We start from the raw sequence: 72089 nt of genomic DNA on the forward strand, positions 1-72089 counted from the left end.
ATCACAAACAAATATAACATCACATTTTTTTTACTTTTAGTATTCACAGAATAACATATTTACATTTATATACATGTTGTCAATCATAAAAATAAATTTGTTTGCAACATTCTTGCAGTAAATTTTACATATTCCCATCAGTCACTTACAGTTTCAAGTATATATATAGAAATACATAAAACAATGATTTGTTATACATTTCTTACTTTAATATTTAATAATGTTAATATTAAATATTAATATTATTAAATATATATAAAACATTTTTAATTTTAACAAGTGACATGAGTATTATTACATTTGTTAGAAGAAATTGAAATACAAAATAAAATAATTCTTGGTGTATATTTCTGAAAATGTTGTTTTTACATTCAACATAGAAATCGATTCGGTTGTAAAGTTTATAATTGTATAGGAAAACAATATGTTTAATAATAATATCTGGTATTGCCAAAATATTAGTTAAGCTATTATATACTTTTGTTATAGTTAGAAATTATTATAAAACATTTTGTCATAATTAATAAAAATAATAATTATTTTATTAATTATTATTATTATTAATAATTAATAAACATAAACATTCTTTTCTTATTTTCAAAAATATATACATTCATGGATAAAATAAATAGTTTTTTCTGGCCATTGTTTATATAGTAAATGGTTCAAATTGTTATATTAATAACAATAAATAAGTTATATTATTTATCATTATTAATTATTACCATAAATATTTATAATGTTTACTTAAAAATAAACACAAACTTATTCATATAAATATACACAATAACCAAATATTTACATCTTTTATTCAAAGTGTTACATATTTTTTTAATATTATTAATATATAATAATTATTATATATTAATTTATATTAAATATATTTATTTTTCTTAAATAAGGAAAATTGTAATTAGTATAGTGTATTAATTTGTTACATTATACATGTGTATGTATTATATTTTTTACATATTACATTGTATTTTCTATTATCCTTTTACACAAATGGGTTAAGGGGACTACTTTTTTACCGCGTAAGGTTATTGCGCTCCATTCTGGACTGGAGAAGCTCGCGGTTGGGAGTTGCTTCGCGTGGAGAGAGGTAAGGTTATTTTTACCTACAAATTATAAGTAAGTGGTCATGTTTGAGGGTATAATCGAACTTTGTAGTGTTTTTTGGTGTATGTATTAATAGTTTAAGTAGCGTTTGGGTGAAAAGTCTCCGTTATAGATGTGTCGTGCTTTTTTTGCTTCAAGTCTTATTTTAAGTGTTCGGAAATGTCTTCTTACATGGTTAATGTTAATTGTTAGTATATTTACAAATGTGAAGGGGGTATTTGTGGGTGGGTTTCGTTATGTATGTTATTTTACAGGTTTCGGTTCCTCGCATGAAAAGTACATGGAAGGAAGCGTGTTTTTTAACGGAGAAACAAATGTTTGAGTTATTATGCTTATATTTTGACATTTATCTCCTATTTTTCGTGTTTGCCAGGAGCGGTTTTAACACTTTTCCTACCTTTTTCGTTTTTTTTTTAGGGTTTCGATTCGGATTGATACATTGATATGCGTGACCGTTTTTTTGAAATTGTGTGTATATCACTTTAAATACTAAAGTGTCCACACTACTGTTTTCGGAATTTCCTGGAGCGTTTTTTTACGTTTTACACTTTATTTTCGGGTTTTTGAGGGTTTCCCATATTGGAATAGTAAGATATTGGATTGGATTGTATGGATTGCTTTTTCCTTGTTTGCGTCTCTCATCTCCAAAAATTGTAAGTATTTAATTTACAATTTTGATTGGGTGGGAAATGTCGATTTTTAATGTTATGTGTATGTGTGAATAAATTATAAACATTGCATATTTGTTACGATATTTTTTTCATAATTTTAATAAGTTTGTGAAACAAATATGTATTATTTATAATTGATTATATATGTTTATGACATGTAAATTTTACTATTATTGTAAGAAGACATTCGTATATTTAGTTGACATTTTTATAGTAGACTTTTAGCTATTATTGCCAGGTATTCTAATCCTCTAGTTGTAGGGTATAGTGTAACTTGACTTTGAAGTAGTCGGAACATTTGTTTTGTTTGTTTAGTGAGTTTTGGACCTATTTGTGACACTGATTGTTCCATTCTTAGTTCCTGATAGCTTTGTTCTTTTTTCAAAGCTTCTAGAAGGTTATGGAACGTGGGTTTGCCTCTGTTTGTAGTTGCTTGGAAAGCATTATGCCACCCTTCTACACTGTTGTTAGTTTTAGCCTCTTGGTTTAAAGTACTAAGATAGACATTCCACCAAGGGATTTGGAATTTGGGCTGGCGTCGATGTCCAGATCTGTGCAACCTTCCCACCCAAGTGTCTTCAAAATAGTCCAGTAATGGGGTTAGTTTATCCTCATTCTTCTTGTAATATGCGCTGTCAATTAATAAATTGTAATGTTCAGCTACATCTGTAACAGGGACGTAGGCCAGGGCTATTAACTTTTTAACTTGATAGGCAAAGGTGCTATCTGTAGAGTAGAGTATACTTAAAGTAGATTTTTGGAGATGCCTCCATATACTCTGATTAAAATGATAATAGCAACCCTGGATTGCTGTGTGGGGAAATGTTCTCAAAATGCTATTAATCATAGCTAATTTGAAATCAATAATTATTTTTTCTGGAAAATAATTATTGATTTCCGTTTTGAGAACATTTAATATTTCGGTGTAAGTAGTTTGCTGTTTGTTGGGTAGCAAACAGTAAATGAAAGGTATGTTAGAATTATGGTATAAACCGTGGATGGAATACAGTTGATAAAAAGGTTTTGGGCAGGGTTTAAATGTTCCATCCATCATCCATTGGGGACACTGTTGGATTTTTCGTAAATTACTTGCAGTTGCAAACATAATTATTCTGTTTGTACTGCTTTCATTATCAAAAAGAATAAATTTATCTTTATTGTGAGTGATGGCCATTTCTGGTGAAATAATAATTTCTTCAAAAGTTGTTGGGTTGGGTTGGGTTGTGCTAGTGAGTCGTTTAGTGCGTGCAATTGTGCGTTTCAGGGAGTCAATAGAGGGTAGTTGAACTGAAGCGTGGGCTGGGACTTTTACCAGTTCTTCTTTAAGGATTTGGGTTGTTGGTTTGTCACTTTGTGTGCTAGCACTTTTAGTACTTTCTAAAGCATCTCTAATTTCAATTTCTGTGACATTTGGGGGATGATTGTGTTCCCTAGTAAATAGCACATTAGTTTCCTCAGTAGTGGCCCTCCCATAACATTTGTTGGAGTAATATTTGGTACACTTCCCAAAAACTTTTCTACCACTTTGTCTTTCCTGATTATACACATAACCCATGTAGCATAATAGTAATTTATTTTTCTGAGACATGACAAATTCTGCACCTTCAGTCATTTTGATTTACTTGTTCTAGGAAAGAGTAGAAAGAAACAAAATCAGAACACATTTTTTTTCCTTTTGTGGTGCTAACATCATTATTGATGCATTTATACTTACAGTTAATCAAAGTAGTAGTCCCAGAAGCAGAAATGTCTTTTGAAGGATGTTCTTGTATGTATGTCTTTATTTGCTGTTGGTATGAAAATATAGAAAAGCAACGTTAATGTTTACACATAACAAACGTATTTCCTACTCAAAAGCAGTTGTCATTTTTGCTTACTTGTACATTGGATGTAAACATTACATATACTTACTTGTTTAAATAGTAGAGTAGTAGTAATTGCTGGAGTACATCAAGTTAGTACAGGTTTGATCTGTAGAGTAGATAGAAGAAATAAAAGCAAAATATTATAATTTTTATATTGAACCATTTGGAAATGGAAAATATTTAAAAGTATACTAACTTCTAAATAAGTTGTTTTCTTTGTTGTAGGTAGAATAGCTGTATGATGTATTTAGAATATCTGTAGAGGAAATATAAAATAGATAACATGTTGTTAAGAACATAGTCTGTGTTATTTTCGGCAGTTTTTGAGAAATGACAAGTATACTTACATGTTTTTACAAGGCTATTCTTGTATATTGGATTAGTTTGTGTTGGATGTTTTCATAGGATATGCAGAATAGATGTATGATGTTTTCAGAATATCTGTAGAGGCAATTCAAAATATATAACATGGTGTTAAGAATATAGTTAGCATTTTTGGGGCCCACTTTTAGACACATTACAATTATACTTACATTTTTCTGAAGGGTACTCTTGTGTTTTGGTATAGTTGATGTTGGATCTTTCTAATGATCTATAGGGAAGATGTAAAAAGCAAGATATGTTCATTCGAAATGTGCAATAATGAAATTGGCAGTTTTATAACAAACACATCTATACTTACATGTGTAATTAGTGTAGTTTTATCCTTTTTGGTGTAGAAATAGGACAATCTCAGTATATCTGTAAATATAATGTTTTTAAAAATTAAATACTCTTGTAAATTAGTGTTTAAAAACAGCAGTTGGTGTATAACAGAGCATTATTATATACTTACTATCTGATTTTGCACGTGAAGAAATATGACCATGTAATTGGAATTGTGTTGGAGTAGTTTCTATCAGAAATGTAGGAAGAGATGAAAATAAAATAAGTGTAAGACTTAGGAGATGTAAGGAAAATAGTGCACTTCTAATTTAGATTTCTACAAAAATGCTGTGTTACTTACTTGATTAATTAGCTAGTGAGCTGGATCTTTAAAGATGTTTATTCTGCAACAAAATCTTCAGAGTGTTGGCATCTACTTTCCAGAGAGGTAGCAGCAACAAATGGTAGAATGCATGTATCCCTTTTATAGTATATGTATTATGTGTGCTTTGATTTGATTGGTTGTAGGATGTCAGGAAGCATTGTATAGGCTAGTTTGAATTTTTTTTTGTTAATTGGAGTGTTTGTTGATGTGAGAATGGTGGTATGTGGTAATTCCCGCATTAAAGCAGGTTTGTTTTTAAATGAAATATATTTTTATGTGAAAATAAGTAATGAAAATGTTACTTAAATGTAAAGAATATCTAGAAATTGATAAAATGCATGTAATAGAATGTATAGGAAATGTGTATTAATAGTAATTTTATGTAAGTAACAGGTATTATATGTGAAATGTATTTTGTATAGAGAAATGACTTTTATTGATGATAAAGATGGTATTTTAGAAAAGAAAGTGTACAAACATGAACTCGATATTTTTTTTTTTACGATATTTTGGTAGTCTATATTTTTGTAGTCGATATTTTTGTAGTGTTAGGGCTAATTTCATGTCCAACGATATATTTGTAGTCGATATTTATTGAGGCGATATTTATGTATTCGATATAGTTAGTACTCGATATTTTTTACTCGATATTTTTGTAATTTGTGTAATAAATATAGAAAGTCGATATTTTTGTCGTCGATAATTTGTCAACGATATTTTGGTAAGTCGATAATGTGACCGTCGATAATATTTCAGTGATCCATATACAATATGAGAACGAATGTCAATGATCACGCTCTACTTTTTGTCTAAAGGAATTGCAGGTGCTCTTAGGATAAAATATACAAATATACACAACATAGGGAATTAGCCCAAAAAAAGGAAATAATAGCCTAAAAATTTAAATAATGGCCTCCGCGTGCATTTATGACGCACGCGATCGAGTGAAATTAGCCCAAAATAAACTAAGTACTCGATCAGTGACTTTGATCAAACTTTAAATAGATTAGGAAGTAGGTGTTCCAAACAGTAATTGTCTGAACACTAAGGAACAATAAAGTTGTGTCAAAAAGGAAAGGCCAATAGTCCACGGGCAAACAGCAACCACGTCACTGTGTGACGTGCTTAAAAATGGCCCATTTTTGGAGATTGGTCCTTTCACCATTTCGTTATTGCGATCTCACAGACGTGGAAGAGACGAGACACGCTGGGGAAGCGTGCCGTTGGAACCAAAAGGTACGGGAACACACAGCGGGGCGGGTTCTAATAATATAATAGCAAAATATGAGAGCAACTACATGGATAATATATTCCATGGTAAATAAGGGAAATAGGTCCTTTCAAAAGCCCAAATGAACATCTTATAGTAATCTCTTTTGCCACTCGAACTTACGTGGAGTTGATATTATACAGTGATTAAACACGGAGGCTCCATGAACCCCGCGAGACAATATAGAGAAAGTCGGTTTTTGAATTACGGCTAATTGAATAGTTTGAGAAATAAACTTGTGCATTACAAAGGGCACGTTTGAGTATTAGCATATAACTAATAGGACTTTTGTTTCGCCCCTTCTCCCTGTTTGTATGTCAATGCAGCCACGAGCAACAATTACCCGGGGTAGAAAATAACATTATGACATACCGGTTGCTCATTAACCAGGTGAGAACTTATCTTAGTTAAAATAGGGTGGCTTCTTAGCTTTTTTGTAAAATGAGTGAAAATTTAAAAGGAGAAGCGTGTGATTAATATTGATATATATCTATTTCTCAAAATTTGGTGTCAAGGACTAGAAACTAACAACCTGTCCAGTTGATGAAACAAAGGGTGAAGTAAAGACACCTAACAACGAAGTAATTAATATAGCCCTGTTATGATGATAAAAAACAATGGATTCTGTATGTAAACGGATAGGATTTTAAAAGTATTCATTCTTTATTGACAGGGTGCAACCAGATTTTAACGGCCAAAATTGTGATAGGGAATTACGTAAAATTGAATACCGTTCTCCCAAGTCACCAACTAATCTAGTAGGTATTATCCAGACTTTTGTGACAAAAGAATTACATGGCTAGATTTATAACAGCGTGCCCAGTTACCGTTAAATAGCTGTATTGTATTGTATTCGACAGCACTGCCCTTTGTCACGCAAAAACAACTTCATTGATGAGCTGAACTTGAATAGGATTCTCACCCATGTGCGATTGCACAGGTGAGTTGTTTCCCATTTGAACAGGAGGTGACAGTATGAGTGAGTCCAATTGGTCTGTATGGTGGGTAACAGAAGCAAGGTGTGATACCGACTGATGTTAGTGAAACACTTATAATGTAAAAATGTGAATTGGGGGGTAGAATTTTCTCCCTTTTTTTAATTTAAAAAAGAAAAAATCATAAAGTTTTTTGTTATAAGTTGGGGGATTTGTTCGCATCTATAGTGGTATTAGGAATTATATAACGTGTGATGTTTTTTATAAAGTGGCATTAAATTTAGACAAATTTTGTGAAAAAATATGGATGTACCCTCACATTGATATGTAATAATGATGTTTTTATATATACAAATGTAGCATATATTGGGCATATATATTCATGAGGTAAAGGCATGTTTTATCTCTGTATTAGGTGATACCGAGGATATGGAGAAATAATTACTTATAGTCCTGAAGAAGGCAGCTATAATGAACGAAAGCCCCCGAAACGCGTCAACGCTTTACACAATTGTTAAATTTGGAATAGTCAACAACTGAAGGGTTATAGGGAAGGGATGCCCAACCCTGTGTTGTCCTGATAGAGTCTAAATTAACAGTGAAAAGACAAAGTTGATTGTCTTTCCTTTCTCCTGTGCAGCTTTATGAATTTTTATGATTGTAATTTAGGCTTTTTTAGAGTTTTTATATTTATATTTATTGCACATGCAGATGAATGTTTTTTAGTATGAAAATAAACAGTCTGTTTTGATATAATTCATGTATTACTTTTTCTTTGTAAGTGTTTCACATGATATATTAGTTGCATTTAACCGTGGGAGTGATTCTGGTTAAGTGTATTGATTGAATGTGTTTGATGTTGATGATACATGGTCTACCAGAAGGGAACATTCTTTTTTGCTTTATAGTAATTTGGTGCTCTATTCCCTTTTGGTTGTAATAGAGCCCCTCTCATTTGTTTAAGACCAATTAAAAGTAACCTAGGCAGAATATGGAAGTTAAGGTACAGAGAACACCATACTCACACAGACAAAATCAAGTGAGATAAGATAACCCAGTTAAAAACAGCTCTTCACATCACATGAAACAGTTGATAAACAGTAGAAATGTGCAGGACGTTACATAGTGCATCATGCCATGAGTAGAACATTAAGAACACACTAACTAATTACAGCTATATCTAAGCCTGACTACAGATTTTAAAAAACTAAGCACATAGTAAACTGTACTGCACGTGAGCGTTAATAAAAAACTTCTGGGTAGATCATAAAAGCTGCAGAACTGCAGAAGATCAAAAAGTGGAGCATGTCCTGTGGAGACTTACCGTCGCAGCCACAGGGCAACAGTCTCTGGGGCATATTTACTAAGAAGTGAGGGACTGCGACATTAGCCTTCCTGGCTAAACGCCGCACTCTGCCACTTCTGAAAGCCGGGCTGCACCATATTTACAACAATATGGTGCAGCCCTGCATTTTCCCCTGCAGCAGCGCTACATTTAGCAGCCTAGCACCAATGCAGACACCCATGTACAATAGTGCAAGGGTGTCTCAGTTGAGGGCAAGATTGTTTTTGTTCAAAAAGGTTTCACTTCCTGCACATAAACAATATTTAAATGGCATTTTAATGCAGCACACATTGATATTGCAAAGGGTGATTTAGAAAATGAATGTTGTTTATCTGCAGGAAGGGACACCTTATTGCACATAAACAATCAAAGGTGCTTTGCTGTTTTTATGTATGCTGCACAACACAGCACACATTAACCTAGCAAAGATGAGGAGAGATAAAGCATTTCATCTCATTATGCTTGTTTTCCCTGCTCTTAATTTTGGCTCTGTCTCCTCTTTACACCACCCTTGTAAATAGGAGGCAGCATCAAAATCAAGGGGTGTTGTGGTGGAATGCCCACCACAACACTCATTGCCCTCCCCTTTCAAGCAAAGTGTAGCATGTTAAAGGCGGCCTTATTTACCAGGCAGCATTTATCTATGTTAAGTGGCTTAACACTGCCTTGTAAATAAGGCAAAGCCCCTATCGCCACCACAACATCTGAAAATGTGATGTTGTGGTGGCGATGGGGGCTTGTAAATATGCCCCTCTGTCCCCTGCACTGCCCACTTGGGTGGGCGAGAAGAAGATGGAAAAGGTCGAAACGGAGCCTGGTCAATACAAAGCGATCGTACAAATTCACAAACCCTAACAAGTAAGGTTTGATCGACTGTGTGGTTCTTAACATGATAAAGTGGCATAGACTAGGCTTCAATAGCTCCTTACCCTCCCTGGTTTCTAACTGCTTTCTAAAAAAGGCTAACTCGATTACGACCAGGTCCTTCTTATTTCACGATTCTGGGGTGCTGATAGTCATAGATGAAGGAGGGAAGGAGGAAAGTGAGACGCTGAAAGACCTCCTCTCCACCAAGGTACAGGATGGGTCAGTGCAGGGTGCAGCACTCTCCCTCAAATTGAGAGACCAGCAGAAATAGGACTACAAACAAGTGTTAGAGCAGTCTGCTGGCCTATTCTCCCTGACCCATGGACTCACAACTTGGTGTGTCAATGATATTCACCCTGGTGACACCCTACCTGCCAAAAGCAAACTGTACAGGCTGCTTGACCTGGTCAAAACCAGCATTAAGGCTGAGGTAGCCAAAATGCTTGAGCTGGGGGTAATTAAGACCTCTGACAGTCCATGCCTCTGGGTGAGTAGTGCGCTATACAAATTTCTGAACTTGAACTTGAACTTGGAACTGGTGCCCAGTCTCCATCCCCAGGGGAAAAGAAAGAATTGAGGTATTGTGTGGCCTACAGAGATTTGAATGCAGTCATCAAGACTGACGCTCACGCCATATCTAGAAATGATGAGCTCATTGACAGGTTGAGCGCTGCAAAGTGCCTGAGTACATTTGATCTGACCTCATTTTACTGGCAGACTGCTCTACGACTCGGAGCACAGGAGAGGTCCGCATTTTCCAACCCAGAGGGCCGCTTTCAGTTGAAGGTGATGCCCTTCCACTTGAAGAATGCTCCTGTCTCCATCCAAAAGTTGGGTCCTGTCTGGGTTGGACACTTTCAGTGAGCTTATCTGGTTGATATAGCTGTAATCAGTTCCACCTAGGAGGAGCACCTGGTCCACTTGAAGAAAATGCTTCAGGCCCTGCTTAAAGATCTCAATTTTTATCAGCCCCAAAGATGATTCTAAATAAATATGTTGTATATATTCCTGTGTACAGCAGTATGTAGGAAACGTATCCTTTTTGCACATCTGTGCATGTACATCTGTGCCATGTGGCACACAGACATGCCCTAAGTGCATGTATGTGTGTCACATGGCACACAAGCCTGAATCAGGGGTGCAACAGGGTGTCAAAGTGACACCCTGTCCCCCTTGCAAAATCGGTAATTTTACCGAATCGGTATTTACCGATTCGGTAATTGACATTGATTCCTATGGGCCTCAAAGCCCATAGAAAATCAATGGCAATTACCGAATCGGTAAATATTGATTCGGTAATTACCGAATCATACAGATTCGGTAAAAATTACCGATTTTTTACCTACATCTGATTTACCGAATCTAGAATACCGAATCGGTACAATTCGGTATTCTAGAGTTGATAAATCAGATTTACCTATATCGGGCCCTTGGTCTCTCTCCTGAGTAGTATAGATTGAAATTTAGGGACACTCAGGAAGTCAGTAACCAGTCCTGATCTGCCTTTGAGGAAATCTCAGTGAAGGCACTGGAGGACTGGATATAGTGTAACAAAGGTAAGTACCTCTGAAGGGCTCTACAATTTGTTGTTGAAGGATCATATATTAACTAACTGTCCTTCAGAGAATTTACACCAGTATCTAGTTGACTCTAAATTGTCTGGTCTTGGGGACCTGGGGGAGACAGCAGATGAGTGGGTTTGTACCAGGGTGACCGAGAAGAACCAGAGATATGAGAAAGCCCTGGGCAACCCAGATACAAATCAAATCATCCAATGGTCCCCAAACACCAGCACAAGGGGAGTGGGTTTCCAGGGAAGTTATTTGACCCTACAGGGGCAGGGATGTGTTATGACTGTGTGCAGCCAGGACACAAGAAGGAAGTTGAAGTCTGCTCCAAGAAGCATCCCTCTGGTGGGCAGTGCACCACTCTGGTGGGCATTTCCAGCAGATTGCTAGTGTAGGTGTGGAGGTGGAAGTTAGCCCAGAGATGGAGAAGGGGTAAACTGAGGTGAGGGTAGATTCTCTGGATGGGTGGAAGGTGCAGCCCTGGCATTCTTACCTCCAAGCATGGAGAAGTACAGACAGAGGCCTAAAATTATCGAGATTGAGGCTGGGGCTCTGAGAGAAACAAGAGCCAGTGTTCCCGTGGTAGTGGACAAACTTGTTTCTCTAGAGCAGATCTTACCTGGTGTATTCCACCAGTTTACCTATGCAGACAGCAGTGCCAAGCTCCATCACGTGCTAAGAAGGTAATTGTGTCTCTTGCCCTCCCAGTAGTGTGTCTACTGCAAAATGACTTTGAAACTTCTGAATGGCGAGGAGTGAAAAGGAAGGTCCATACACAGATGCTGGACCTTCCAGAGTGGGTATGTGTTAGAACTAAGTCACAGACGGCATATCGGGGTAGTGTTGGACACTTGAACACTGGAACAATAGGCTAAACCACCAGAACCCAGAGAGAGTGCAACAGATCTGATGAGCCAGCCGAAACAACTCAAGAGGACCAGAAGCAATGCAACACTGAGGGAGAGATCTATCCTCTGTGGCAGGTACTCCACCCCGTAGGATCTTTCCGACTTTGCAAAATTGCAAGGAGCTGGTGGACACACCAGAGAGGAGCTGTGCCCAGGTCAAAGACATTTTCCAACTCTTGACGGCTTGATGCAGACTACCTCTAGGCAAGAACAGGTTCATTCTACTAGATTCTACTCAATTCTACATGGTCTACGGGAATGATGGAGTTCTCTATACTGAGGCCCAGGACCCAAAACCATCGGCAGCCAGGAGAGCGATAGTCCCCCAGAAGTATAGATAATTTCTCCTCACCATGGGCCATGAGATCCCCTTGGCAGGACATCTGGGTAAGACCAAGACCTGGAACATGGTAGTCAACCATTTCTTTTTTTAAGTTTGATTTTAAAGAAGAAATAAAGAAGGGGAGCGGAGGGAGGGAAAGGGGGAAGTAGTCGCTAAAATGAGTACATAAATGAAATAAGCAATACTGTAAAAACTCTCATGAAAGGCAAATATAACAAGGATGAGAATTTCATGAACATATCATATGTATACGAATGAAAGTTACAGTACAGTATAATGACACTTAAAATCATAGCAAAAAGGCAATAAGAAAATCATGGGGGTTTGCGTACCTCAACTGTACTAGAATATGGAGTGGCATGTACTGGAGCAGAGGAAGAAAGATATGTTACCAAAGGAAGCCAGGTCAGGTCACGTTTAATTGCCAGGGAGATGGGGGACACTTAATTGGTATCTAGGTGGTGATGAAAGCAGACCGCATTCCACCAAGATTGGTAGGAGACATTTGCAGCTTGCTTCCAGTTAGAAATAATGGTATGGAAAGCCACAGCAATTAAAGGGTCAAGTAATAGGTAGTGACGAGGGGACTGAGGAAGTTCCGGTGAAAGGGGACCTAGAAAAACTTGTGAAGGGGAGAAGGGAACCTGAAACTTGAAAATCTTTTGTATTTGCTTCCAAATTAGCTGCCAGAACTTGGAAATGGGAGGACAGTCAAACAGCATGTGTTTGACATCTGCAGAGGGACATGAGCATGACCAACAGGTAGAGGGAGTATCTGATGAAAAACGGGATAAAGTAAGTGGGGTAAATAAAGTTCTATTATAAATGAAGTATAAAGTTTGGGTAGTATTAGCAGCTCTAGAGGTCTTATGAAGTTCAGTCCATATTTGATCCCAAAAAAGCACCGGCCAATCCTGAGAGAGGTCCGATTGCCAAGCAGTCTCGATTTTAGATTTTAGTCTATCGTTTAGTATAATGGAAAGAATTATAAAGAGCAGAGGCAGAAGGAGAGTCCTCCAATAATAAAGAAGTGGATTTGCGTTCCAAAGGAATATCATTAGAAGATGATAAGGAGCGCAGATATAAGATCAGGACTGGGTAAAGAGCAACATATTGTGATTGAGCCGAATAGGGCAGTGAGAAAGAGGATTGGAGGTCCTGAAAGGAGAGAGGAATATCATTAGAAACCAGTTTCGAGATCCAACATAATCCTCGAGAGTACCAGGTCTTCCAAAAGATGGTGCGATTGCGAATTTTGAGAAGTGAATTGTTCCAGATCGGTTGTTCGTGGATGGAAAGGAGGGAGGGGTAAAATGAAGTTAAGTAGGGTAGAAGAAGATTGCGAGGACAAAAAATAACAGGTGTACGAAGACGAACTGAAGAAGATGTAAAGGACAAGAATTCTTGAAAGGTGAAAGGGGAAATAAAGGAAGATTCTATACTCAACCAGACAGGAGGATAATGAGGAAGGTCAGAAGAAAACCAGCGGGTTTATTGTTTCAAAGAGAAGGCTCGATGATACTCTCTAAAGTCAGGAAAGCGTATTCCAGAATGGACCGTGTCCTTACGTAAGGAGGCAAGAGCTATTCGAGGGAGCTTACCGTTCCACAAAAATTTCAGTAATAAAGAATCAATCTTTTTGAAAAAAGAAAGTGGAATGTGCAGAGGAAGCATGGAGATAGTATAAAGAAGATGGGGAGATAACATCATCTTTATAGAATTGAACCGACTTCACCTGGACAGAAAGAGTGGGTTCCAATGTGTGATAGCCGTGTCCATTTTCTTGGAAATATAATCGAAGTTTAGTTTGAGAGTATCAGATAAGAGAGGGGCAAACCAAACACCCAGATATTTGATTTTAGATGGCTGCCATGAGAAACCCGTGTGAGAAAAAAGATGCTTCTGGCAGAAAGGGTTTAAAGGCAGAATTTCGCATTTATTGGCGTTTAGGCGATAACCAGATACCAAAGAAAAGGAAGAAACCTGCTGAAGAAAGGAAGGAATAGAGGAGACAGGATCAGAACAATAAAAAAGAATATCGTCAGCATAAACCGAAAGTTTAACCTGACGAGAACCAAATTGGAAACCGGATATACTGTCATTCAGACAGATTTTAGTGAGGAAAGGCTCCAAAGCTAAAACAAAAAGCAAGGGGGACAAAGGACAACCCTGTCGAACTCCCCTATGTAAAGAGAAGTAGTCCGAGGACATCCCATTGACAAAAATGGAAGCCTGAGGATTAGAATAAAGTAAGGAAACAATAGAGATGGATTTGGAAGGGATGCCAATCCAACGCAAAGCCTGAAACATAAAAACCCACCCAATCCTGTCAAAAGCTTTCTCTGCGTCTAAAGAGATAGCCGCGAAAGGGAGAGCCAGAGAGGAAGCCTTGCTAAGTATGTTAAGGAAGACACAGGAAGTGTCGGAGGAGAGACGCCCCTTAACAAAACCCGATTGTTCAGGGCCAACCAGATCTGGTAAGAGGGGATCCATACATAATGCTAATATCTTAGCTAGAATTTTATAATCAGTATTGACCAGGGATATTGGTCTGTAATTCTTGCATAAAGAATGATCCTTAATCAAACAAATTAAAGCCTGTTGGAAAGAACCGCTTGAAGAACCCGCTCCAAGGAAGGATTGAAATAAGAGCAAAAGTTTAGGAAGAAGGAGAGAGAGGAAGTGGCTATAAAATCCGATAGTGAAGCCGTCAGGGCCTGGAGACTTACCGTGCCGTAATTTAAAAACAGCATGGGAGATTTCCGAAAGTGAAATGTCTCATTCCAGGGAATTAAAATCAACATGGGAAACCGGAGGAGAGGAAAGAGAATGAAAGTAAGAAAGAAGATCTGCAGACTCCGGGACTCGTTCGGGAGTATAGAGATTGTCATAAAATTTGACAAACTCAGTAAGAATTTCTTTATCCTTAAATCTAGATTCTCCAGAAGAAGTCTTAATGGATTCAATCTTTGTACGTTCCTTTCTTATTTTTAAGTAGTTGGCCAGGAGTTTCCCCATTGTATTCTTACCTCCATAATATCGGGAATTACATTTTAGCAAAAGATTAGAGGCAGCGTCAGTTGTAAACTTATTGAATGAGATTTTTGCATCAATAAGTTTCTTAAGGGAGGTCTCAGATTTAAAAGTGTGATAGGCAAGTTCTAAAGTTTTAATGTCAGCTAAAATTTGATCTGACTTGGCCTCTCGGAGTTTCTTCCGCCGGGCCACAAAATTGATAATAAAACCTCTAGAGGCTGTTTTGAAAGAGTCCCAAACCATAACAAAAGAGGAATCAGGGGTATGATTGAGTAGGAAAAATTCATTGGCGAAGGCAATAAATTCAGAACAAAAAGTGGGTTCTAAAAGCAGAGCATTGTTGAAACGCCATCTGCCAGAGTCGGGAGAAAATGGAAGTAAGTCAAGGTCCACAAAAACCGGAGCATGGTCGGAGAGCAGAATGGAGACAATTTCAGAGCGAATAGCGTGTTGGGACAAGGATTTGCTAAGGAAGATATGGTCAATGCGGGATTGGGATTGATGTGGAGGGTAGAAAAAACTGTACTCTCTAAGGACAGGATTACACAGTCTCCAAATATCTACTAAAGCATTGTTGTGAAAAGCATTTACAAATTGAGAGTGCATCCTAGAGGGGACAAATTAGACTTTTGAATGTCGATCAAGGAAGGGGTCAACAACTTGATTACAATCTCCCCGAGAAGTATGTAATCCCCAGAAAGGGAGGACAACTTAGTAGAGATAGGGGGCCAAAAGGACCTGTTGATCCCAGTAGGAGTGTACACATTAAAAAGGGTGAGAGGAATATTATCTATAAGCAATGTAACAATAACCCAACGGCCATCAACATCACATTCATGAGAAATTGAAGAAACGTTTAACTTTTTATGCAACAAAATCACAACACCATTCTTCCTGGTTACCGTGGGAGAGCAAATAACATGACCCACCCAACAACACTTGAGCTTCAGAGCTTCTACCTCAGAGAGATGAGTCTCCTGAAGGAGGGCAACATCAGTCTTGAGTCTTGCTAAGTGTGATAGAACCCTATGCCTTTCAATGGGATTATGAAATCCCTTAACGTTCAATGTCGTTACGCGGAATGGAATAGCAAAGAAAAACAACTAACAGCAACATGCTCATTAATGCATGAAATAAACTGAGAGAATTGAGAGAAATGCAAACATAGTGATAAGGAAAAGAGGATGGAAGAAGAGAAAGAAAGAAGGAGGAAAGAAATGAAATGAAAAGAAAGAAAAAAGAAAGAAAGAAGGAGATAGAAATAGGGAGTATGGTAGGAGAATACTGCACCGATAGTCTTAAGGGTGGAAGAAGATAGGGTGAAGGAGGTTATGCACGAAAGAAAAGAGAAGAAAGGGAAAGACTGAAGAAAATGAAAAGTTAAAAGAGACAGTAGAGATATAGGAAGAAAAAGGACAGAAAGAAAAAGTATCAAGAAGACAGTAGAAGTCCAAAACGAACGACTGAAAGACATACTTACTTACGAACGGAAAACGCAAACGAGAACGGGGGTGATGGCGCCAAACGGAAAAAGACGACGACAACATCTAGAGTGAACACCAGACCTCGAATGGCATAGATCCAAAGGCAGCATACAGTAACAATAGGAAACATCGAGGGTGGCACAAGATAGGAAAACACCCGTAAATAATAAGAAAGAGGTAAGTGGATGGGTTTTGGAAGAAACATGAAAAAAAAGATGCTAAACAAAGCTGGAAGAGAGAGAGGAAAAGTGACAACAATAGAACAAAAATACTACAAGTAAAGAACAACTAGTTCAACAATATTAATGAGTCCACAGAGCGAGTCAAACCGGTCTGGAAATATCCATGACATCAGGACCAAGACAACGGAGGAACTCCTGCAGGACAGCCGGATCTTCAAATGTGGTGGTTTTGTCTTTGTATGTAACCTTAAACAGGCAGGGGTGGAGAAGGCCATAACGAGCATTGAGTGCAAGTCCAGGAACCTTTTTCATCTATCCGCAGTGGCCTTGGAGACATCTTGAGATAAATACAAATGTTGACCTTCCCACAGGATTTGCTACTTGAGTTTAGCGGCTGAGAGGACCTGCAGAAGATCCGTTTTCTGAAGGAATAACCTGATGACTCCTCTGGGTTTAGTTGAGACTTTAGGACCAAGGCGGTGAGCCCTCTGCATATTGATAGAGGTTAAGGCTGGAGCGTCCAGAATCTTCGAGAGAAAGGACTGAAAGAACGCAGTAGGATTGGACCCTTCTGTAAGTTCAGGAAGACCGTACAGGTGAAGGTTGTTCCTTCGGTTTCTGTTTCCCAAATCCTCTGTTTGTTTCTTAAGTAGGCGAACCTCAGCCTCCAGAGTAGAGATGTGAGAACAGGAGGATTGAAGAGAATCCGTAGTTTGTTCCAGGACGGAGACTCAGGAGTCCAGGGAGGTCCATTTGTCCTGCATGGCCTGCATATTTTTAGTGGTAGCCTCCATGAATGGCTTGAGGGCTCTTAATTCGTCCAGAATAAGGTCCATGGATGAAGAGGAAGCTGCGTTGTCAGGAGAAGGAGGGTCCTCTTTGAGACGTTTCATGGAGGCTATGGAAGGAGATGGTTTGCCTCCATTTCGAGGTTTAGGAATTGCGCCATGCGAAGTTTCAGATTTTGACATTGTGTTACTCTCTTCCATATCTTGAGAAGGAGAATCAGAGTCCGAGCCTGTAGGTAGTTTAGTGAGTGTAGAAAGTTTCAAGTTGCGGAGTTTCCCCATGTAAGAGTCAGTACAGAAGGTGAAGAGGGCAGCAACTGAGCGGAAATGGAGAGATAATAAGACCAACAGTTCCTAAGCAAGGGAGAAAACTGCTGGACGTGGTTGGAAAGAAAGTAGGATTGCGTTGAATCCTGGCATGCATAGAAAAGGAACCCACCACTCTTTACAGCTGAGGAAAAGACATTGTAGGCTATCAGCGAGAAGCAGAATTATTAAAATGGGCAGAATGACCAAAAGAGCCGTAGCCAGACAGTGAATTTGAAAGAAAAATTGAAAATGTGAGACTCATTCATCATTATAGGCATCAAAGGTGGAAACCTGAGGAAGCTTGATAAAAACAACGTCATACAGGAGTAGCAAAACAAATGACAGGGTCATGGGACCTTGCTACCACGAAAAAATAGAACTGCAAATAATGCAGGAGCAGGCAGAATCCTCATAATCTTCATTCTCCAATGTAAGAGCTCGGAGAGAGGTGAAAAGAAAACATCTTCATGAGGCACAGATAGGAGGCAGAGAGCAAACAGCCACTAAAATGATGGCTGAAGTGATTAAGTCCAAATAACGGCCAAAAGAGTTCAATAAAAGCTTCCACAAGGTAGCAAATTGCAAGGGGGACTCACCGCTGAATAAAACCAGCATTGTATGGTGGAGCTGAAGCTGGTAAGAAGCCCCTCATAAGAAACGCCAGCCCCTCATAAATCGAAGTGCGTAGCGAATCCAAGATGGCGGCCGGGACCAAGACGCCCGGTCCGCACGAGTAAAATCCTTAAATCTGCACCAAAAGCTCCGAAAAGGGCGCTGGTCTCACCTCATATTCCGGTCCTCGATGATGTGCGCAGATAGGCTGGAGCGCTTCATATACTGCCGAATTTTAATAAAGAACGGAGGTCGGAGTCGGAGCTCCAGACCTTCGCCGCCATTTCCTCTGACGCGCAAGCCACGCCCCCGTAGTCAACCATTTCTATTGGTCCAACATGTCTGCCAAAGTGAAAAAATTATGAAGCACCTGTGCCTTTTGTCAAGCTAGTGGCAAGAGAGGAGGCAAGCCAAAGGCTCCCTTGATACTACTTCCTGTGGTTGGGACTCCTTTTGGGCGGGTGGAGATTGACATTGTTAGTCCCTTAGACCCACCAACTGCATCAGGGAATAGTGGACTGTGTCACCACATAGTGAGGAGAAAATTCCTCTAAGTGGTCTCTGCTCCCACAGTGGCCAGAGCCCTACTTCGTGGTTACAGTAGAGCGAGCTTTCCAATGGTGGTGGTCTCAGACAGGGGGACTAACTTTAGGTGTACCTGTCTGAAGGCAATGTGCGATGTTTGTGGTGTTACCTACAAGTTCACCACCCCATATCACCCCCAGAATAACGGTTTGGTGGAGAGACTTCATAAAACCCTGAAGGGCATGATTGTGGGTTTATCTGGCAATCTCAGGAGAAGGTTAGATCTTCTCCTCCCATGCTTATGTTTGCTTATGGAGAGGTGCCACAGAAAGGGGCTGGTTTTAGCCTCTCAAGGAACCCAAACAGATTGTGGTGGACTATGTGCTTGCCCTGCCATCCCACATGGCAGAGTCCATGAGTAGAGGAAGCAGCAACCTTGAGGCCAGCCAAGAACTCATTAAGATCTGGCTAGCAATGAGATTACTATGCCTGAGTACCTCCAGGACAGTTGGTGTGGATGTTGGAGCCTGTGACTCCTAGGGTCCTCCAGGACAAGTGGACTGGGTCCTATCCAATTCTGGAGAAAAAGGGGGACATCACCTACCTGGTGGACCTTGGCATCCCCAGGAATACACAAAGGGTACTACAAGCCAATAAGACCATACTGATGGTCACAGATGAAGGTGGGGAGGAGAAGAGTGAGCCTCTTACAGACCTCATCTCCACCAGTACGCAAGATGGGTCAGTGGAGGGAGTTATATGCTCTCCCAAGCTGACCGACTAGCAGCACAGAGACTGCACACATGTGTTAGAGCAGTTTGCTGGCCTTTATTATCCTTGACCCATGGGGTCACCACTTGATGTGTCCATGTTGTTGACACTGGTGACAGCCTAGCTGTTAAAAATAAGCTATACAGGTTGGCAGACCCTGTTAGAGGCAGCATTAAACCTGCAGTTGCCAAGATACTAGAGTTAGGGGTAATTGAGCCCTTTGACAGGCCATGGGCTAGTTCAGTGAAACTAGTCCCTTAACCAAATTCCCAAGGAGGGGAGAAATAATTAAGGTTTTTTGTGGACTACCACATTTGAATGCAGTTACCGAGACTGATGCTCACTTCATACCTATAACTGATGAGCCCATTGATGGGTTGGGGTCTGTAAAGTACCTGAGTACATTTGATCTGACCTCAGGTTACTGGCAGATTGCCCTAAGTCCAGAAGCAAAGGAGAGGTCAGCATTTTCCACTCAAGTGGGTGACTTTCAGTTCAAAGTTATGCACTTTGGCTTGAGGAATACCTCTGACACCTTCCAAAGGTCATGTCTGGGTTTGAACCTTTAAAAGCAGCTTATTTTGATGATATAGCTGTATTCTGTTCCAAATGGGAGAACCACTTGGTCCACCTGAAGGAGCGCTTTAGGCCCTGCAGCAGGCAGGCCTGACTGTCAAGGCAAGCAAATGCCAGATAGGGCAGAGTTCAGTGTTGTACTTAGGCAACCATTTACATCCTCTCCAGCCTATGTTCCAGCCCATCCTGGATTTTGAGGTTGCTAAAACCCAGACATGGGTCAGGGACTTTCTTGGCCTGATTGGGTACTATAGGAGGTCTGTACAGAACTATGGGACCATTGTTGTTCACCTGACGGTACTCAGGTCCAAAAAGCAGCTCAAAAAGGTCATTTGGACCCCAGAGTTACATAAGGCATTTTACACTCAGGACGAGACTATGTATGGAGGGATTACGGTCATTTTTAAAAGAAGTTACTCATGTAAACTGGAAGACTTCCCTCTGGCGGATTGCGAAGCTGCCCTTTTTAAATGTATGCTCTCCCCCAGCTCACTTTATCCGGGGCATTGATCTATCGCCTCCCTGGACTGGCTGGTTCTTGGGTGCCCCTACTTTCAGATATGCTGGTGCCCTGGCTACTTAAATCGGCTAATTTTACAGTTTTAGGAGATTTAAACCTTCATTTGGAAAGTACGGAATGTTAAGCAAGTAAGGCTCTGATTGCTGATTTATCTGCGCTGAACCTACCTCTTTGCAATGAAGGTCCCACTCACATTGCTGGTCATTTACTGGACCCTATTTTCTCTAATTTGTCTGATATTAGTTGTCCTCTTGCATCGCCTTTATGCTGGTCCGACCATTTTGCTGTTAAGTTTCAATACAGAAGTCCATTGAAAATGGTCCTACTGTTACCTGACATACCGAGTCGGACTAGAAACTGGGGCAAACTGGATATAGTAACATTTAACTATTTATTGTTAAATAATGCTCCTTGTTTGAATTCTATATCAGTGGCTTCCTTGGATAGTATCTATAAATGGATTGCTTCCGCTTCCAATGCCTGCCTTTCACCCTCTGTGAAAAAATGTAATAACCACCGTCCTCCGGCCCCCTGGTTTACAGAGCAGTTTAAAGATGAAAAAAGCAAGTGTAAAGCTATGGAAAGAATTTGGAGAAGGGATTATTCCCCTGAGTCTAAATTATTTACAAAGCCCCACTGACAAAATACCATGCTTTGTGTTAAATGGCATGAGACGATTATGTCTCCTCCACTATTTTAGGGGCAAAGAACTGTCCACGGACCATATTCTACATGGTTAAGAAGCTTGCAGGTTCAGGGACGCAATCTAGTCAGCCTGTTCTTGACGAACTACAATGTAATTCGCTTGCTAACTTCTTCATCACTAAAGTTGAACAAATCTACCAGTCTTTTGGAGGAACAAGTGCTACGAGTCTGGATATGCCTGGTCTTGCTCTGGTTCCCTCTGTAGCAGATCATTCTCTGCTAAAATTAGAGAAGGGGGCTCCTTTGGACATTGGTTCGTTCACAAAAATATTAGCGAGCATTAAATCAGGTTCTCCGTGTGACCCTCTTCCAGCTGCAGTGCTCTTACAAATGGAACAGCCTGCTTTAAAAATCGTTATGGAGCTACTGAATGCCTTTCTTAGTGAGGCAGAGATGCCAGCTGTCTGGAAACATGCAATGGACCTGCCTTTGCTGAAGAAGAAGCCAAATGCGGACCCTGCTATGCCCACTAATTTTAGGCCAATTTCCCTGCTCCCGATGTTTTCCAAAGTTTTGGAAAAACATGTAAACGCCCAGTTATCCATGTTTGTGTAATCCTCCAACTTTCTGCACACTTCACAATCGGGCTTTAGAGCAGGGTTCTCAACTGAGACTACACTGCTGGGCGTTACGGAGATGCTTCACCAGCGTCTGGACGCAGGTGATACAGTGGCCCTTATACTACTAGATCTAAGCGCCGCGTTTGATACGGTTTCTCACACCGTATTAATAAAGTCTTTACAGGTATTGGGCATCTCTGGATCAGCGCTTGGCTGGCTGTCTTCCTTTTTATCAGAACAAACATTTCAGGTATTTTCCACTAAGGCCACATCAAAGTCTTACACATCCCTGATGGAGTGCCACAGGGCTCAATTTTGAGTCCACTCTTCTTTAACATCTATGTGTAACCACTGGCAGTGATTGCTGAGGAAGCAGGGTTGGTGCTTTTTTCATACGCCGATGATACTCAAATTATCTTTTCCCTATCGGTTGATAAAAGATGGGGTCCTTCCGCTCTACAATTGGGCTTGCACAACATTGCATCGTGGATGCAATTGCATTTGCTTAAGCTCAATGTAGAAAAGACGGAAGTGCTTATTTTTGGTAAAAATTGTGAACATTGGGGCCCTCAACATTGGCCAGCTGAAATGGGGCCCTTACACAAGCCTTCCTCTTAGGTCCGCAATCTAAGCTTTATTATTGACAATAAATTGTCAATGAAACAACAGGCAGTACAAACCGCAGCCACCTGCTTTACCATCCTAAAATGGTTAAAAAAATAATTTGGATGCTCCCTGTTGATACCCAAAGTCTCGCCTAGACTATGGTAACATCCTTTTTCTGGGTTCAAACAGGGATGTGCTGCGTAAGCTTCAAATGGTACAGAACTCTGTGGCCAGATTGCTGTATGGACTTCCTAGAAGGTCCAGTACGACTAATGCCCTGAGAGAATTACATTGGCTCAAGGTGGAACAGCGTACTAAATTTAAAGCCCTGGGCTATATGTTTAGAATTAGGATTGGCTCACCTCCTAAATACCTACAAGATCTGGTACGCCCTTACCTCCCTTCTTCGCTCCTCCTCAGAAGAGAAATTTGAAATTCCCAGGAATAAATTAATGAGAATGGGAGGGCGCTCCTTTCCTCTTCTTGGGCCAACTTTATGGTATTCTCTACCTGATGTGATGCGGAAGGAGAAGCTGTACCCCAATTTTCGCAAGCAATTAAAAATGTGGCTTTTCACTCAACAATTCTAATTTCAGATTTCCAGAGTCTCTTTTATGGCCTGCGCTGGGAAACCCTTGTTGGGTAGCTATGCGCATTAGAAAAATAAATAAACATAACATAACATGTGTTCAGCACTAGTCCCACTGACACCTGATTAAAATAAGGAGTTTGTAGTACAGCCAGATGATCCAGAGCAAGGGATTGGGCCAGTATTGGCACAGATAAATGAAGAGGGACCAGACGCCAGCAAAGGCTTCCCTCCCAATGGCACTCCATCTTTGCTCTCTGGGGAATAGTAGATAATGAAGTTAACTGGTTGATCATGATTCCATTTGTAATAGTACATTTTTACTCTTCCAAAGCCCAACTCTTTCCCCTCTGTGGCTCATGTTGGAGTGGGAAGAGAAAATCTGTTCCCTCAAAAGTCCAGCACTTTCTCTTTTGTTGCTCAGGTTGAGATGCAAATAGTAAATCTGGACCCCCTAAAGTTTTATAAATTCCCTACTACTGCTTAGTTTGGAGTTGGGATAGTGAATTTAAGCTCTCAAAATTCTATTTGTTTTATTTGTTTTATTATTTAACATGCATTATGTGATTTAATTTCAAAAGGTATTGTAGCTGACACTTTTTTCATTGTATTTTTGGATAAAGACATTGTGTCAAATTATATAGCATTTTAAGGATTTCTTCTAAATGACAATTCACATTTTTGCTATTATGCATGCTCATTTAAATATTGTAATTATTTTCATAACGTGTATTTTTCAGATTCATTTTAAGGCATATACATGTTATTGCATTTTTTATGTATAGCATTTCTGAAGGTACTTTATATAATTGTTTTGTTTTATGCAATATCATTTTTAATCTTAATATTTTTTAAGTAAATATAATGTAAAATATTTAAAACTCTATATACTTACCTATTTAATTACAGTATTTTGGACTGCTATATTTTTTAAGTAATTCTTTTCCTACATTACATGCAAAGTATGTAAGGTTGATGGGCCTGATTTTCAATGTTAACCTACGCTTTTGTGTAAGTTTCAGTGTATTTGGTATTTGGTATTCAAAAACAACTAATTAATAGTATGTTTATGACTGTGCAGATTCCGCAGAGAGCTCCACACGTAAAAAGATAGGCATGTCCTATAATTTTATGTGTGAGGTTCTCCATCCCATCAACAGAGTCTCTGCAGTTGTAAACTTAATGTTAACCTGTATTTTGTGAATACCACAAAAAAGTTCACTTCCACAAAGCATAAGTTTACCCCCGTGAATCAGGCCCATAATGTGTGACCGAAATATTTTTTGGGATAGATTAGTGCAATATTTATGTGATAGAAGTTCCTTGAGTTATCCAGATGGGGGCCTTTGGGTTGCTTCAAATATATTTTTTAACTTTCTGAAATACCTGTAGGCATGTGAGTAATTTATGGAAGAATAACGTTTAAGCTCCTCACACATGCATACAAGGCCCTCCACAACATCGGACCAGCATACCTAAACAACTGCATCTACTTTCACGCACCCAAGAGACACCTTTGATCAGCCGACCTCTCTCTAGCCACGGTTCCATGCATCTACAAGACCAGAACATTTGGAAAGTCCTTCTACTACCTCGCAGCCAACACCTGGAATGACCTTGCCCTCCACCTCCGGCAAAGCCCCACAATACTCCAGTTCAGGAAGGACCCCAAGACCTAGCTCTTCAGATGACCCAGCAGACCTGGTTCTTCAGATGACCAAACACCCTATGGAGCTGCCCCCCCTGTGCCTTGAGATCCTCACTGGTAAGTAGTTGGGCTTTACAAGCCCCTGAATGATTTGATTGTGAGGTAACCAGGGGTCACAGTTGCAGCCCTTAGCTTGTCCCTTGCTGCCCCTGGCACTGCTTTTGCGACCACTGGCCTCAGAGATGGCAAAATCAGCGGCAAGAACAAAAGGGTGTCTCAAATTTTCAGAGTCAAGCTCTAAACATGTTTCTGGTCATTTTTATTACATAAGTAGTGAATAATAGTATAGTGAATAATAGTTTATTATTCACTACTAATGTAATAAAAAGGGGAGCAGCAAAATCTGCACCTTCACTGGCATTTGAGGTAAGAAAATAAATGGCTTTAAATATGTATTGTGGGCATGCATGTGAGTGAGAGTGAGTTTATGGGAGAAAGTGTGTTCATGTATGAGCATGTATGTTTGCATGTGAGATCATGGGTGAGCATGTGTCAAAACGAGTGAATAATTATAAGCTAGCCATAATGACTGTGAATGAGTGATTGAGGGTGAGAGTGAGTGCAAGACAAGACACTAGCTGAAAATGAATGAGTGCAGCTGAGTGCTAAAGAGAGAATGAGTGTGAGTAAGTGAATGTAAAAGAACCTGTGTGTTTATTCTTGAAAATCTGCATGCATGCTTCTTGGCATATATAGAAGCACCCATGGAAACATGTTGACACTGGCACACTGGGGAAAATACATGCATATGGGATAGTTTCAGCAAAATGCTAGTGTTGGCACACTGTAGGTAAATTTAGGAACATGGCACCATGAAAAAATGCCAGTGCTGGCCTATTAGTGGACATTTTTGATATAGGTAGCACCTGAGGCAAATTGCTGGTGATGGCACATTCAAGGAAATTCTTGCCATATGGAAACATACCTGAGGCAAGGTCATGGGCCCCTCCATGACAATATGTGGTCCATGACATATTAGACATAAGATGTGACATAAGGAACATTCATAGTGCAAGAGAAGCAGTATTAGGATAATTTGGGCGCTGGTATTTTATATGTAATGTGTGGGCAAAAAGGTCCACCATAGCAACATGATGGTCCTAAGAATGAAGGACATTTTTGACATGAGGGAGCACCCATAGGACATTTTAAAAACAAAATTGGGTGAACTCATGGAGACTGTCAGGTTTCCTTAGCTAGGCACACCATGACAAGATTTAAATATTTATTGAGTGTTTTTTCAGTGGCTATTGCTGTTTTCCCCTAGAAGACTATAGAATATGAATTGTGCAATCATTATGCGACTTTAGAAATGTTAATTATTGTAATCTAATGAGGATTAGGGTTGTGTGACATTACTTCTTGGGATGATTCAGGATTGAAGGTCTTACGATGTCGCTTCCTCTGACATCATTATGTTCAAAGGGTATATGATGTCACTTCCGCTACCCCTGGGATTTTGGTTAATCGACATCCATGCCTATAGGGAATGGTTAATAAGGAAGCAGGGGGTTAACTCAGCCTCCTTGAGGTTACCAATTTGGGGTTCAACAGTTAAGACTGTCCCAGCTTTCGAATGCTATTTATATGATGTGGAACTAGTGTTAGTAAGGGACCTATATATAAGTTAGAATTTTGGGATCCTGACACCTTCATCTTTTACACATGAATTTGAGTCTTCCTCTAGTCAATTCAGAACGTGCCATAATGGTATAGAGAGGGTGGGAGTTACATTTTCTGTTTTTCAAACTACTATATGGAAGCTGAAGAACAAACCTAGTATATGGAAGATGAACAACAAAAAGTGTAAGGCAACACATGAGTAGCAAAGGCATGCAGAGTTACAGTAACATATTAAATGTATGTATATTAGACACCCCTAGGACTGTTGTTTGTGTTTAGTCTGGTTTCCATTGTCAGTTTGGTGTATTCATCATCACACACTCGAATATGCATTTTAATAGGCACACATTTACAATTTTTTAAAATAAAAAATGCTTTATTTTTAATAGTAAGATTTTGTTTCGTAATATCTTGTTTTTATGGGTTGATGCCAGGAATGAACTATTTTTTCCCTTGCCTTTTCTATATGCGAAATTCAGAGCCAAAAAATTCACCCATGCAGCTTCTTCTTCAACAATATAGTTCAAATGAACACAGTTGTTTACCACCTTCATTAAATCCATTTTCAACCCCTTATTAATTTGCTCTAGTAATGTCCATACAATGAAAAGCATAAGACAGAATGTGTAACATTTAACCCTGTAAACATGTAGTCTATGGTATGGAGGCGATCTTATGATCTTATGATCATACTGAGAGGCTAAATTTTAAGACGCTGATTCGAGCCTACCATAAATCAATTTGGGAAGGTAAAAAATCCTATCTGGAATCTAGAATAAATGAAGCGGAGCATTCTTGCAAGGAAATTTTCAGGGTGGTAAAAGATTTCACCTCTCCTTCCGCTTATACTCCAACCCATGCTCATTCAGAAGCTTGGCTGAAGGAATTGGCTGTCTATTTTGTACAGAAAATTACCACCATTCAAGAATCTCTCCAGGCCACTTTTCAGCAGCATACGATGAGTCTGGGGTGCCCCTTACCAGACCACGGTCCCTTCCTGTGTGACTTTCCCCCACTAGATCAGGAGAGTTCTCTTGACATCTTGGCAAGTCTTAAATCCGGATCTCCACAAGATCCTTGCCCGGCCAAGTGTCTAGCAAATATGGCACCAGTTCTAAATGACCTGGTAAATCCCATCCTGAATCTGTCGCTCTCTTCCGGGGTAGTTCCCAAAGCTTGGAAGAGCGCCATGATCCTGCCACTCATTAAAAAACCAGCGCTCGACCCTTCAGTCCATGCCAATTACAGACCCATCTCCCTACTCCCTGCTCTGGTGAAAGTGACTGAGAGGTTTGTTCACAGATCTATCTCTAATTTCATCGAGGAAAAGGGTCTGTTGCATAACACTCAATCTGGCTTCCGTGCAAATTTCAGCACGGAGACTGCGCTCCTTGAAGTCACAGATGCCATCAGGGAGGAGTTGGATGTTGGAAACAAAGTGTTACTGATTATGCTAGACCTGTCGGCGGCTTTCGACACCGTTCCCCACGCACTTCTTCTTTCCAGACTCTGGGAATTTGGTCTGCGGGGAACGGTGTGGAATTGGCTTAAATCCTTCTTAGCCGACCGCCGGCAGACAATCTGGGTGCCTCCCTACTCCGCCGAAATGTCACCGCTAGAAGTGGGGGTTCCCCAAGGTTCCATTCTGAGCCCCCTCCTCTTTAACATCTTTATGGCCCCCCTGGCGGGGACGGCGGAGTCTTTCGGCGCCCGGATTGTCACTTACGCTGACGACACCCAGCTCCTCTTTGTAAGCAACAAGGATGGCCTGTTTGACGATGCCCAGGTCAGGGGCTGTTTGAGCGCTGTTTTTGAGTGGTTTGGACGTCATGGGCTGAAGTGCAACTCCGACAATTCGGAGTTGCTCTTCTTTGGTTGTACCTCTGAGCCTGATTGGAAACCCTGGTGGCCGCAAGATATGTTTCCTCCCACTAGTTTGTCCTCAAAAGCCAAAAACTTGGGAGTTTTGATTGACAATGAGCTATCTTTCGGACCGCATATCTCATCTCTTACTGGGAAATGTTTCGGCATCCTTCGGATGCTTCGTAAATTCCTCCCTCTAGTCTCCATCCAGCACAGAAAAATCATTGTCCAGGCACTGATTGGCTCTAGGCTTGATTATGCTAATGTTTTGTTCCTGGGACTTCCCAAATATTTGGTCAGGCGTCTGCAAATCGCCCAGAATTCTGCAGCCCGAGCCATCTTTGGTCTTCCAAGAAAAGCCAGAGCCACTGATCTTCTCTCAACACTACACTGGCTTCCTATTGCTAAAAGGATTCTGTTTAAAACTTTGACCACGACTTTCAAGGCCCTACATGGCATAGGCCCCAAATATATTTCTAAACGATTGTCCTGGTATAACCCCCCCAGATCTCTTAGATCTTCGTCCCTATCTAAAATGAGTGTTCCCATTATCAAGCGTGCTAGAGCAGGAGGACGGTCTTTTCCCTACTTAGCTCCTCATGCTTGGAACGACCTCCCAATCTCTTTGAGACAGACCTCTAGCCTTCTGTCCTTCCGAAAGGCCCTTAAGACATGGCTTTTCCCTTAATTTGATGCTGCTTCCTGTGTCCTCACGTCCTCTCAGTGTTATGTTCTCCCTTCTTCGGTTGGGTTTCCTTCGATAAAGCGCCGGGATACTCCGTGGAGTGGCCGTGCGCTATAGAAGTATAAAAATAACATAACATGGTTTTGCTGCAAAGGCCTGAAGAAAATCCACATACGGACCTCCTGTGCCTGTTTTTCCTGATGCAGCACCGTGTGCATTTAAAAAAACCAATGCATCACTGGGGTGCGACCAAAAAATTGACGCAGCACCTGCCATGCGGCCGAAAGCTCACCCCACCCCGAGTCCTGAAGACTGTCGCACCGATGTTAATGGCACCCGCTGTGACTCCGACACAGGCCGTGCCGTGTGGTTGAAAAAATCGATGCATCCCCTGCTTTGCAGCTGGAAAATCAATTGTTTTTCCACCGCTGCATTGACCCAGCACATCCAGATGTTCGAAGCATCACACCTGCACATCAGATTCTTCATCGAAATTGCCCAGCAGTAAGGGACCAAGGCTGCCTATCAAGAAACCAACACATTACCTCCCCTAACAGTAAGGCCCAACACATAACTGCATCTGCTCTGCAGTAAGGAACATTTGCATCATCTTTCCTGGCAGTTAGGAACTAACGGCCACATGCATCAAGGTATTTAGGAATCGCAAACGGTGCGATTCGGTAAAATCGGACGTTTGCGATTCCTAAATAACTTTTCAGTATGCATCAATCATTTTTGGAAAAATCGCTATTTTTACTCCTTTTGGCCCATAGGAATCAATGGGAATTGCGAAATCGCAAATTGGAATTCGCATAATATTTGCGATTCGGTAAAAATAGCGATTTTTACTGAATCGCAAATTTTATGCAATTTCAATCATGCATCCCGTTTTGCGATTTCTTATTTGCGATTCCCTAAAAATCGCAAATAAGGAATCGCAAAAACGGACTTTGATTTTTTTTTTTTTTTTTTTTTTTTTATATATCCTCATTTTGCGAATGAATGTATACGGATTACAGTAGAGAACTTTAAGACTTCCACTTTTATTCCTTCACTCTTTTCTCATATTTTCCGGCCACATAGAGTACCCCTTTGGTGGAACTGTCATGTTATAGTCCTCCTGTATCCTTTACCATATTCAATAATTCATGGCGGCAAGGAAGGAGAGCTAGCCTTTTTGGCTACTCGATGGAAATTATTCCCATCTGAATTATTGTCACCGCTTTAATCATCGGACAAGTTGTTTTAATCAAATTTCTCTTGTATATTAATTAGTATAATGGTTTTCCCAAATTTCCCAAAAGTTAAATTTTTTGGAGAGTTTCCCCTTTCTATCTAATTTGTTAATGTTAATAATGGAATTAAGCCAATCTCCATGCAGCGGCGGCGTTGGCTTTATCCAGTTCAGACAAATCTCTCTTCTGGCAAGAAGTATCAAGACAAATAATAAATTAACGGACTTTGATGCATGTGGCCGTAAGACTTCACCTCCCTTCACAGTAAGGAACCAATGCACACCTCTCCACTGTGCGGCAGTAATGAACCAACGCATCACCTACCCTGTCAGTAAGGAATCAATGCTTTACCTCCCCTTCCTTGTGCCTGTTTTTGTCTTTGATTTTAACATATCCCAGGTACTTTATGAAAGAATAACGCATCCATAGTTTCCTATGGACTAAACTGTTTTGAACCTTTCAAAAGTCATATCCTGATTTATGCATGTAGAATGTTTGTTCTTTAAGTCTTGTTTTTGTTCAGATAAATATTAGTTATTTTTCTAGCCAGGTGTGCTGTCCTTTTGTAGTGTTTTAACTGTGTTACTCTGTGTATAGGTATAAATGCTTCACTCATTGCCTCTGAGATAAGCCTAAGTCTGTTCATTGCAAGCTACCAAGGGGGTGAGCAGGGGTTATCTTGACTGTGTAATCCCCTTGTCCTGACTAGAATGAGGGTCCCTACGTGGACAGGGTGCAAACCTCTACCAAATAGAGACCCCGATTTCTGAAATCTACCCTGACAAGGATTGTGGTTGCTGCTTGAGAAGGGTTTTTACTCCCCTCAACCAGTAACCCAAATTCCTACAAACTGATTATAGTCCTCATTTTAATTATAAAACCCTATCCTGTAAACTGTTGTACTCCTACTGTTGTACTCCTACTGACCAACATCCCTTTTTTAATTGCCAATTAGCATGAACAGCCCTCCAACTAAATAGAGGTAAATAAAACTCCTTTCAATATCTTACCCCATTATTAATCGTGTGTGGGCTCCGTTTTTCTTCCGATATATCTCCTTGTAGAACTTAGTCATGTCAAGGTTTGCTTTCCATAACAACTTATTTATTTACTTCAGACAGCTCCTACATCACTGATTTTACTGCCACTGGCACTGTTGCTCAGTGCATACTTAATTATCATTGCTCAGAATGTCACTGCACTGAAGGAGCTGGGAGAGAGGATGCCTACTCATCATACGGGGCTATATTATTGATGCATTGAGATTTTCTAAAGGGGTGAATGATTACATGTGCTTTGTGCAGACATAATTATGGATGGATCAGTCTGTAATCACCCTTCTCACCAATCTCAGGTGTCAGCCACAACCTCACAAATGCTGGAGTCATCACCTATCTCAACCAAGCATCTAACCAAAACAAAGGAAGAAGATTTCAGAAATCTTTATTGATCAGCAGAACCAAAGCTTCACAGTGGCTCTGATCCAAAATCTGTGCTAATGCTTCTATGGCATGATCTCATACACTCAAGATAAGTGGGCCCCACACGTACTTGGTGGTGAAAAGGTGAAAACCAATGACAATAAGAAATAGTATGACTTTGAATAGGCTGACTCAAAGGAATATACCAGAAGCTGGACACCCTATGACACACCACCCTTCCTGAATTTCACAAATGTGTATACAAAACCAAAAGAAAGGCAAATAAAACAGCTATCCCAGCAATAATGTGAACACTTTAAAGGAATACTTAGTGACATGCCAAACCCTGAAGTATTGTAAACTCACCAAGCAATTCCCAGAAAACAATCTGAAGACTTTTTCAAGGCCAAGGTCTTTTACATCCGCAGATCCAAATCAGGTAATATTAGTCAATCATCTTGTCAACCACCGTCCATCCCTCCTGCAATCATACTCTTCCTCCTTAAAACCGATGTTGAAAAAGAAAATAATTCAGGTGGAATAGATAAAAAAGTCCACTAACCTCCCCATGGAAGCCTGCCCTGTCCCCTTCAATGCCGAAAGTTCTCCCTACCCTCTCAGGTTATGTTGCTGGTATAATGAATGCTTCACTTCGAGGGGATACTGTTTTTGGCTGTAATATGCAATCATATCCCCCGTCCTCAAGATGCCTACAAAATATGACAGGATCTTTCCATCTACTACCCAATGTCATGCATTTCATACAAAAGCGCAAATCTGGAAAGAGAAGTCGTGAAGCAACTGCAAAAATATGTGAAGACTAACCTCCATCTAAAAGATGAACAATCCAGATTTTTATTGTCTCAAGATCAAGTGCCAATGCTGACAAACATCGCAGAAGATCTCATCTCACTTGATGAAGGCCACCAACAGTCCTTCATAACTTCTGTAATAATATGATATTTTCAACTACACCATACTACTGACTAGTTTTATGAACTAGGAGAGAGTTTCAGGTTGACTTTTATTGGTTTCACTTATATATTTGCAACCTGAGAAACAGGGGCATGTAGGTATTTCCACATTATACTAAAGCAAATTACAAGGCAAAGCAGAGTTCTGCAGGGCTAGCCCCCTACCCACTTTTCTACACTATGAATATACTTCCATTCGTGCAGATTCATGTCCCCCATCGGATAAAAATCCAGCTATATGAGTACAATACTCAGATATACATTCTTTAGAGAATACTGTGGCGAAACATACAATCAATGCAAAATGCCTCATTTACAATATTTTGGTGCATAGCAGCGCTACAAGGCTTCTTGTTGCACTGCCTTGCGTCAAAAGAAAAGAGCGGGAATGTGCCATATCTATTAGATACAGTGCACTTCTGACCTTTTTCACAGCGCTGGTGCACAAATGTCTGGCATGTGCCGACAGAGGGACCCTTGCCTGCACTGAAATCAGGGTTGTATTTGTGCAAGAATGAACACAACAAATGCACCTGTCCTTGACAGGCACTAGGTTTTGACACATTCCACAATTTACCCTATGTTTAAATCTGTGAGTGTGTCAAAACCCAAGCGCGTTGATGGGGAACACTCACCACAACGCCCAAGACATGCCTCCCCCTCACTGTGGGAGGCAACACAACAACTTCTGCTGTGTTGCCTTACACAATAACTACAAGGCCATGAAAAGCCACACAGGGGTGGCTTTCCCTGGCCTTGTAGATATGAGAAAGCTCAGTATGCAACTGCAAAGTCAAAACAAGTGACGTTACAGTGGTGCACTGGGCTTGTAAATAAGTCTTAGAGTGCCTAGAAGAGGTCTGCTTCTGGATGAAAGAAAGTTATTTTCATTTGAATGTGTCAAAGATAGAATTAGATCAGAGTTTTTGTGTTTAAACTGCCTTTAAATCCTTCGGATTAATCCCCTATACCCAAGCCAGCAGTTCAGACAACAAGGAATTATTTTTGAGTAAGAGCTCAGTTTGAATCCACAAATCACTGCATAATTAACTTTCAGGCCTCCCTTTTTCAAGAGAGGCTTTTGACTATTCCGCTTGTTTAACCACACTATTTTCTTTAAATATAGAAGCCAGGCTGTTTATTTGTTTGGTCCCATGAGTATTAATGCTAGACGAAAAACTTTTTTTGTTGTCGTTACCCCTGATGAAGGGGTTTTGGACCCAAAATGGGAGGTTAAAACCACTAGATTGTATTATTGAACTCATTTGTCATCTCAAGCATGTTATAGATGGCATTTCAAGGCTAATGAGATTGATGAAACTTGGTTTAGCACGATTTGTTACCAACATTATACGTATAATCAACAGCAGTAAGCTTGCTCATATTTTTTTTAATACATTGGTATAAACTTTGGTGAACCTACTGGTCCCATACATAGAGCATCTTGGGACTGGGCAACAAGCTCACTCCTTCAAGCTGACACGCAGTGGTCATGGCTCTACCAGGCTCCTGTAACAACAACATATACACTCCCCTTTGGGAAAAACTGCAATTGCCAGAATCCAAAGAGTACAAAATCAGACAGCCAGAATTGGCCTACATTTTCAATTTTAGACACTGAACCATCCCCTGTCAGGCCATGACACTTTCCGTTCACTGTGGTTGAGTTTAGGATCACATTTAAAACACACTATCACAAGGATGTATTCCATCCCCCTACATGGTGGTAATTATATGAAATCTAGCTGTAACCTTATGAAAGGTCCTTCTGTTTTTCCAATTCTTTCCCAACTGACCACTGTTTTTCTGCCTGGATTTACTAGCTGACAAATCTGTCTCTCTGGCAAAGGCTCTCTGCGACTACCCTAAACCTTGGATTGTATGGATTGTACCAATTTTTTCTGAATAATTGTATCTGCGTCCCTGCCTACATGAATGTCTCCATGGTACATTCTCGCCATTTGTGAGAGCAAACAATCTGGCATGACTGGTCTGCCATCATAGTATACCCACACTTCATCTACTGCCCTATTTTCACAAGCCTGCTTTTTGCAGTTCTCCTTTTCACTCTTTTCCACTTCATCCTGCAACTGTCTCCCCTCCTGCCATGTTTTAGTAGCTGAGAATGACATAAGTTGGTAGCTGATTCCACTTGTTTCCATTTTTCTGTTTATTGACATGCTGTTTTTAGCACAATATTGAGCAACCTGGACAGCATATTTATTACCAGCTGTCACATAGTCATTTCCTGACTGGTGAGCAGCACCCTTGACCTGACCACTGCTAGTTCTTTTGGCAATTGTATTGCTTACAGTAGTTCTTTTACAAACTTCCCATTCCGTATAGGGGATCCTGATGAAGTCCTAAATCCCCTCTGCATCCAAAGTTGGCAAAAGTCATTCCCAACCCGTAACCATACTGGCTATTAATAAATATGGTCACTTTCCAATTTTTCTAAATTTTGCATGCTTTTATTATAGCTATCAATTCGGCTACTTGTGCAGACTTGACTCCAGGTAAACAGGATGCATCAACAACTCCAGTTAATTTACATACAGCATAAGCTGCACTCAGTCCACCTTCCTCAAGCCTTAAACAAGAGCTATCAACAAATAGTTCATGGTCGGGCTCCTTCAGAGGCTCTTCTTGATTGTCAGGGCATGGCTTAGTGCACATCTCGGTCACATCTAAGCAATCATGTTCTACCTCATCTCTTACTTCTTCACATCTTGAGTCTGGCAATAGTGTAGCCGGGTTTACCATGGTACACCAAATTACATTCACATTTTCTGCTCCCAGAATTATTCTTTCATACTTAGTCATCCTACTAGGGGTAAGATGCTGTGTTTGATTTCTTGTTAATAGAATCTCGACTGAATCTGGAACAAACATCTTGACTGGATGTCCCATCACAACTGACTCACTTTGTTCTATGCTCACAAAAGTAGCAGTTACTGCTTTTAAGCAGCCAGGTAATGCTGAAGACACAGGATCCAAAGTAGCAGAAAAATATGCTACTGGACATCTGCTTAATCTGTGTATTTGTGTTAAGACTGAGAGTGCACAACCTTTTCTCTCACAGCAGAATAGTGAAAATTCTTTTGTATAGTAAGGCATACCTAATGCTGGGGCCTCTCATAAACAGTTTCGTAATTTTACAAATGCTTCTACACTTTCATCGTCCCAAACTATTGGCTCCTTTACTCTTTTTCGTGTCATCTGAATTAATGGCTTCATCAGTAAGGAAAACCCCGCAATCCATTCCATTTACCCTTCAACCCAGCTCTAAGAACCTGCTACTCCTTCGGTGTTACCCTTACTAGGTGAAATAAGACCAAAGATTCACCAGCAAACTTTCTGCTATCAATCACTCTTACTTTCATTGCAAAATAGTCCCTAATTTGACACTGCCAGCCCTGCATAGCTTCTCAGTGCTATTCCAACAGACGAATAACCTCACTGCAGTGTGCTTTCTATTGCCGCTCGAAGGCGTGGACACTGGGTGAATCTCTCTTTTCCTTTTGACTACAGACTAGTGGAGGCAGAGCAAGGAACTCTTACTGATTGAGGGGCAGAGTAGTTCAGGACCAACAGCCGGTTCGGGACTGCGAGGACCAGTGGGCCTTGCGTTACATCATTGGCCGCATCTGGTGCCGATTCCCACACCCTCCTCCTCTCGTACTTAAAGCCTCGAAGGCCCCCTGCTTTTAAGCAGCCAGGTAATGCTGAAGACACAGGATCCAAAGTAGCAGAAAAATATGCTACTGGACATCTGCTTAATCTGTGTCTTTGTGTTAAGACTGAGAGTGCACAACCTTTTCTCTCACAGCAGAATAGTGAAAATTCTTTTGTATAGTAAGGCATACCTAATGATGGGGCCTCACATAAACAGTTCCGTAATTTTACAAATGCTTCTACACTTTCATCGTCCCAAACTATTGGCTCCTTTACTCTTTTTCGTGTCATCTGAATTAATGGCTTCATCAGTAAGGAAAACCACACAATCCGCTGCCTGAAGTATCCCCAACTCCAAGAAACATTCTGATCTCTCTCTGTGTTTGGGGTAATTGCATTTGCTTGAATATTATGATTCTCTCGGTGGTCACCTTCCTCACACCCCTTTCCATTTGGTGACCTAATTATTTTACTCCTGTTTGGAAAATTTGCAATTTTTCTGGAGATACTTTGTATCACCCATCAGCCAAATGATTTAGTAATGCAATTGAATCAGTAACTCAGTCATCTATGGATTTTGATGTTACAAGTACGTCATCAATATATATTGCACTAGGACTGAATTTCAGATCATAATTAGCTTCTCTAGACACTTTTTCAAAATCTGATCAAAAATTGAAGGACTTTCTGTATACCCTTGTGGAACTCGATTCCATACATAAATACGATCCTCAGATTTAAAAGAAAAAAGATACTGGCTGTCAGGGTATAAAGGAATTGAGAAAAAGGCCTGGCATGAATCAATTACAGTAAACCATCCAGTGTTCCAGGGTATCTGATATAGAATTACTGCTGGATTTGGTGATACAGGACAACATGGTACGACAATCTTATTAATGTTTTTTAAATCCTGGACCATACTTTTTTTCTGCTAGGCTTTTTAAGTCCGATTATAGGCGATTTACAAGGACTGCTCATTATTTCCTTTAAAATGCCTTTTTTAACCATTCGGTCAATTTCAGTAGCTACTCCTGCTTTAATTTTGGACTCATTCTGTATTATCGGGTGTTAGGCTAAACTGCACCTTCTTTTACAGTTACTTTCACTGGGTCTACATCTGCCATTAGACCTATTTCTTTTCTTGTAAAGTCCCACACTTCTGGATTCACAGTTGTTGTCAATTCTTCTGGTAAGTCATACTTTGTCATTAGAGAATACATCTCATCAATTTCTTTGCCTTGTTTAGCTAACATTATTTTGTATATCATATCTTCATCTGGGGTCTGAATAGCAACACCATCCAGTGTACAATATATTTTGCAATTCATCTTGCATAGAGGAATTCTGCCTAATAAATTCTCTGGACTAGAATCACCAAGGACGCATTCCTCTTCCTCCGCCCTCAGGCACCATCATTGCATATGACTACTTTCTTCGTTATTGTTCGGTAAAAAATATTGTGAAACCACAGAATTTTTCCTACCACTTCCTTGAAATCCGACGTCCGCACTCTACTTTTGCTGATTCACAAAATTTGGCAAAGGGGCAGGTGGCAACTGACACAGCTGATTAACTACCTGCTGCGGTTGATTGACAAACACCTCATTCTGCATATGCGGATTTAAATTTTTATTTGGGCCATTATTATTCTGAATATTCTTACTTCGTTTTTCCAATGTCCAAGCTTTCCACATCCATGACAAGGAAACCTTTTCTTTGCATTCTCTCTATTCATTTGTCCTTTTTGTTTACCACCACTTGCCACACTTTCAGTCTGATTCTGTTCCTTTACCTGACCTTCCATTTGACCATTTAATTTGATTTCCTGCTGTTCTGCCAATTTCACTTGTCCCACATCATTTTCTCGTTTAACTTTTTATGCCTAGCTTCAATGTCATCGCCACAATATTTGGGTATATCAAAATATCATCGATGCTTTTGTTTTGCCACCAAAGCATATGTTGCTGAATCATTTGACTAATCTCAGGTTTCAAACCATAAACAAATCGATACCCAAAATTACCCATATCCTTTGCTCCAATGTTTTTAAACCCACTGTACTGCTTAAACACCTGTAACAATCTTTCATAATAAACATAAACAGATTCATTTGACTCTTGTATTGTTCTATCTATCTTTACACAATCTGTGTCTTTTGTAGGAATATTTCCTTAAAAAAAAAGTGATTACTTGGTGATATTGCTTTATTACATCATCCGATGGTGCTCCTGTTTTCGAATCTCTTGGATATTCTTCACTGGGCCAATCAACTGTGATTTTACATTCTGTCCATAAATCTATGTCAAACAGACCATCTAAATCTTTCAACGGAACCTTTGAAAATGTTACTAATCTTTAAACTTGTTTGTACCATTCAACTGGCTTTTCTCTCAAATTCGGAAAATCATTTGTAAATGACCAACTATCTTGTCGACTCCATGGGACATGAATGTATCCTCCACCAGGTACCTATCTAATGGGACACAATCTTTTTACTTTCCCTGTCTCTTTCAATAGATATGCAGTAGACGCTTCCTTTGCCTGTGCTTCTTCCTTTTTCTTCAACCACCTTACTCTCCATTTGTCAATGTCTCCCCAGTTCTGTAAAATATTCAGCAACTCCTTTACTTGTAACTTCCTTCCAGACACATTCATATTTTCTAAATCTTTGTCAGAAAAATCCACTTGATAGGGCTTCTGTAATACTTTCGATCTCCCTATGTCTATTCCCATCTCAAATGAAAGTTCGGTTTTCTTCTCATGAAACAATCTTGCATTTCTAGTTATACTCCTGCATATAAACAACAACTCTTCCTCATTGTAGGTGTTTAATCTATCTATTCCCACATTTACAGCTATAACTTCTTCCAATTCCACTTTCAGTTTGTAAATATCTAAGATTTTAGGAGCTGAACGTTTTTTCTATCCCTTGTGCCCATCTTTCTAAGTCTTCTGGAGTTACTGCTGTGGCACTTCTGACTCCCGAGGATGTCACTGACCTTTCTTCTTTTCAACTACTAGGCATACCTCTCTTTGGAATTTCACTCACTGAGCCTCCAATTGGTAGATTGATTAATTAAATTACGGAATCACACTCAGTGGCTTGGTCATCAGTAATTATAATTTCTTTTCTGGGATTGTTCAAAGGAATTGCTGCAACTTTTGGTTTTGGAAAAATTACCTTGTCTCCATACAAAGGGACAACAGGATCTATAGTTACGTGTATTGTCAATGCTTCAGGATTTACATTTAGCTCAGTTATTTTCTGTATTAGTTCTTCTCTATTTTTATTCAATGCTTCTTTTTCTTTATCATATTATACTCTATTAACTGTCTGATCATGTAATACCTGTGCAATGAAAGGTGGTCCTAGTACTGGTGCACTAGGGGTAATTTTATTTGGTCCTTCTTGATACGGTGGAGGGTTTTTAGTTAAAATATCCTCCAATATTTCATCTTCTGACTCTCCATACCCTGTTGTATTTAAGTGTTTCACCTTTTCTTCACACGTACACCCTGTTTGTTCATCAGCCATTAGTACTGGATATAAACCTTCTGATACCACTGCTCTCCTCCTCTGTTTCATCAGTTCTTCATGCATAGCATTCATATGTCTGGTATAGAATCCTGTAAACTTTCCTCTTCTACATTTTTCTCTCTCAAATGACTCAGTTTCCCATTCTTCTAATGCCTCATATTGACTTAATCTAGGTCTTGGTTCTAATTCATACATCTGCATCCTCAAATTCTGTAAAATTCTTGCATTAAAGGTACCATGCGCTGGATAAATCTAAAACACCATCGTCCTTGGTATACTCCATCCCATTCTCCATCCATAAAAATGTATGATAACCTCTTTCCATCATCATAAATGTTGCTGGCATTTTTGATGGTGGAATAGGAATTCCCTCTCTAGTCAAAAGAGGTTTATCTTTCCTAAGGAAACTCTTAATTTTATTAATAAATGAAATTTTTCTTCTACATTTGGGCACACAATATATAGTTCAAAATCTGCAAAACTTCAAACGTTCTGTTTAGGCAACTCGTACAAAAGGACAAATGAGAATCAATTACACACATTTCCTCCATCCAATCCAAATTCAGCTTTTACCCAAGCTTTCAATCAAGTTTCAGGTCACAGCTGTGGTCCAACCAATGCAAGCGTGGCCTTTCAGATGTTATCAGTCCTGCTCCTCACACACACCCGCTGTTTCTACCTATCCCAGCGTGGCTCACTGTGACGTCAGTGCTACTCCAGCGACTGATTTTCCCTTTACAAGGTAATACGAGAAACGTATTTCTTTACTTTTCTTTCAAATACAATCCTTTAGCACCAACATAAAAACGTTTGCTACTCTGTCTGTTTCACTAACTCAAATAATAGATTAATTCTTTCAACTGCAAGTAAAACCTTCCGCTCACTCTTGTTTGAGTAATTCTTTCCGTTTAATTTTAATACACTGCAAGTGAAACTTTCCATTTACCCTTCAACCCAGCTCTAAGAACCTGCTACTCCTTCGGTGTTACCCTTACTAGGTGATATAAGACCAAAGATTCACCAGCAAACTTTCTGCTATCAATCACTCTTACTTTCATTGCAAAATAGTCCCTAATTTGACACTACCAGCCCTGCATAGCTTCTCAGTGCTATTCCAACAGACGAGTAACCTCACTGCAGTGTGCTTTCTATTGCCTCTCAAAGGCGTGGACGCTGGGTGAATCTCTCTTTTCCTTTTGACTACAGACTAGTGGAGGCAGAGCAAGGAACTCTTACTGATTGAGGGGCAGAGTACTCCAGGACCAACAGCCGGTTCGGGACTGCGAGGACCAGCGGGCCTTGCGTTATATCATTGGCCGCATCTGGTGCCTCTTCCCACACCCTCCTCCCTCTCGTACTTAAAGCCTCGCGGCCCCCGCTTCGCGGGGGTCGCTCGAAGGCGTGGACACTGGGTGAATCTCTCTTTTCCTTTTGACTACGGACTAGCGGAGGCAGAGCAAGGAACTCTTACCGATTGAGGGGCAGAGTACTTCAGGACCAACAGCTGGTTCGGGACTGCGAGGACCAGCGGGCCTTGCGTGACATCATTGGCCGCAGCTGGTGCCTCTTCCTGCACCCTCCTCCCTCTCGTACTTAACGCCTCGCGGCCCCCACTTCGCAGGAGCCGCTCAAAGGCGTGGACACTGGGTGAATCTCTCTTTTCCTTTTGACTACGGACTAGCGGAGGCAGAGCAAGGAACTCTTACTGATTGAGGGGCAGAGTACTTCAGGACCAACAGCCGGTTCGGGACTGCGAGGACCAGCGGGCCTTGCGTGACATCATTGGCCGCAGCTGGTGCCTCTTCCCGCACCCACCTTCCTCTCCTACTTAACGCCTCGTGGCCCCTGCTTCACGGGGGCCGCTCGAAGGCGTGGACACTGGGTGAATCTCTCTTTTCCTTTTGACTACGGACTAGTGGAGGCAGAGCAAGGAACTCTTACCGATTGAGGGGCAGAGTACTTCAGGACCAACAGCCGGTTGGGGACAGAGAGGACCAGCGGGCCTTGCGTGACATTATTGGCCGCAGCTGGTGCCTCTTCCCGCTCCACTCCTCCTATCTATTTTAGCTACGCCCACATCCGCCCACCAAAAACTAAACAGAGTCTGGCCACTACTAATGTCCAAAAGCTGGAAAAAGTAACCAAATGCAAGGGAAAAGCTCCAATTGACAAAGGGCAGGCCCCCAAGACTACTAAGGCAATTGTACATACTCCTAATGTAATCACGACCCCTGCGAGATTATCCCAGGAGGCTAACGGGTCAAAAAGTGGGGTACCTAACGGGTTGGATGTGGAGGACCCCTTCATTAATAAGATAGGTGATCTATTCAGACTTCTTCTCCGTCCAGTTCTTGAGAGGTTAACTAAGATTGAGCAAAAATTTGATAGGATTGGCATTGTGTCCTCTGGCAAGGCTGATTCATGGAAAAAGGCGAAAGAATCTAGGGTTGAAGTCCCTTCTACTAATCCTTCGGGAGTGGGAGCTGTTAATGATCCTATAATCCCGCTACCCAAGTCCTCGGACATACTGGTTGCAGCTGCTTCCTCTCCTAACTTACAGGCAAAGGTTCCAGGTGCAACACAGAGTAAAACGTCTCGAACAAACTTGGGTGATGGGTCCCCGAAGGAACTATCTGCCAGAGAAGGAATTAAAATCGACTTTCCCCCAGAAGTAAGTCCTTATCTGGTAGTCCTAGCAGGAATACCAGTTTTGGAAAAAGGTGACCATGAATCATATGCATCTTTATGCAATTAGGTTGTGGCCTGGCTTAACAATTTAAGACTACTACCCATGCATATTGTGAGTAGAACACTGATGGTCAAAAGGGTCTCTTGGGTGGGACACTCAGTCAAGGACATTAGGGGAGACTGTATTTTAGTCAACTTTGATGATCCTAGGACAGTAGGACACATTTGCAACTGGAAAAGTCATGGTCCAGGAACTTCCATTCTAGCACTCCCACTGTCCTATTTTTATCCCTCCGGCTTTCCTCCTCCCACAGATGACGGTTGGACTTTAATACAATGGAGAGATGGGAGATTTAACCCTGGGGAAACTGGAATCGAGTAGGTTGCTTAGGCCCCCATCTTGTTCCATCTTTTATCCCCTGCCAAAACCGGTACAGCGTACTGGAAGCTGTTGACTGACTTCCCGTACAGGTAGGGGTTTCTCCTGTTCCAACTGTCACCTCTAGAACCATCGACAATAGTCCCCTCAGGTCACCAGAACTCCATGATACTCTATTCCCAACCTTGGCCACTCTAACACATGGGGGTAATAAGGATAATGTCCAAGGTTTAGATCACCCTTTGGGCTTGATGACCTCTCTGGACTCCACTGTTCTGGTAGGAAATGGTAATGACGGGCTCACGGAGCCTACAGTGCCTGTATTGGCTTGCCCTTTGATTCCAACTGTGGGTAGCGACAAAGGATCTGTCCAAGGGTTAGTCTCACCACACGTTGATGTTGTTCCCATGAATGGTTATAACGGTAACCTTAACATTATTTGATGGAATGTAGCGGGCTTGCATAAAAAAATACTACTTCCTGATTGGAATAATCTCATTGATAAATATGACCTGTGCTTTTTCCACGAAACTTGGTGCCTTGAGCCAATGTATAAGTCTGGCTATTCTTCCTTTTATGTTCCAGCTATCTCTTCTGGGCGGGGTCGCCCGTCGGGCAGACTGTTAATTTGGGTCAAAATTGCGCTAAATTGTAAAATTACCCACCACCAAATTACATCAATGAATGTGATGAGGCTTACATCCAAGGGCGGCAGAGCCTTCTCTAGCACTCTCCCCCTGGCATGGAACCATCTTCCTGCTGAAAGGAAGGAAACAAACCTACTGCTGTTCAGGAAAAAGCTGAAGACGGTGCTCTTTGAGGAGGCGTGGGGACCTCTGTGATCTGGCTTCTGTACCCATTGATGTTGTGTATCCGCTGACAGCGCTTAGATACCCCTGGGTAATACAGCGCTTTACAAACTTATTATAAAATAACATAACTAACGATTAGGGATCCCCAATCTACAGTGACCCTGGAGCTTTTTAATATTAATGCCAGAGGTCTGCAAGGGGGGGCTAAATCTCCGACTATTTCTGCGTTGGCAGACTTACTCCTAAGTTGTACTTTTGAACCGCTGGCTGTGGATGGTGCTGGAGGATTCTACAATGAGGATGCTAGATGAGGCACACCGCGACTGACGATCGCACCAATTAAAAAATGTACACCGATTGTCATTCAAATAATGGAGCATGTCCTAGTAGCTGTTAACGGGTGCACGCCATCTGATTTCTCGGGAGCCCACACTTACAATAGGGTTTCCTGCCCAAGCAGAATAGATTACATCTTGGTTGACAAGAGGCTTTGGAAATTTGTGAGTGACATGACTGTCATCCCATCTTTCCACAGTGACCATAATCCCTTGTCCCTTTGTATGTGGAACCAGTAGTTGAATGGGAAACCTCAGTCTAGTAGCAGACCGAGGATGCTGACCAGGGAAATAATACCTTCCAATTGTAGAAGACTTATCAAATGGCAAAAATTCATCTTAGATGAACTAAAAACCAGCGCCCTTGGGGAGATTGTAAGAGACCAGACTGAGAAGCTTTCTGCAATTTGCATTAACGAATTGGGACCCTGTCAGGCTGATGTGATTTATGCTGAAACAATCGATGTGATGGGCGCTCTCCTCCTTGACACTCGGGCCACAAGCCAACCCAGGAGCAGGAAACCTGCAGCCAAGTGGTCTAATAAGGACTGCAGGGGGGCAAAATCAAAACTAATATTTGCCATTAAAACCCGCAATGCTGTTGAGGTTCGTTCAGCCCGATCCCAGTATAGGCGACCATTACTGGTGGCAAAGAGGGCTTGGGATGACTCCCATTGGGAGGAGCTGAAGTTGGCTAGTCAGTCTAAAAATGGAGAGCGATTTTGGGCTTTGGTCAGAAGCTCAAATGGTGGCGACACTGAACCAATACCCAACCATTTTACTGATGGGGAATGGTTTGACCACTTCAGGAGTCTATATGAAGGGGCAGGGGTAATAGATAAAAGTGGGCCCTTTGGACACGATTCATCACCCATGTTAAACACTTTGTCCTTCATCGATCCTGTAGGGCAAAAAGAGGTTGAGGCAGCCATTAACAAAATTGTATCTGGGAAGGCACCGGGCCAGGACGGCATCCCAGGCGATTTATTCCGTGCCAATATCGAGCAATGGGCCAAGTTCTTCTCCCTTTTAATTAATGCCCTTCTTCAGGAGTCTCCGGTTCCGAGCTCTTGGAAAGGGGCTGAGGTGATCCCAATTCATAAGAAGGGACCAAGGGAAGACCCTGCCAACTATCGTCCAATCAGCCTTATTGATGCTGGTCAGAAGGTGGTTGGCAGGGTCCTTCTGGAGAGGATCCTTTCATGGACGGAGGAGAACAACATCATCTCCCAATTTGAGGCAGGTTTTAGGGCGTGCACAAGCACTGTTGACCAGGCATTTAGGCTGGTTTTGTTGCACTGGAAGACAGTAACCATTGGTAAGGGCGGTCTGTATTTGGCCTTTATTGACCTAAAGACTGCGTTTGACCTGGTTCCCAGAGAGCGCCTGTGGACGGTTTTGCGGGAGATGGGGTTTCCCTTGCCCATTCTGAATTTGTTTGCCCGTATGCATGATGGAAATTATGCATGCATCCGGTGGGGTACACAGGAGCAGAAAACTGATAAAATCCCGGTAAATAGAGGTGTCCACCAGGGATGCGTCCTGGAGCCGACCATCTTTTCGTTGTTTGTTAATAGGGTTGTTTCATTTTTGTCTGACATTGATGCTGATGCCCCTACCCTGGCTGGTGTCAAAGTCCCTGCCATGCTCTTTGTGGACGATACGCTACTGGTATCTAAAAAACCAATGGGGCTCCAGAAGCTTTTTGATCGCTTCTGTACATTTTGTAACTTATGGGGCTTGGCAATTAAACCAACCAAAAACCAAGCTCCTTTATTTTAACCCTAGCAGGAAAGCCAACTGCACACTTACACTTGACGAGGTGCCCCTAGAGCATGTTAAAACATTTGACAATCTAGGGATAAGGATATCTGATCAAATGAAATGGCACCCACACATTGAGAAAATGGCCTTGAATCACAAGCGTGTTCTGGGAGTCATTGGGAGGGAACATAGAGCTTCAATATCCAGACCCATTGCACATGCACTAGAGATTTATGCTGCAAAAGCAGTAGGTAGTGCATTGTACGGAGCTGAGCTCTGGGGCTTCAACAGCGTTGATCCCCTTGTTACGGCTGAAAATACGTTTTTGAGAGAGCTCGTCTCATTACCTAGGGGTACTCCAAGCAAACCACTCCAGTGCGACATGGGACGCCCATCAATTAAAGATCTCATTATTTTGCACCCGCTCCTCTATTGGGCCCGTTTGTGGCGTACACCTGAGCTATCTAGCTATGCAGATGGCCTTAGAGAAGTCATAAATATGCAGGGGTCCCATAAAATTGTTTGGCTTACTAGAGTAAAGAAGCTTTTATTGGTTATTGGTTTTAACATTGCATGGGAGTCTGGTGTATCGGTGTCAAAACTGGAAATTAAGAGAGCTTACTGATTATGGGTTGATGCCCAAGATTCTAGAGATACAACCTGGGCAGGCTGACTGATGAGTTCCGCCTACACAAGACAGTACATTGTCTTGAACCCTACCTTGATTTCATTAGGAAACCCAGAGATAGGGCACTTTATATTCAGTTCAGATTGGGAACTCTTCCGGTTTGTGAACGCACTTGTAAATGGAAACCGCCCAACCAAACACCCGTTGATTGCCCGTTTTGTACCGATGCACCTGAAACTATCCCATACTTTTTTTTGTATGTCGCGCTTATAATAAACCTAGGTCGAAATGGTTAAAACCTGTTTTCCGCCAGCTTGAGACCAAGAATCATTCTTCTGCCCTTAGAATTTTGCAGACAGATCCTGATACCACACTAGCTTGTGGGGTGGCTAAATTCCTTAGTTGGGCGCGGGTGATCAGACTGAAAGACTTACGTTAATTTTACAAGGCGACTATTTTTTAACTGTGTCCAAAGCTGTAATTGGTTTAATGATCTTTTACTGTTGTATCCTTGTTTAAGTGTTTATTTGATGTATTTTAAAAAATGAATTGTATTTTTGACTGCCAATGTGCTTTTTTAATATATTTCATATCAAAATAAAGCTTTGTACTACTACTGCTATTCCAACAGACGAGTAACCTCACTACAGTGTGCTTTCTATTGCCACCCACTATTCAATTTCCCGTGAATTCTGGACAACATTAACCAAAACACAAGCTCTTTTTGTTAAACATAGATCAATAATCAACATCAATAATCAATACTAATCAATAAACTAGTCAATAATAACATAGCTCTGCTGCTAGAACACTGATACAGCTGCTTACCAGCAACAGGTAATCCAACACTATGTATTCACCTGGGCCCATACATGCATTCATAACAACCTGATAATAACCCCAGGGGTCATGTTTTATGAATTTCTTACCATATCACAATTAGTTACTTCTGGTTTCTAACTAATCTTTAACTGATCAAAAGGTTCTTTCCTCTGGTCGATGGACCATTAGTTGAACTAGTTGATGGAGAAATTGCATAAATCAACTACTTACAAATATTAAATGACCATAGAGTCAGGAAGTATTTTAAATCTTTATCTAAGAATAATTTCATGTGAACCTCTTACAAAGTACAGAACAGTCTCCGTCTTTTCATTAGGAAGGAAGATTCAATAAATCAACGATCAAATGTATTCATTTATACTACGCAATGACTATGCATGGAAAGGAGATCATAGAGAGGAAAGGACATAGGCACATAAACAGACATATAATTATAGTTACCAAGTATGATGTGAAAACCACCCCCTGGCCAAGGAGTTGGATAGCGTCCCCAAGGAAAGATCAGGCAACCAAAGGCTTCAGCACAGGAATCAGGAGAGGACAGATGACCTCTCTATCACCGACGCTTGCGTATCACCCCTCCCTGACAATCTCTTCCTCCTCGAGCTTCTTCTGCGATCTTCTTCTTAATTAAGTAGCTCAAGATATATGGTTCTGCAATTCGATTCTTCTTCAGCATTTCATGTCACTCCGACAGCATGCGATCTCAGGCTCTGTGCTTCTCAATGCATAACTAACTAACTAAGACCTACCTCAATTTTACTCTTCTGTGTTTCTGTACCGCCCATTAATGTTTCAAACTTACAAAAATACTAACTCTGATTGGACAGGTAAGGGGAGGTGAACATCACACCATGCTTATTTCTCAATACACTCTTTTGATTCTTTGTTCTAAATCCCACCCCTTAATTTTTATTCACAAGTCTTTATTCCCACCCGCATTCACATCTTAATTGTCACACATTGTAAATTTTCATGGGTTCCCATCCGGGTCAGTAAACTGTTGTTCTGTTTCCCAGGATATGTATCCCTTTATGTCCTTGGATGGTTTTCAAGTGTCACATCATTTCTCCCGGCTCAAGTGTATTACACATGTGCAGCAATGAGGAGGGAACAGACTTTGGTTCACGTAAAAGGTCCATTTTATGTACTATTGAAAAATTTAAAAAGACAAATGTTAAAATAAAAAAAAAATGGTTTCACTGTATACCACCTGTCTCTATTCTAACCCCATTTACTTTTGAATACTTTCCCTGCATTAACATTAGTAAAATAACTTGTTTTGGTTTTCAGCAAAGCAGATGCCAAGCATGTGAGTTTCCAAGCAGCCATCTTGTCAGCAACTGTGCAAGCACAAGAAATTCCCTCCAAGCGACAGCACGTCCTACTACGTAGATGCAGTAGATGCACGGGCACTAACGTTTTTCAGTTAGCGGCCATTTTAGAATCTTACTTGAGTATTTATTAGTAAAACACATAGGCAAGCTTCTTCTTCTTTAGTGTAGTCTGTTGTGCATAATAATTTACGCAATACAAGGTTAATACGAGGTTAAACGTTACATGAGAGGATTGTGTCCAAGCAATTCTCATTTCTATGAGTTCTTGCCCCAGCTTGTGGCAGTGTTACTGTAAATTGGAGTGTCTCAATCACTCCTGGTCTCACCTTCACACAATTTCGCTCCCCAGTTTCTCTGTTAGCCACTTTAGTTCTTGTTCTACTCAAATTTTTCTGAAACCCTCCATCTTCATTATCTCACACGTCTGTTGGAGTTATTCTTAACCCCCAAGTTGTGCCCCCTGGTCCTTGAACCTTGACAGGTTTTATGGTGTAACTTAGAAATATTTTGCCAACGTTTTGTCTGGAGAACTCACAGAGACAAAAACAGTTTTGAAGTTGCAGCCATTGGAGTCTAATCACAGGTCAGCCTTAGTTTCTTGGTTTGATTCACTTCGGGAGATCTGACTTCCAGAAAAGTTAGAAAGTAGAGTGCTTAATCCAGCCTGATGAAGAGCAGCACCCAATTGATGTTGAAGACTTCGCCAGCTTAGAGCTTTCCCAACTTTGTGGAAACCACTTTGGGACCCCGCTTTTCTGCAGCAGGCTGTCATTGACCCTTGCTTTTGATTTACCTTGAAGCTTGCAGACCAAACCACTTAGTTTATCTTTGTGAATCAGGCCATTGTTCCCTATATCCGGTTGACTATTCATGCAGTTGACCTTAACTCTTAACATTGACCCTGTCAGGTGCAACAAGGTTATCGAGGTAGGTTGGTGATTTGTGTTTTTTGAGGTGCTATTTTTAATTCAAACTTTAAAAATTAATGTCTCCAGTTACCATTCAATGGATGTTTGGGAGTTTGATTTAATTTTATTTCTTAAAATATTTTCTAATTTTCAAAATTGGTTGGGATTTTTCTTATGTTGTATTTTCATGTTTTTACTGTTTGAGTCCTGCATATATACTTTATACATTGCCTCTAAGTTGACACCTGACTGCTGTGTGCCAAGCTGCCAAAGGGTTAATAACAGGTTTATTTAGTGTCTTTATTGGGTCACCCTGACATGGATTGTGAATATATTTTGAGGTGGGTTCTCACCATTCCCAACTAATTCTTCAATTTCGTACAGTAGACTTACCATAGGATTCTACACAACCCCAAACCAAAATATTTTACTGTGATGGTGAAGATGATGTGATTGGTGCATATTAGCTTTTTAAGTAGAAATGATAATCATATTAGTCTTATTAGTAAGATCATACTAATATCAAAAACATTGGTACAACAGCATGAATTATGATAAAAAAACTAAATATATAACACCAGTTTCATCAACAAAAAACCAATATAGAGCTCAGAAAAAAGGTGTTTTTGTAGGTTTTGCCGGCTTTAAACTTATTTTAATAACAAATCCCACATTTTTTTTTAGCTCGAGGCAATTTAAATCATGATTTAAACTATTTGCCATGATGCAGGGAAATGGAAAGGAACGAGGCAGAGAGGTTAAGAAAACATTTTTGGGGAGAGAAGGGAGAAGCAGAAACTAAATGCAGAACAAGACTTGCAAAGCGGCTTTCAGACACAGGGTCAGGGCCCAGCTTTTTGTTCATTCTTTAACAAGTGCTTGCATTTTATCCTCTCGGTGTGCTGTGTAATGTTCTCTTCAGCTTCAAAACATTTTGACGTGTGTCTCCTGCATAAGGTAAAATAATACAATGACACTGGATCAAGAGGCAGAAACCCTTCCCTGAAACATCAGTTGCTTGTGGAAACAGACGTTCATTACTCAGATGTATCATTCACCGTCTGGTTACAACCCTTTTGTCATACATAATGGGTTGTGACTCACACTCCCCAATAACAGTAGCCCTTACCATATGATAAAAATATATGTCCATACATCACCAGGCGATTGAACTAGACTCTATCTGCAATCGGAAAATATCAAATCATTTAATTATTTTTGCTGCAAATTAAATATGAGAAATGTGATGCCGCAAAATTTCGCACAAATTTATGTGAAGAGAGAGAAAATGTAATGAATGCCAGCAAAACTATTGGACATGTCAATCTCACTAAAATATTCAATATGGAACTGGGAGACGGTCAGATATGAATCTGAATTCTTTTAGCAATGGGCATCTTAGTGGGCATTACCATGAGATGATTGACAGAACCCAATTTGTGGATCCCGAGCAGGCGACGAGGTAGCCAATGAGGGTGAAAGGCAATTATTTCAGTGGCAAGTGCTGTGGCTATGAAATGATGAGAAGCCAGGCAGTAAGGAGAAGAAGATGTAATCATCATTATTCAAATCCAAGCACATTGTCAAGTCGTTGGGGAACCCACTGCTAAAGAATCCTGGAATGTCGTAGAACACATAACAGAATGTTCCAAAGAGGTAGGGCAGGGAAGATGGAGAAAGAGATGAAGGACTGCATGAAGGGGAAACGGAAAGGGAACAGATTTAAAATTAATGTAATTCTTCACAGAAAATAACCAAGTTAGGAAATATTTTCCATATATGCCTATATATGTAGTGGAAACAAGGCTAAGACTACAATACATTTCCTCTCTTAAGAAAAGCACTTGATGTTTAACCTTACTTTGTGACTTACTATCTTGCGGATCTGTGGGGCATATTACTAAGCCCCTATCGCCACCACAACGTCACTTTTTGTGACATTGTGGTTGTGATAGGGTCAGCGCCCTATTACTAAGGCAGTGTTAAACCACATAACGTGGCTAAAAGCCACGTTGAGTGGCTTAACGCTGCCTTAGTAATAGGCCCCCTTTCTCGTTAAAATTAGCATGAAAGGGACATGCAGTGGGTGTTGCAGTGGGCGTTTCACTGCAACACCCATTCACTTCGACACTGACACCTATCATCAAGAGAGGCGATAATAGGTGGTAGCGCCTAACTTAAGACTAGAAAAATCCTGGTCTTCAGGTGGCAAAACGAGGAGAAATGCTTAATTTCTCCTTGTTTTTGCTTTTTCCATGTGTGGTGCATTGTGCAGCACACATGACACCCTAGATATCATCGGGAGCACGGATGGGTCCAGATGGTGAGCCCTGGAGGCTGGGGCTCATTACCATGCCCTCCTAAATTACTTTTGAGCATATCTATTTTTAAATGAGTGCCTCTTTTGTAAACAATTGTAAATTGATACTTGTATAGCGCACTACTCACCCGCAAGGGTCTCAAGGCGCTTGTACGAATACTGCTGTGGAACCCATCCTGGCTTTCCCTGTGAGGTGTCCACTCCTGGGCACCCCCAAGGTGGAGGCCAGGCATCCTTAGCGTTGTGGGGGCCGTTGTGGCGATTATGCAAGCTATTGCCCAGAGTTACAGAGTGAGACTCCATGATTGGAATAGGCACCGAGGCGAGAATTATCAGGTCCGTGGAATTTTGAGCCCAAGACCCGCCGAGACGGGGGATTGAACCCAGGTCCCGGGCCAGATATCTGCATCAGGGTCTGCCGCTCTAACTATTGAGCCACACATCTCCACGTGATGCGCCTGAATACAAAATGGCAACTGCAGTGGACCGTCGGCAGGGTTTGAGGTTACACCTTGATGAGACTCCCTGTTTCCATTAACAGCATATAGGCTAGGAAATCGATCAGAGTCTGCAATCTACTTCTCAGTCCTTTTTGGGACGTCCCTGTTCAGGGCTAATAAATGAGAAAGACACCTGAGGCTCCCCGCCTGACCTGCTAATGGCAGCAGTCTTTCACACTGGCAGACATTACTCGACATCTTGCTCTTCCTCAGTTCAAACGCTGCCGTTCGCTCTGTTCCTCGTGCTGATCCGCGGCTTGCTCACACCCAGTTTCCTATGTGTTATTGAGAACTATGGGGACCGACTTAATTCGAACCTCAATGACTCATCCCCCTTGCCTGGCTTCAAGATGGCCTCCCTGTGGAACCCTCCTTGTTACTGTATCTCTCCTGGTTCAAAATAACTAGTCATTGCCCTGATCCTGTTCAGCCCTCTCATAACCTTGTTCCTGATCTCGCTGCAGGACTTTTATTCTGTGTCCTCCACATTGACAGTTGAGAAATAGCCACTTTGACTGATGCCCGGTGGAGCTACTACAATAGCTACTGGGGAGATGGGTTGTGGTTTCCCTCCTCGCCCATCACCTACCCAGCCGGTCCTATGAAAGACCCTCCTTCATCTCTCCTGACCTCATCTTCCTCCTCCCCCTTCACCCTACCCCATACCCTTATCTGCTCTAATCATCTCTTCTTTCCGACTCTCGACCTTTGCCCTCTCCCGTCCTTGCTTATAGTTCCCATCCTGTCACACATCTGACATTCTTCTGGGAACTTTCCCTCATCTACTGAGACCTAGCTATCTGACCGATGCCCAATGGAGCTACTTGATAGCTATAGGGGAGACGGGCTGTGAATTCCCTCTGCGGCCGTCACCTACCCAGTCGGTCATGGGGCAGACTTTCCTTCGTCTCTCCTACTGTCTTTTCCCTCTTATTTTCCCTTCTCACTCCCCTCTTCCCACTCTCAACGTTATTTGGTGCACCTTCCTTTCTCTTTAAATGTTATGCTTAAACTTGATGAAACGTGTAATTGTTATCATTCTTGAAACATTGTGTAACCTAACATAAAGCGTTCTGATACCTACTGGTCTAGCCAGCACTATATAAACTCATCAAATAAATAAAATAAAAAATAAATAAATAAAATGGAAAAAGCCAAATGCCAAAAGTTTGATTATGTACAGGAAGGTGTCCCTTCCTGTACAAAAACAAACTTTTTTTTAAAAACGCCGTTTTGTAACTTACATGTGTGCTGCATGAATTACAAAATGGCATTTTAGGTTTGTTTATGTACAGGAAGTAACACATTCCTGTACATAAACAAACCACCCGGCTCGCTGACACCCTTGCACTCTGGTGCAAGGGTGCCTGCGTTGTTGTTAAGGCGTGAGACTTAGCACCATCGCAGGGGGAAATGCCAGGCTGCACCATATGTATCCTTCGTAATATGGTGCAGCCTGCCGCTTCTGAAGTGGCAAGGAGAGGCGTTAAGCGGAGGAGGCTAACGCCTCTCACCGCTACTTTCTAGATAATAGGGGGCATATTATCAAGCACGGTGTTAACATTACAGCCACTTTAGCAGCATAAAACTGCCGCTAAGGCGGCGCTAATGGCCTTGAGAACACGCCGTAGAGAATTCCCATAGAAGCCTATGTTCACACCAAAACATGGGCTTATATGCAAATTCACAAGGGAGTATGACCAAGCCCATTATCGCCGCTTTAGCTGCAGTTTTCTGCTGCTAAAGTGGCGATAATGTTAAGGCCGTTTCTTGATAACATACCCCATGGCCCTTTGTTTCTTACGAATTTTTGCTTTGTGCCACAATCAGACAGCAGCAGATGGTACTGAACAACGGCGTCTTCAGTACACTAAAGCTTGAGAATCCATGTGAGACGGTCCATGTTCCAAGATTCCCTGTTTTTTATTAGAATTACATTCTGTCGCACTTAGCAATTGTTAGGGGATCTGAAAAATAAGGAACAGTCCGGAAAGCATGAACCTCTCTACCTGTCATACCTACTTTTTACCTGTACTCATGGAGGTGGCTATATTCTTCATATTACCTTGCTTTACTTTAGTATCTTTACCCCATGTCAGCCAAATGGGAGGTATCTTGGTGCACAGTTGTCTAGCTTTTGAGGGACACAAAAGGTGAGACTATCAGATATTTGGGAGTGATAACATGCCAAATCGTTCTGTCCACAGATTCATCGACACAAAGTGAACTGTCCTTAATCACATGATTTAAACACTCATCTAGACCATTTGCCAAGGGGATTGCAAAAATCTTCTAAAATGGCCAATTGCGCCCTTGTGAAGAGACTCGTACATCTAAACATCACCAACAATCAAATACAAGCCACACATGCCCCTGAAATGGGCAACCTTTTCTTCCCTTTCTTCCTGCTCAGGGTCCTACCCACACACTAAGGTTAGCACAAAAGACCAACCCTTAGGACCCTTGAAAGAAATCTACACAGACAACATAATGCTTAACCACATGGCTGCTGCGGGGATTTTTGCGCTGTGCTGAAATATTCAGATTCCCCTTCTTCATGACGAGCTCAGCTCGTCATCAGCACACGACACCCGTGGGTGATGACGAGCTGAGCTCGTCATCAGCAGCGAAAGGGTTAAACTTATCTCACAAACGTTTAGCTACATGTCGGATGCCTACACCCTTCCAACCAGCTTCGACACGTTTTGGGAAAAATATGTGAACATCCACATCCCCATTAAAACATGTAATTGAACGCACAGACTTAATTTCTCTGATACTCTAAAGAGCTTGCTCACAATAAAAGATCTGTCCACATACTGGAAAGATAATGAAAAAAAACCATAACTTCTGATGGCCTCGTGATACTGAAGTTCCTTAGTGCAACACGGAGACAACTCATTGCAACAGGCAAAAAAAATGTGCTGTACCAACATCACCAGTGAAGCTACCAACAGAAGCAAAACTTTTTTCCCAATCAAGCTCTACATCAATACCCTACAGAACATACAGAGGATCTAACAGTACATCAACAAAGCCAAGCATGCTCGTCTCATAGAATCAATGTCATCAATGATGTTGTTTGAGATCACGCCAGCAATATCCACAATGATGCAAATAAACATGCCAAGACTGATGTAATATGTGAGTGCATGACGGGGGCACAAGTTACAGATGGTTCAGTACACTATAATTGGTACATTTCAGTGCTTTTTTTTGTTTTTAACAGTGGTTATCATAATGTTACAAGGTCTAACTACAACGTCACTGTAACCTTTGTTTAATGTGGTAGGGTGTTTAAATATCGATTACAAAAATATAGTTGACAAAAATATAGTTGCATAAATATCGTTTACAAAAATATCGACACCCTATACCTAAACAGGTAAGTACATAAATATCTACTCAAAAATATTGATGTAATAAATATAGATGTTAAAAATATCGACTTTTTAAATTAATTAAAATTACATTAAATAATTAAAAAATATAAGTACTATTAACAAAATACATTACATTACTTTTATATTTTAACTATTTATAAGAAATTAACTACACTTTTTCATTATAAACTTAATATTTGTGTACATATACATATATTTAACACATAAAATTATATAACAACAATAATACATACATTAAATTAAAATATAAAAAATATTATTAGTTACAACTTTTGATAGCAAAGGGGTAAAAATGACTATTCCCACTCCCGAGGGTGCAACAGTAGGGAAAGCGTTGGATAGCGTAGGGGTAAAAATTACTATTCCCACTCCAAAGGTTGCAACAGTAGGGAAAGCGTTGGATAGCATAGGGGTAAAAATTACTATTCCCACTCCAAAGGGTGCAACAGTAGGGAAAGCGCTGGACAGCGTAGGGGTAAAAATTGCTATTCCCACTCCAGAGAGTGCAACAGTAGGGAAAGCGTTGGATAGCGTAGGGGTAAAAATTACTATTCCCACTCCAAAGGGTGCAACAGTAGGGATAGCGTAGGGGTAAAAATTACTATTCCCACTCCAGCAGGTGCAACAGTGGGGAAAATGTTGGATAGCGTAGGGGTAAAAATTACTATTCCCACTCCAGAGGGTGCAACAGTAGGGAAAGCATTGGATAGCGTAGTGGTAAAAATTACTATTCCCACTCCAAAGGGTGCAACAGTTGGGAAATCGCTGGATAGCGTAGGGGTAAAAATTACTATTCCCACTCCAGAGGGTGCAACAGTAGGGAAAGCGCTGGATAGCGTAGGGGTAAAAATTATTATTCCCACTCCAGAGGGTGCAACAGTAGGGAAAGCATTGGATAGCGTAGGGGTAAAAACTACTATTCCCACTCCAAAGGGTGCAACAGTAGGGAAAGCGTTTACATAGCGTAGGGGTAAATATTGCTATTCCCACTCCAGCGGGTGCAACAGTGGGGAAAACGTTGGATAGCGTAGGGGTAAAAATGACTATTCCCACTCCAGAGGGTGCAACAGTAGGGAAAGCGTTGGATAGCGTAGGGGTAAAAATTACTATTCCCACTCCAAAGGGTGCAACAGTAGGGAAAGCGCTGGATAGCGTAGTGGTAAAAATTACAATTCCCTCTCCAGAGGGTGCAACAGTAGGGAAAGCGTTGGATAGCATAGGGGTAAAAATTACTATTCCCACTCGAAAGGGTGCAACAGTAGGGAAAGTGTTGGATAGCGTAGGGGTAAAAATTACTAGTCCCACTCCAGCGGGTGCAACAGTGGGGAAAACATTGGATAGCGTAGGGGTAAAAATTACTGTTCCCACTCCAGAGGATGCAACACTAGGGAAAGCGTTGGATAGCGTAGTGGTAAAAATTACTATTCCTTCTCCAGTGAGTACAACAGTAGGGAAAGCGCAGGAACTAAAAAAAAATAATAAACCATCTGTCAAATTTAGTATTAAATTTAATGTAGATTATAAACGTATTTAATATATACATTAAAATATATTACCTACACACCTATAATTAATTACTCAATTACATTTAATATTTACTAATTAATTATTGATTAGTATTGTATTTTCAAAATATTTACATAATTAATTATTTGACAGCTTTCACACCATATACACTTATAAACACCACAACACAAACTAAAATGTATTTACTCGTTTAAAAATAAAAAGTATTTAATTATAATTAATTAATTATTAATTACTTAATTATTCAATTAAAATGTAATTACTTCACTACATTTTCAATTTTAAATTCCAGTACACACACCTAAAATTATTTAAACAATTAACATAATTATTTACCATAATTAATTTTCAATTAAATCATTGAAATTAATTAACTAATAATTATTAAACTATTTATATTAAATTAACACATTAATTAATCAATTGTTTTATTATATTTAAATTACTTCCCACCATATTCCCCCATAAACCCACAACCCGCTACGGAACTTTTAACACTAAATTCTACATAAAATACATTATTAACTAATAAAATGCTAAAAAATATACTATTTTAACAAAAAATACTCATTAAAAATACTAAATTACTTATAATTATTTAAAAAACGATATTTTTGTAAACTATGTTTTTGTAAACGATATTTATTACAACTATATTATTGTTATCAATATTACTTACCTGTCTGTCGATATTCTTGTCAAACTATATTTTTGACATCGATATTTCTTCTTGTAGATATTTATGTGGTGATATTAAGGTAACTGTCAGGATTCACCGGGTAGCTACTGTAGTTTCCTCAAGACAGCTAGTTAGATTCCCTGCTATGCCCCGTTTTACACGGGCCAATGTTTGGTTCCCTTGCTCCTCTGGGAAGCTTAGAAATTCTGGGGGGAATCGGGAATATTAAACAGAAAGCTGCTTAAGATTGTAAATAGTTCACCTCCCTAAGATGGCCGCGCAATGTCCCGTTATGAGTAATCTGGGAGGTGCGCCCTCTAGTGGGTATCAGGAAGTCGCGCGCTTCCAACTGCGCACTTCAACAAAGATTCCGTTCGAGAAGCTGTTCCTTGCCGCCGCTCCGCGTCAGAAATTCATGACGGGAGAAGTCGGAGTAAGGAATGATAGAGAGTTTAGAGATAGAAGCAGAGTATCTCAGAGACTATTGTGAACAGTAAATTTCCCGCAGTGCGCTCTCACAGTCCAGAGAGGCAACAGCGTTTCTGAATTCAGTGGTTGAGTGTTCAGACCGCCCTACATTCTGAAGGGGCAAGAGGTTGACCAGCGAGAACGTCATAGCAGGTTCCAGACAAATTCCTGAATCCTATAAGACTCGACTTCAAGGAGTAAGACCTTTTATTCAGGAAAAGAGGTTGCAGAATTCGACAAGTACAAGAACTTAATTTGACTTCCTTACGGATTGTTCCTGGACATTCCCCTTGCGCTTCGCCTCTTTTTTCCCTCCCCTTTCTTCCTCCCTATTTCCTTTTTGCGCGCTTCGGAAAAGGCTGGATGGAACAATTCCTTGTACTGCTTTAAAGAATTCCAACCTTCTAACAGAACCCCCAAGACCAAGTCTGGCAGAAGGCTTCACAGGTATTAGTTCAGTCAGAGAGAGAGAGTAGGAGGGCTTCTCCATGGTAGAGAGACTAATGTTTGTGTATTTCTTCACAACAAGAAGCTCAGCCAGATATTTATCAACATTATAGAAGAGGGGCAAATACCTTGGCTAGAACTGGTAGGACAAGTTTTGTTTACCTTTAAGAACAGTCTGCGTAGTGAAGAAAGGTTTGTGGTATATTCTCTTTCTCTCCCTCTTCTGTGTATTAGGCACCTCCAGAGTAGACGGCAGGAAGTATAGCAGTCTCTCGAAGATACAGGTGTCAGTCAGAGGTAAGGTATTCTCTTCTCTGTCCAATTCCCCTTTCCCTTCTGCTTGTGGTCTTGCTCTTGAAGCGAGGGTACCGGTGGAGGGGTGATTGGGACATTCGTCACTACTGCCCCCGCGAAGAGTTGGAGCACCAGAGCATCGTGACAGTAACTCGATATTTTCCCGTCGATATTCCCGCTCTACACCGTTTAATGTAAGCTAAAGTCTTAGTACCATACCTAAGTAAAACATCACTTTGACCTTTGTTTTATTCTGTGATTTTTATTTTAACCTAAAGTGAGGTCTTATTACTATACCTAGTTATGACGTTGCTCTAACCTCTGGCTTTTTCAGGGAATTTCTTTGTTTTTTTACAAGTAAAGGGATATTTTATTTGCATACTTAATTATAAAGGCCACTCCAACCTTTGTTTTTTCCTGTGAATATCTGGAGATTTTACTCAAATTCCTCACTGAGGCTTTGGACCAAGCACAGTAGATGGCTGAGCCACCCACAGGCCTTTGGCTTTGTGTGGTGTGGGGTTTGCCCCCTTATACTTTATCTTTTGTTTTAGCTTCATAACACAGGGACCAAGTCCCTGTATTCTGGAATGGTGGCCGCAACATTTGTTATTGTGTGGTGCCAAGCCAATTAGATTTTTCTGTACCGCAGGTTTTCTAAAAGAGCATGTGTAAAAGTTTCCTGCATGCAAAGCTGAATGGAAAAGCTTTTTTTGCCACAGTTTTGGCACTTTTTAAAGAGGTATCCCATTTTTCCTGTTATTTATGGTTTTAACCTACATCCAGTCTGTGGTGGAAACTGGTGCAAAACCTATTCGTGATCCAGGACAAGCTATACATTTATGAAAAGTAGACACCATTCTGAATTCATCAAGCGGTCATATGTGTAGATCCCTCAAAGTTTTTTCAAAGAAACTAACTGTCAAAATAAAGAAATATTGAAAACGAGTAGGAAAAACCAGCCATATGTGACAAAGATTTCATCTGTAACCAACAGCGCATGTGCATGTAAGAGCAGTGGGGCAGTGCGGTTGGATGGGAGGGATTTTGACAGATGATGACGAGGGAACATTAATTATTTATTTAATTTTCCTTTGTGGTCATCTGTTGCATACACCCCAACCTGGTCCACCGCTCTTACCTGCACGGGCTGCTCCTGTCTGTAAACTTGTTCACAATGGCTAATTTAAAAAAGTAATATACCATTAGCATCCATTTCCCCTTTTTAGTTGCAGGTATGTATAACGTTTATATGTTATCCTAGAATCTTAGGTATTGTGATCCTACAATTTAGCTGCAATGTACAATGGTTTTTGCATTGCGTACAGAGTATAGACAAATTCATATGGTGAAATATGTATACTGAAACATAGAAATTAAGGAAACCCATGTATTTCTGAACTGGGTACACGATATGTTAATTAAAAGCAAGTGATGATTTATACATCTCTGAATTTGTAGTTTCTCATATTACTCATATTACCATGTGATTCAGAGGGCATTTATCAAATTGTCTTCTTTCTCACATACTGGCTTACATGTGGTAGGTATAAATGCAATACAATAAATAATAACAAATGTTCTACTATCCACTATTCCCAAATATCTTCTGATACAAATGGTACCTTACTTGTATGGGTGGACCTAGTGCACGTGACAGGGAGCAGGCCGAAGCGCAACTTGGACACAAAACATCATTCCACTGAAAACAGACCCTTTAATGTGCAATGTCAGTAGCTGTGTATTTGTGTGCCCTGGCTCAGGCAGCTGCTAATGAAAAACAAGCAAAAAGATACATTTTCTTGGAATGGGGTGAACTTGTGTTGATCTCACCAGCTGTTCCATTCCAGATCCCTGGAAAACCTCAAACCTTGACTAAAAAAAACATATTTTCCTTACGTTTTCTGTGATCAAAAGTTCTGAGGTCTGTGAAGATCCATAAACTTCCTACGACGTAGCATGCCTCCAAGGCTCCCAATAAAAATAGCATCTCACTTTTGCGGGTAAGCTTTGTGCCTGTGACAGGAAAAGGGCCAAAATGCAACATGGCCACATCACATTTTTCCTCTGAAAACTGATCTTTTTTTTGTAATGTCAGTAGAATTGGAATTTGGGTTCTAGCTCCGCTGTCATCTAGTGAAACAAAGCAAACCTTTATATTTTTTAAAACTAGACACCTATCAATAATCAAGGGTGGGGTGACGTTTGTGGCTTTCAACAGCTTTTCTAACTCACAATCCCCTGCAAATCTCAAACTTTGAATAAAGAAACACATTTTCCTCACATTTCTGTGATGGAATGTTTTGGCATATGCAAGGAGCTACAAACTGTCTACCACTTATCATTCCCTCCAAGGTGCCTGATAAAAATGGTACGTTATTTGTGTGGGTGTGCCAAGTGCTCATGTCAGTAAATTGCCCAATATGCAACATAGATACATCATATTTTCCACTGAAAACTGGCCCTTTTTTGCAATGTTATTATCTGTGGATTTGGGGCCATAGCTCACCTTGGAAAACTAGCAGACATGTGCATTTCTAAACGCTAGACACAAAGGCATCCAGGTTGGGATTACTTTCATGGCTGACAATTTCCTCACATCTTTGTGATGGAATGTTCTGTAATCTGTGGAAAGCCACAAACTTCCTATCACCTATCAATCCCTCAAGTCTCCCAATAAAAATGGGACCTCACTTGTGTAGGTCAGGCTAGTGCCCAAAACAAGAAAACACCCCTTAGACACATCACGGTTTTCCACTGACAACTGACCCTTTTTTGTTCTGATGGTGGCTGTGTATTGTGGGCCAGAGAGCAGCCAGCATCTAGGGAAACCTAGCAAATCAGTAAATCTTTAAAAACTAGTCACCTAGGAAAATAAGGGTGGGGTGACTTGCATGGCTTTCACCAGCTTTCCTTACTCAGAATCAAATCAAATTTCTGTGATGTAAAGGTCTGATATTTGCGGGGAGCAACAAAATCCCTACCACCTATCATGTGCCAATGTCTTCCCATGGTATGGTATCTCACTTGTGTGTTTAGGCCGAATGGCTGTGAAAGGAAATGAGCTAAAACAACAGGGACACATGGACCCTATTTTTGCAATGTGGGAGCTGTGGATTTCAGGCACTTGATCCTCAGCCAACACACAGGAAGACCTAGCAAACCTGTATATTTTTTAAACCGAGACACATAGGGGAATCCAAGGTGGCCTGACTTGTGTGGCTCTCACAAGCTTTTCTTAACCAGAATCTCTTGTGAAACTCAAACATTTACTAAAGAAACACATTTCCTCACATCTCAGTGATGGAAGGCCAACATGCATATCGTTAAAAAGTCGCCCAGAATTCACTGAGAAAAACAAAGGTCAATGTGCATTTGCTGTTTGCTTTGATACAAAACATGAATATAGGTTAAGGAAAACTTTAGAAATCGAGTAAAAAACAGAGTTAAAAAGGGAAGTTATTGTCACAAAATAAATCTTAAAAACCATTCAAATTCACCAATGCTACCCTTCCTCGCCACTGGGTATTTATAATTAGGTCTGTGTGTCCAGATAAAAAACATTATTGGTTCGCTAATTAACTTTGGCATTGTTTTGCGAATCTTCACAAAGGTTTCCAAAAAAAATGTTGCAAAGTTTCGGGGTAATCTGACAAGTAGGATATTGAAAATGGTCACCCCCAAACATTCTCCCTTTCTCCTCCTACTTTTGTTGAATTTGATTTTGTTGGCCTTTGGACTCTGAGCATGTTATCACTGCTAGCCAATGCTGAAGTGCATGGGCTTTCTCAGCTAAACATGATAACATTGACTTATCCCCAACTGGATTTTTAATTTACGTACAAGTAAAGTGGTTCTACATGTGGCCAGAGGCTGTACTAGTGGGTCTGCAGTGCACCGTTGATGGTGCCACCCAATTAAGTTTTTCATTCCATTGTTGAAATACATTTATACAGCCTTTCAGTGGCTGAGGTTGTCTTTGCTGTTTTTACCTCCTACTAGTCTACTGAAAGGAGGCAAATCATAGATAAAGAGCCTCTTTTTGGAACATTGTGGTGAGGACAGATTGCAGAAGGATTTGGTAAAGAGCACTGTTTTCGCTCACCATCGGATCCTTGCAAGGCCAGGGCCCATATTTTATCTTTCTCTTGAACTAACGCAATGTGAAAGGGCTCTCCTTTTTCTTTTTAGATCAAGCTCAGGATGGCAGCTCATGAGTTTTAGAATGCCGATTAATGATCTTTTTATGTAACTATTTAGCTATTGTTGAACACTCTTTCTGAAAATGCTTTAAAAATCCTTGGGGCATCAAAGCTATGAACAGGCTTTGCACAACCCGCAAACACTAGATACGCCAATGATTTGTGCCGGGGGACTTCTTTTCTTAAAGTTGCTATTACAGCCAGGAAATCAATGGATGAACAACAACACCTGCCTCAAAGGCTAATTATTCTGGTTTCAGATATTTATTCTTTTTGATTAGGTTACATTTCATAGTTGCACTATGCACTTTATATACAAATAGTTTTAATGGATTTATGTGATGTGGTTTTTACCTCATGGAGCTATTATGTTTTATGGTCACTGGGTTGTCTGTTTTTAATGTCAAGTAATTCTGTTGTGGATGATTGAGCTATTTTAAATTTGCTTTATGATCATTCAACTGTTCTCTATTGCTCTTGTCTTTCTTTCATGGTTCAGATGTACAAATAAAGATTAAAGATTGAGATTGAAGTAGCTCTGTGAGTGCAGTGTAAACTACCATTTTGACTTGGCAAAAGAACCCTCATGTCTGTCCTCACACTACGCATCAATATGATATTTAGACTTACCATCACATTGGGCTACTCCTGTGATATAGTAAAAGGCTTTTCTCAAACACCTCTCCATACTACAGGCCTTTCTACCTCTATCTGTCTCTATGATGTAATATCCTCAGCATGCAGAACTTTACTTGTACAGCAGGCTAACATGTATACAGTGATTCAAAGCTGCTGCTTGCTGTTTTGTTCTTACTTTCCCCCTTTTGTCCCTTCCTGGTTGGTCTATACACTGATTGTCTTAAGGTATACTACATACTATGTGTTATTGGAATAAAGTACAGCTTTAGAAAGCACATATACCTTTGACAGACCTACCAGTGAGTAGTCTAGTCTTCACTTTTTCCAATCCTGAAGAATTTGTACAATATTTTTTTTGCCATAAGAATGGCAAGAAACATGTCAACCACCACTTGATTTTAGAACCAACGCGGACCATTATATCCATTCTCGGCAATCACTTGTTTTTATTGTAACAGAGTGATCCAAACATTAAATACATTTTTTGATTGTATACTCACTTCAGCACATTTATATTGCACCTCACTCTTCCCATCGGCGACAGCAAAATAACTCTGGCAAAGAGACCCCCTGCATTGCAGCACCAGCCCAAAAAGGAGCTGCCAGATGATGAAACATGACACCCGTCAGGGGTGCTGAGAGCTCTTGCTCCTGATGGATGAGTTCCCTGATGTGATACCGCAGGTGCTCTCGACCTTCCCTTTCCCTTTCTAAGGAACTTCATACCTTTGACTCAACCAGTATTATTGGGGTCATGCATGCTGGATCCTCATTCACCTGATGTCCTTTTTTGTAGACTTAAAAGAGCACTTTTGCCAGGCCCAAACCTTCCTTCTAAATAAGTAAGCCCAGAATGCAGGGTGCAATCTGTTTAAAAAGAAGGGCATGTACTTTAAAATTTTACATGTCCTGGGCGTGAAAAACTCAAATTAATTTTTCACTACTGCAAGGCCTCTATCTCCCATAGGATAACCTTGGGATTACCTGTTTTGTTTATAATTTCTAAGCGTAATTTCCAATTGGGAAGATATAATTGATTCAAGTTTGGTGTCTCTGGAATCCTAATTCTAGAATGGAATCTAATTCTAAATTATGGTGAAGTTGGATTTTAAATTACAAGTCTGAAAATGGCACTTTTAGAAAGTTGGCATTTTCTTTTCCTTAGCCGTTTGGTGTCTACCGACAGTCTCTGGTCACCTGACTCAGTGTAGATGACAATTATGCTCTGTGCATTCCTCCTAGACAGCCACACACAATGGAAGCTTAGGAGTGCCTCAACGGGCTATCACTGGCAGGATCAGAGGGTGGAGCTTGACCCATCCTCACCTACACCAGAATAGGCTGTGGCCTGTCCCCACACTAAGGACTAGATACTCCCTGTAGTTAGTCTGGAGCATGGGCAAGACATATGTGCACTTCAAAGGCAAGTGTTTTGGAGTTTCCCTCCTTTCAAAAGCATCACTGGGTATAGACACTGGACCTCAGACACCACAACTCAGTACACCGCAGGACCTGATGATACTCTGCTAGGAAGAAGGACTGCTGTGCTGCTGAAGGACTGCTACTCTGCCGCTCTGGTGTGCTGATCTGCTGCCTGCTGCCTTCTTACATGGGTGAGAAGGACTGGATCTGCATCTCTTGACCCCAGAACCTAGAGTGACTCCAAGGGCTAGTTGGCTGGCCTCCTGACTTGAATTCTCAGATACATAACGGGCTTTCAGCTCTTGCACTTGGACTCAGCCACCTATGAGCCAACCATGCCAAGTGGTGCCACCCCAGTACCGGACCTTTGGAAGTGGGCCAAAGTTGCTTGGAAGTGGAACCAACAAATCTTCTCGGCTGAGCGGGATATCCCTGAGCAGAACCGACACATCTCCTTGGCCGAGCAGCGCATCCCCGAACAGAACCGATGCATCATCGCGGCTGCGTGAATTAGACCTATTGCAAAAGACTCACATTACCGGTGCAACCTGCATCTTACGCCTGAGGCATCACTTTCAGAACTCGCACTATGTGACTCTTTCCCCAGCTCAGGCCCTCGCAGCTCTAGTTGATGGCAGCCTCAATGCCAAAACTCTGCATTGCAGCTTCACCGCTCATCATTATCGACAAGTCACGTCAGCTGTTCATCGCAACTCCGACACTGGAATTCGCATTATAAGCCCTGTCAACAGGATCCTCATTGTCCACACAACAGGACCGAGCGCCACAGCCTCGCTGCATCTCGGAACTGATGCATCACCTCTGATCCATTCAACACTCTGCAACCAGGATTTAATCTACTCTGTTCAGCTGGTAAAACTGGGCCCCTCCAGCCTGCCCACGCTCCATCACACTTGACCTGAAATTGTGACTTCGTCCCAGTCCAGCGCAACCAGATATCCACAATAGTTCTTTGCTCTTGTTGGCACCATTTCTCACTATAAACATTAAACTTCAATAAATCCAGAAGACAGATTTTTTTTCTAACCTGGTGTGGGATCCTTTTTGAGTGGTTTATTATTATTATTATTATTGCATTTATTGAGCGCACAGCTACCCGGAGGTTTCCCGGCGCTTGCCTTGGGAACCCGTCCTGGCTTTTCCCTGTGAGATAGCCCCTACAGGGCATCCCCAAGGTGAAAGCCAGGCATCCCGCCGCAGGGGGCCGTTGTGGAGATTAAGCAAGCTTAATGCCCAGAGTTGCAGAGTGAGAACCCATGATTAGAGCAGGCACCGAAGTGAGAATTATCGAGTCCGTGGACATTTGAGCTCAAGACCCTGCCGCGTCGGGAATTGAACCCTGGTCCCGGGTCTGACCTCAGCTTCTGGGTCTGCCTGCTCTACACCGTGAGCCACACTTCCCTGTTTTACTGTTTAAAGAATTGCACAAATACTTTATACATTGCCTGTCAGTTAAGCATGACTGCGCTGTGCCAAGTTCCAGAGGTTGAACGCATGTTACATTTGGTGTTTGCCTGCCCCTTACCCTGACTGGGATTGTGATTGCTGCTTGACCAGGGCTCCTAGGCACCTACCCCAGTCAATGAGTAACTCAATTTCTAACACTGGGGCTGAGAAAAAAGGGGGACCGCAAAACTAAATTTTCCCATGCATTTCAAAAGGGCTATAATTAAAACTGCTGAACATAATTACATCGAATTTGGCAGTAAACTAGATCTTTGCTTAGAAAGCATACATTTTGATTTGGCATCAATCTGTTTAGTCTGTTTTTTAAGAAATTAGGGTTCAAAAATATTTATGTAACTTGATGGAGGGTTTGAGGGACTCTTGCAAGCTCAACTTAAAAACATAAATGGCCAAATTACTATGTGGTTTGAACCACAACAGATGGCTTTTTGGTTGTGGTCCGAACCGTATCTACTGCTGCAGTGCGACTGATGCATTATGATGCATGCGGTCGGAGTCAGCAATCGGAGGGACCGACTGAAGCTTTTTGTCGGAAACTCACCATAATCCCTTAGGACGGTTGAAACACTGTCTCGATTATGATGTTGGTTTTCAACAGCCTCTCCATGTCAGCCTTTCCAACATGGAAAGGCTATCGGAAAGCATCCTTGGGAGTCCCTAGCAGGGCCCCATGGCCCTCCACATTTGGGCCTGGGAAGCACCTATCGTGTTGCCCTGAATATACCTGCACCATGTGGCAGGCACCGTAAGGTGAGGTGCTTGCCGCATGGTGCAGCGATGTTCATAAACTTCCATTTCTCAATGGGAGCTTGTGCAGCGGTTGGTTTTTAGCAGTGTATGGCAATGGTTTGAGTTAAAGGTTTAAATAAAGGAGGCAATAGCTTAATGACATGAGCCTTCAAGTCACAGCCATCTCCTAGTCATTGGAAATTAACATCGCCAGCAACCTTCTGTCTTTGTTTCCTAGAGACATGCGCTGGTTAGAGGCAGAAAGGTTCAAATGCTAGACAGTGTCCATCAAGAATTGACAGAGGGGCAGGCCATGACATGCAGGGATTGCAGAATTCCAGGGTGAATGTTTGAAGATGAGAATAACTCTAAATGGTCCAAATAATCTTTTGAGGATCGTACTCAATCAATAACTTATTTCAGCTCACATAGTTGTGGTGTTCCACGTGGGGGTCTCACAGAAATTCTTGCTTTTAAATATTGTTTTTGAATGTTTATGGGATATGGTAATGTTTGCCTTTTCAGTACTGAAAACAATGAATGGCCCTTCTTTTTTTACCTGTATATGGATTTATTATGTCACCACATGTTTCAGCCTTACTGGGACAGGATGTATGCCATAGGAAAAGCCCAGGGCTGTTGGGTACTACGAGGATAGGAATGTCAAAATATTGCGTCTGTCTTGCCCACTGTAGCAAATGGCGATAGGCCCAAGTTTGCTTTGTTGTAGGAGGGGGTGGGAAGTGTGAGTTGATGGGTTCCATATGAAGCTCTGATGTAAGTGCCTGGATCCTGTAGGAAAGATGATCTTAAATTGCCTACTAATGTGCTCCTTGGAGTGAGGAAACCTTTCTGTAAACCAGTAAGGGGTGTTGTGTACTTTGTCTTCTACAGTCTTCACCAAAATCTCTGCCATACCACAAATGAGACTCTGCCAGTCAAGTGTAATACGTACAATATTGCTAACCTTGTAAAGGATTCCCGGATCTAATGAGTCAACAGTTGAAGAGTTGTTATTGAAGCCCTGTGTGTCATGTGATATGGCTCACACTGATACCCATTGTGAGTCATAGTGAGTTCTAAGTTCCATTGTATTGAACAGGGAATGGAATTTGAAGGGAGTTATCAGTTGATGATAGCTGTGGCTGGGACAGTAATAAACCCATGTGCTGTCAACTATTTCTACATGTATGTTCCTCTTGACTTTGCTACACCCTACAATGCACTATACACAAATATATTAGGAACGCTGACATTTTTATCAGTATATGTAGCATAGAGCTAAAAATGCTTACAATAGGAACAATTGCTTTACATGGAAAACAAAATATTGGTGCTGGACTTACTCCATCTCGCGAGCATATTTACTACTGTTTTGGGTCCTTTATTGCTTTAGTAACTTTAGAAGTATTATTTGTGAAAAACAATGGGCTTATCATATCTTGGTGGGTGCACGTCACTCATGAACCTCTCTCTAAACCTCATTAAACCTCTTCTTACTCCTCTCTAAACCCCATCACATTTACTAAGTTTGCCTCTTTCTCAAGCCACTCAACCTACCCGTCCTCACATTATGAAATAAACTTACACATATGTGGATCTCCCTGGAAAGATAGAAGAGGTACATATGGAGAACTACACCTGTAAATGTGTGAACTGCATTTTGTGGAAAGTAAAAAGCAGTGGTGTCTCCTCTGTTAAAGCGGAGGATTGTAGCCCCTCTGCTTCAGCTGCAAGCTGAATACAAAAAGTAAAGTGATAATAACATTTGCTAATATAATTTTGTTTTTTGCATTCAGCTTGCAGCTGAAGCAAGGCAGGTGGGGAAGGGTTCCCCGTGCCTCACAGGGGGCAGAGTGGTGGTAGCACCTAAAGTGTGCATGATGCTTTGGTTGGTCATCTCAGGCCTGCCAAAGCGCCATGTGCACTTTGCATGGTCTCCACCATGCACAGTCTACCAGCCCCAGTCTAAGCGCCGAACCACAGCGCTCAGACCAATGACAATGCTGCTAAGGCAGAGTTGTGATTAGCCAGGTGATTCTTGGGATTCTGGGAGTTGTGTGCTTCTGGCTGTTGCAGAGAGGATGGCAAAAGAAGAGGTGTAAGGTGGCGGTAAAAAGCGAAGTCCTTTTTTTTATTATTTCTCCCCTCCCTCTGTCCAATCCAATGTGTCACACTACATCCTTAATCAAATGTTATTTCTATTGTGTCCCATTTCATACACATACCTAAAGGGTATTTGCAAGACCTCCTGTCTCACCGACTCACCTAAGTCATGAGCCTTATGTATCAGATCCGTTTCCTGGCTTGCCAAATAGATAGGTATAATATATGAAAGTACACCAAGGTGTATAGAAAAAAACACTAGGGGGAAAAATATAAAGGATCTGTATACATTTCAACAATACCTTATCCTTCTCCTTCCTCTGTATGTGGGCTAAACAGCTACATACCTCTCCAAAACAATCAGGCCTGGATCGGCATCATCATTATTCTCAATCTTTTTATTCAACCCATTCTGTAGTCATTCACATGTTTCACTATATGTTGCAGTTTCAGAGTCCACGCTAAACATGAGTGTGTGTTACCAATAATATTTCAGAAATCTAAAATGAGGGTCCCCCCCAAAATGTTGACCCATAGGGAGTTTGTTACAATTAAACTGGCTGCCCCATCAAGAAGAACTTGTTAATCATGGGACCTCTTCTATTAGATTCTCCTTTATTTTGGGGCACTCAACTATAATTTAGTGTTTTACATTGCAAACATCCACATGTTGGTCGGAGTCTATCTATCTACCTACATCCTGATCCGTATTTTGTCTACATGCCGGGTGCATTGACGCCGCTGCAGTCATTTGCGTACTATGGCATCCTAAACTCGCCGCCGCCATTTTGGAGCTTGCAATAGTAATTCCCTTCAGATGACAATTCACAGGTCGAATTATAAAATCATTCCAAGGGATCCCTATAATTGAATAAAAAGCACAGCACTCATTATGTGTAGAAATGTACCTATGTGACTGGGTTCGCACATACGTCCGCTTAATAATCCGTAGGCAGGGGTCACATAAGGTACTAGCGATTCAAGCTGAACTATGCATAATGATGTGGACAAGATTTATAATGTATTTGTTCTCCTTCAAGTTTCAACTTACTCATTGTTTATAATGGGCAAAGAAACTCCAAAAACCCTTCACTTATAGCTGAACCTATAGGACATTGGGTATTTTGTTATATGCCCCATTATGCAAAATACCATTCGAGTCTTATAATTAGCAAAATAAAAATGTGTATATAAATAATAAAAATCACCTTCCACTAAATAGAAACCTGTTCAAATCACTATTTTCAATACAGGGAATGGGGTATACTGAAACAGAAACATGTATATATTTATACAATAACTGAAGTTTTGTCTTCTTTCAATTTGTCAAAGTTAGTTGACCCTGCTGTGACCTTCTTTCTACATTTTGCGTTTTTTGATTATAATGTGCTTTGAGGATTTTACTTTATGAGACAACACATTGAGTAGGGAATCAAATTGTGATTATTTTACAGATATGTGACTTTTAGTATATGTGATATTTACATGCAAGATAATTTTTTTAATCATCCAGCACTGATTTTTAGTTAATATCGCGGGACAACTGAATGTGAAATGTTGAGAACAATGTTGGATAATTGTTTGATTCCATTGGAATTGATGCAAATTCTACTGAGTCCCAAAGGGATATTTGTTCGACTTTATAAGTCTTATTTGGTGCCCTGTCCCTTTGGAGTGTGGGGGGGGCCCTCTCTAATGACTGCAGTTTTGGAAGTAAATAGTACTGCTGTAGTAATACTTTATCTTCTACAAAATGCAGTTTGTGAATTTGGCCCATACAGTGGTGGCTACTTCACTAAGGTGGAGGAGTGTCGCCCCGCTGCTCTGCAGCAGTAAAAAAAAGGAAAAAATAAACTTATAATAGCAAAATGTTACTATTATTTCAATTTGTCTTCCTGCTGCAGCACCTTTGCGTGAGGAGCAGGGCTGCAGAGCAGGGGAGGAGTGGTATGCCCACTCCTAAGTGCGCAATGAGTGTTTGGTCATCCCTCTCGGGCCGCCCAACACAGTCATGCACACTTTCCCTGTACTCAATGCAGGCTGCATTACAGCCTACATGGAGAACATGACCTACCTTCCAGCCCCTGGCAGAGCGCTGTGTCATGACGCTCAGACCAGTCACAACACTGAATTGCAGCGTTGCGATTGGTTAGAGGAGTCTGGCCTGTGCCTCCTGTTCCTGGAGTCAGATGCAGGAGAGCTGAAGCAGAGATGTGGGACCAGCGGAAGGGTAACTTTATAGTTTTATTTTTTATTACTTTGCG

The sequence above is a fragment of the Lissotriton vulgaris genome, chromosome 1_1 (assembly GCF_964263255.1).
Source record: "Lissotriton vulgaris chromosome 1_1, aLisVul1.2, whole genome shotgun sequence".
Classification (NCBI taxonomy): Eukaryota; Metazoa; Chordata; class Amphibia; order Caudata; family Salamandridae; genus Lissotriton; species Lissotriton vulgaris.